Source organism: Coregonus lavaretus, assembly GCF_964263955.1.
Source record: "Coregonus lavaretus genome assembly, chromosome: 33".
NCBI lineage: Eukaryota > Metazoa > Chordata > Actinopteri > Salmoniformes > Salmonidae > Coregonus > Coregonus lavaretus.
Genome location: NC_140020.1, coordinates 10,038,427 through 10,110,515, shown reverse-complemented (window position 1 = coordinate 10,110,515; position 72,089 = coordinate 10,038,427). Strand labels below are relative to the sequence as shown.

Below are 72,089 nucleotides of genomic sequence, written 5' to 3'. Positions count from 1 at the left end.
GGTCGGGCCGTACTGGGAACACGCACCACTATCTTAGTGCGGGGAGCAGGAACGGGCCGGACCGTACTGGGAACACACACCACTGGCCTTGTGCGGGAAGCAGGAATGGGTCGGGCCGTACTGGGAACACGCACCACTGGCTTAGTGCGGGGATCAGGAACGGGCCAGACCGGACTGGCGACACACACCACTTCCTTGGTGCGAGGAGCGGGACTGGGTTCCCTTATAAACCTCCGCTCCTTCTGCTGCCTAACCAGCTCCTCTCGCCGTGCCTCTACACTCTCCTTCTCCCTTATCGCCTCCTGTAGCTCCTCCCTCTGACCAATTAACTCCTGCTCCCTCTGGACCAATAGCCCCCGTAACCTGGTGGCCTCCTCTCCTAGTCTGCAGATTCGCCCTGTCGCTGCCTCCTGCTGCCTCGTCGTCCACGCCGTGTGCCCCCCCAAAAAAATTTATTGGGGTTGCCTCTCGGGTGTCCATCGTCGGCACGGTTGCCGCCGTTTCTGCTCTACTGCCTGGGCATTTACCTTCGCCCATGGCCCTTTCCCTGCGAATATCTCCTCCCATGACCACCATTTGCCCACCTAGGACATCGCTATTCTCTCTTCCTGGGCACGCTGCTTGGTCCACATTTGGTGGGATCTTCTGTCACGGTCGTTTACGGATGAGACGGACCAAGGCGCAGCGTGATAAGCGTACATATTTATTTAGTACTGAACACACGACAAAAACAACAAACAAACGATACGTGAAGTCCAAGGTAGACTAATAACATACCTATACGGAACAAGATCCCACACCGACTGGTGCCAAACGGCTGCCTAAGTATGGTCCCCAATCAGAGACAACGAGCTACAGCTGCCTCTGATTGGGAACCACCCTGGCCAACATAGATCTACACGATCTAGAAACTCAACATAGAAAACTAAACATAGAACCTAAACACACTGGCTCAACATTTAAGAGTCCCCAGAGCCAGGGCGTGACAAACACTCAAATATAACTCTCCCAACTTCCACTTTAGAAATTATAATTGTTGTAAACTACAGCGGTTCAATGTTTCTAGGAATAGACTCTAACTTAGTTTATTCAGCTAGCTAACTTGGTACACCGAATCATATGACGCCAAAGCCAACTAGCATGCCAGCCTCCAATAACACGGTTTAGCACCAATACTCGGTTATAACAAACCACCAGTGTGTTAACACTTATTCAGCCAGTTTGTTAGCTAGAATAGTTAGCATACTAGCTAGCCATTGCTCTCTGCCAACGAACTAACCCCTCCTCCCACGGCACGAACACACAGAGAGCCAAGCTAACGTTAGCTAGTCACCTATGTCCCGAATTCCCTTGAACGACTCTGGTTACCAGTATGTAAAAACAAAACAAAAATAAATGTAGGTTATAGCTTACCCTTAGTAGCTACTGTTAGCCAGTTAAGTGCAAAGCTAGCCACTGAATCGATTCAGCCAGGTCGCGTCTGTTCCAACGGAGAGAAAGCGTCTCCAAATATTAACGCTAGGTCGTTCCAGCTATTGTTTAGTTAGCTATCCAGGTAGCTACATTTCGAGTACAGTAGCTACTAACTACCTAACGTTAACGCTTCAGATAATGAGGTTAGAAAAAACAGCTGAATGGTAGGTAGCTAGCTGGCATAATTACAGGTACTCTTAAGCGTGTAATAACATTGAAAACAACTATCCACAGTTGCTAATAGTTACCAGTAGCTACCCGCTAGCTAGCTAGCTTTATTGGTCCAGGTAGTGAGCTAGCTAGCCTCGTGCTTCACCGGGCTCAGCCGAATACAATACTTACCTACAATAATTACCTACAATAACCTACAATAACTACCTAGATAAACTACCTACAATACCTAACTACAATACCTACCTACCTACCTACAATCTAAATACATGGTTTAATCTTTACTCGACACCATATGAGCCAAGCTTACCTCCCGCCAGAGAGAGACACAACCTCACCCGTCGCTGTCCAAGACCACCATTTAGGTACCAATAGTTGTGTGTAGAGCGTAGAGAGGGTTTAAATATCTTAGCCCCCATGGATGCTTTTGTGAAAAACCACAAATGAGATGTTAGTTTTTCTAGGTCCACTTTCTACCACACTGTCATGAAAGTGTTCTTGAAACTATAGCGCTTAAAATGCATTTTTTATTAAACAAAGGCAATAATGTTTTGAATTCAGTGTCATCAAAGTTTGAGTTGACCCCTGGAGGCCAACACTTTATATCTGTGTCTGTAATAAAAACATAAGCAGCAGTAAACTAACAAAATGAGAAATAATAAACCAAGCGCTCATCAGGGTCTGTACTTTTTATTTCAGACTGTCACCAACGGCCTAGCCTATTAAAACATCCTTTAGAAATGTGTTGACTGTGGAGAGTTTTATGCACATCCACTTCAGTCTCCTGGCCCAGCCTCTCTCTCTCTCTCTCTCTCTCTCTCTCTCTCTCTCTCTCTCTCTCTCTCTCTCTCTCTCTCTCTCTCTCTCTCTCTCTCTCTCTCTCTCTCTCTCTCTCTCTCTCTCTCTCTCTCTCTCTCTCTCTCTCTCTCTCTCTCTGTCTGCTGAAATAGCATAATGAAACCTGCTGTCACAATACTCTCTCTCTCTTTCTCTGTCTGCTGAAATAGCATCTAGGTTGTCACGCTCTGGCAAGGCTGGCTATGGATTCAGTAGGAACGTTGACACAATGTCCAATTCTGTTTTTGTTCTGTTTTTCATCTGTCTCCAACCGACCATTCAATTCATACTTCCCCGGCGGCTGGCTTGTGATGCAGAATATATTTTATGTATTTATTTAACTTTTATTTAGTCAAGGGAGCCCATTGAAACCAGGGTCTCATTTTCAATGGTACCCTGAGGACAACACATTTCACAGAATTAGAGAACAACATTTATTTAGTCTTCTTGCATTAAGTACAAGTTTTAAACCAACCAGGGCTTTTTGTAAGGCAACAAAGTCAGATTGCAGCTCTAACAACGCCTGTTCTACAGTTGGGACAATGGCATACATAACAATATTGTCCGCAACCTATATTCACCGAATATTATTACATCAATTGTGACAATCTCCACAGAACTGTGACGACCTTGCTATCTTGAACATGCACACTTTATTTATATGATTACATAAGAAGAAATGTATAGTTACAGTAACCCCAAAATGTGGCCATGGATGTGTTACTCATTTTAAGGTTGAATGTCACATTAGTTTGTAAGATAGTCTTAACATTAGGCTATTTACTGTATTACAAAAGTAAAATTGAATTGTGTTTGGTTGACAAAGCAACCAAATATCAACATTTAAAGGAGATGTATGTACTGCTTGGATAGTTCCATCTGAGCCACTGGCTTAATCCCATTCTTTAACTTTTATTTTTGTTTGAGTTGGAGAGACGTAAATCCAACACATCATTTGTTAACTTGTCGACAAGTTAATAGGCTATTTATTGTACTTCAAAAGTGATATTGAATTGTGTTTGGTTGTCAACGCAACCAAATATCAACATTTGAAGGAGATGTATCTTCTGCTTGGATAGTTCCATCTGTGCCACTGACTTAGTCTGGCTTTAATTCCAGTTTGTCTTCAAATGAATAATTGACATGTTGGATTCACGTCTCCATCTCAACCAAAAATCAAAGTAGGACTAAATCAATTTAAAGTGCATTAAAACATTTATTTTATTTAACTTGGATTTTTGGTTGAGATGGAGACATGAACAACAAGATGGAGACAACATATCAATTATTCATTTGTAGACAAACTGGAATTGAAGCCAGACTAAGTCAGTGGCACAAATGGAACTATCCAAGCAGAAGATACATCTCCTTCAAATGTTGATATTTGGTTGCGTTGACAACCAAACACATTACATTTGAAATCAATCAGAGCTTGAAACACTAGGCCTATTGTATTGTCTATATCTTTTTGAATTCTGAGTTGAATTGAAACAATAGCTGTTGATTACTTTACAAATGCTATATAGGCCTAAATAGCATCATTGATGATACAGTATATGAGTGATAAAGTATGGTCACATTTAATTTGCTCTGTTAAACCTACCGTTTGGAATGACTTGGATAGCAACAGTGAATCTATTTAGTTTTTAAGTGGAGATCTCTCAACAATCATTCTCACGATAGCACATTGGTAATAGTCAGTGACAAATATCATAGTTGTGCTAGGTTAAAACCCTGGATGGGAGACCAAAGGGTAGCTGTAGATAGATTCATTCTCCAGTAGGAGTTGCTGCGTAGCCTATTGTTTAAAAAAAATATATTGGATATAACATTGAAGATCTGACGTTGTTTTAAATGTAAAAATTAAACATATTTTAGACAAGGTTTGTCTATGTTGAAACTTGGTTAACATGATGACATAATCCTGTGGTTGATCTTTTTTCAAATCCAATGTATTTTCCATGTAGATTTCACGTCACAATACGTTGACAAATTCAACCAGTTTGTGCCCAGTGGGCCCCCTTAGATTTCTGCCCTTTGAGGTCAATATCTGCAGTAACTGATGATCATAAGACTGACAATGAGCTATCCCATAGGCATTGTCCTTTCATCTTCTCTGGCCTATATAATCCTTAATCAATAACATTACAGTGAGGGTAAAAACATTCATGTAGCAGTCTGGAAAGAAACAGATGCCTAAAGAAAGACAAAACACAGGCTAATGATAGAAATGGAAAATTCGACATGACATGCTGTGCTGTTGAGGACCCAAAATACATGGTACTTCTGAGGTGATTCATCGAAACAATTAATCCAGAAGATGTCTAGGCTACTCCTCCTTGGACCAATCTGCATATGTCAGATAATTTATATTCAGTGTGTGCCACTTGCAGGAAAACACCTAACAGATCACTCACTTGTGGGATTCAAATTAGCTTTCTTAAAGCAATATTTTAATTGGATAAAGATAGTTAAGTAGCCTAATTAACAATAAGTTAAAGCAAGTTAAATTTAAAGAATAATATAGAATGTAATTTTTCATTATAACACATCAACGACATTGAAATCATGAGAAATTGACACATTGCCTTATACAAGCTTATCTGTATGTGAACCTATTTGCGCCATAATGCACTGAACCTGTTAAAGTACCTGTATGTGCATCTGTCCTTTTGTCCAAGTGCAAAATTCGTTTATTGTGTCTGCATGCTCCATTGCTCTTACGCTTGAAGGCTGGTTTGGGGTTGGCTATATAAATCTATGGAGAGAGCGTTTCGCAGCACGTGATGTGGCTTTCTAAAGTGATGCCTCATAAATATGCACATACAGAGAGAGACTTCAGACATCGCAGCAGCCGCAACTTCAGTCCACTGCAAGAGGCACACATGCGAGAGCGGATGCCACTCTGAGCGCCCATTAATAAACCTTATAAACCAATAAATAACTAGATAGTTAGATAAATATATTTTCTATATAATTTTAAATGTTTTTACCTTTCCTTGTTTTAATTATTACATTTATAGTTCTTTAGTCAGGTATTGCGAGTCAAGGTTGGATTAATGCTTGGACACAGTTTGGGTGGAGGGAGTCTACACCTGGGCGAGCAATGTGAAGGTAAATACTTTTTATTAGGTTATTATAAACTCTTTATGTGTCCTAATCAGTACTTGACTTAGGCAGGAGCTCACCGGAGCTAAGTACTGTTGCACCTCAAATGTTCTACTGCTTGAGTTCCTGCACATCTTAGAATATTAGCTCAAAAGTATTTCAGAGTTCCTGCACCTACATATAAACGGTGCCGGCACTCAAAATGAGTTTTTCATTAATTTCACGGTACAAAAACACTAGGCTATTGTAGGCTATAGCAATGGCATCAAATTGTAGATCTATATTTTAAGAAAAATAACCTGTTAATTAATGTGTGGTCCTCTGTAGCTCAGCTGGTAGAGCACGGCGCTTGTAACGCCAAGGTAGTGGGTTCGATCCCCGGGACCACCCATACACAAAAAATGTATGCACGCATGACTGTAAGTCGCTTTGGATAAAAGCGTCTGCTAAATGGCATATTATTATATTATTATAATGTGAAAAATAAAGGTGAAACCCAATGAACAAATAATACAGGCTGGTCTCATAGACTAGATGTAACATAGTCAAAGTAAATCCGAGAACCTCAAATTAGTATGATATGTTACATTTGGTATGTTTACATAAGACAGAAGGTTACTTAACGCCAAAACGAAAGGAGGGTGGTTGGTCATGGTGGATGTAACCCAAAGGTTGTGTGTTTGAATCTCATGGGCAACTAACATTTCAGCAACTTTCTACTACTCTTTAGCTACTTTGCAACTACTTAGCATGTTCCAACTGGGTTTATCAGTTGAGGGGGTCAACTATTCAAATGTGAACAAAATAGACTGTCTCTTATTGCACATGAGTTATCTGACAGGGATGGAATTGTTCTCTCTGTGTGAGATGCAGGGCAGCAGCTAATTAACAGTGAACTCCCTTTGCCCATTCCTAATGGTTTGCCTAAAAAAATGGAATAAAAAGGGTTGCCCCTCATGCACCCCAAAAATCTGAGGGGGCACCAAGTACGTGAGGATGGCTGGAGGTGGTCCGGAAGTTGGAGAATTTTGCATTTTTCAAACACCTGAAACAGCTTTTTCCTGCAATCTAGAGCCATAATCATTATGCTTAATTCTATGTAAGAAAATATGTCAATTTTTCTGCATAGCTAAGCATACATCCTTAGCTGTCTGTATCCTTCTGACTGGTGTTTCTTTTTTTTAAAGAAACCAAATATGCTTCTCTGCATCTCTGCTAGAATCTGGGTAAAAGATTGAAAATAATTTGCGTCTTATTCAGTACATTTAGTTATTGCTTGCTTTTCTAAAGTCTACCAACCTTGCCAGCAGGCATGCCAGATAAGATATTTAGACAAGCTAGCTACTCTAACTTAATTAACACCCTGAAATGGCTTCTTGGAAGCTAGTTATGAAGTTGGGAGATTGGGAACCTATCTGAGCTAACTAAAGCCAACTTCATAAAATTGCTAGGTGGCTAGTAGTATTACAGTGTGTCTCAGTTGCTAGAGCATGGCACTTGCAACGCTAGGGTTGTGGGTTTAATTCCCACAAGTGACCAGTACAAACAAAAATGTATGCACTCACTACTGTAAGTCACTCTGGATAAGAGTGTCTGCTAAATGAATAATAAAAAAAAAAATTACAACAAATTATGATTGTAAATAACAATGTTTTTTTTTTTTTAACAGGACAAATCTGAGGTGCCATGTGCCCCTGTGCCCCCTATGGGCATTACACCCCTGCTGACCATCATTAGATAATTCGAATTTTAAAGAATGAAATATACAGATAACTGCCCAAATAAAGGAAACACCAACATTAAGTGTGTTAATAGGGCGTTGGGCCACCACGAGCCGCCAGAACAGCTTCAATGCGCCTTGGCATAGATTCTAGTGTCTGGAACTCTATTGGAGGAGTGCAACAATTCTTCCATGAGACATTCCATCATTTGATGTTTTGTTGATGGTGGTGGAAAACGCTGTCTCAAGCGCCGCTCCAGAATCACCCATAAGTGTTCAATTGGGTTGAGATCTGGTGAGACACACACACACACACAAACACACACACACACCCTTCTAGTCATGGTAGCTAAAATAATGGCCAACTGGGCATTACATGACCCTAAGCATGATGGGACGTTAATTGCTTAATTAACTCAGGAACAACACCTGTGTGGAAGCACCTGCATTCAATAAACTTTGTTTCACTCATTTACTCATGTTTCCTTTATTTTGGCAGCTACCAGTTAGAAGGTTGTAATTAAAACACCATGATGATTTTGCTCATTCAAGCAATGTGAGAAAAAGCCCAATCTAAATTATAGTTGCATTTTGGCAAAAGAATATGCGATTAAATGCCATTTTGAAACGGCAACTCTTTAACAGTTCAACTGTCATAAAAGAGTACAATTCTTGCTGTGCTTTCCAATTTCTCTTGTTCAATGTTAGGGCATTAACACCTTCACAAACATTTCTCTTATAATTTCATAGGTTAACCAGAGACCATCTTAGACCGCAGTGTTCACCTCTCAGGCCCAGTCATGAAGTCTGTGCTGGATGATGTGGCAGACACCACCTTCCGGACTATAACCTCTGGACTGCAGTACCTGGGCTCCAACGATGCCAGCTATGATGACGCCACCATCAACGCTGACTTCACTAAGGGTGGATTGTCCGTCCAGAAGCCTCTTTCTGCTTTCCGCAGTAACTCTTTCCCAGACAAGGTGCCTGGAGATGAAGAACTCATCCTAAAAGGCATTCCATTCTTCCCTACCAATGCCACAGACCTGTTTGGCAACAGTAGCGGCTTTGGTGATGAGGGAACCGGGATCCAGTGTGGGGAGAACTTCATGGACATGGAATGCTTCATGATCCTGACCCCTAGCCAGCAGCTGGCTGTGGCGGTGATGTCACTCACCCTGGGAACCTTCACAGTGCTGGAGAACCTTATCGTGCTGTGTGTGATCTTCCAATCCCGCACCCTGCGCTGCCGCCCCTCCTACCACTTCATAGGCAGCCTGGCTGTAGCCGACCTGCTTGGCAGCGTAATCTTCGTCTACAGCTTCCTGGACTTCCATGTGTTCCACAGAAAGGACAGCCCCAATGTATTCCTCTTCAAGTTAGGTGGGGTCATCGCTTCGTTCACAGCCTCTGTGGGAAGCCTGTTCCTCACTGCTATAGACCGCTACATCTCCATCCACAGGCCCCTGGCTTACAGGCGCATCGTCACGCGGACCAAGGCTGTCATCGCCTTCTGTGTGATGTGGACTATCTCCATCGTCTTCGCAGTGCTCCCTCTGCTGGGCTGGAACTGCAAGCAGCTCAACTCGGTCTGCTCAGACCTTTTCCCGCTAATCGATGAGAAGTATCTGATCTTCTGGATCGGGGTGACCAGCGTGCTGGTCCTCTTTATCATCTACGCTTACATGTACATCCTGTGGAAGGCCCACCACCACGCCGTGCGCATGCTGAGCCGTACCACCCAGAAGAGCCTGGTGGTGTACTCAGCAGACGGAACGAAGGTGCAGACCACGCGCCCTGAGCAGACACGCATGGATATCCGCCTCGCCAAGACCCTGGTCCTCATCCTGGTGGTGCTGGTCATCTGCTGGGGCCCTGTGCTGGCCATCATGGTCTACGACCTGTTCTGGAAGATGGATGATGATATTAAGACAGTGTTCGCCTTCGCCAGCATGCTCTGTCTGCTCAACTCAACCGTCAATCCAATCATTTACGCCCTGAGGAGCAAGGACCTGCGACATGCCTTCCTCAGCTCGTGCCAGGCGTGCCGGGGCAGTGCCCAGCAGCTGGACAATAGCCTGGAGTCTGACTGCCAGAGCAGGCACATCACTGCCAACAGGGCTGCAGAGAGCTGTGTGAAGACCACTGTGAAAATAGCCAAAGTGACCATGTCTGTCTCCACTGAGACATCTGCAGAAGCTGTTTAGCTGGTCCTCATCATGTCTCAGCGATATTGTGCAACTCATGTGTTTCAGAGGGAATTTTCTCATGAGGTGGTGGACCTTCCACAGGATGTAATAAATTACACAAATAGCTAAATGCTTCAACGGTTCATGACTTAATTGTTGTATGTTTATGAGGTGTGCCAGTGTAGTGTTCCAGTGCCTAAGTGCCAAATTGATTTTTAAAGGTGAAAAGAGAGTGGATGGACTCAAAATGTGTTTGACCTATCCAAGACTGTCGTAAGTCTACTGTTGACCATAGACTTCATGATGATCAAACTAGATAGTACTGATGATGAATTCATGAAGGCTTAGTATATTTTTGTACTGTGAATTCAGGTTCTGAAACAATGATATCTTAATTCATGGGATAAGGGGCTACTGAAGTTTTTGATTAGAAGTATGTGTTATCAAGATGTCAATATGTGTACCATAAAGAAGACAAATCTTTGAGGCTTTGAGCAGCCAGAAGAGGCATTGACTTAGTCCAGGTGTCATGTACAAATATACAGTATGTTTTGTGAAGAGTTTACATTTATTTACATAAGGGTATAACTTTAATATGTGTTTATTTAAGACGTATGATTCATAAAGCAACAGAGGAACGGTTACTCATGTATTTTCTTTTTATACCTGTCTGAGTTTGTTTATTATTTAATACAGAAATAACCAACGAGTCTTAGGAGAAATAAAGCCTGACCTGACTTTGTGTAGACAGCTCCATTGACTGTTGGAGTCATCTTTCATATAAAAGCTGGATGAATCTGAAAACCACAGTGTTCAATTTAATGACATCAATTTGTCATAATAAGCTAATCTGCAAGATGTGTTCACCAAGCCAAAAATCTACAATGGAATTCTCTGTAATGTAGGTACTGGTACTGACAGACTGATACATAACTCCTCCCAACAAAAATCATATTTATTCTGCCTTTCACTTCTTTCTCTCTACTTTTGCAGTGCGTTGGCTATAGTGGTATGTTTTCAATAAAAATGAATGTATACCAAACAATTGTACAGTGTTACATACAATGCAGTTCCCGAAAAGTGGTGGCCACACTACCATAATAATCAGAACTGCATGCCATAGATTACATTCAGATGACTTTTAAGTGGATTTCATTCAATTCAGTACATTTGTGAATAACCTTACAACTTGATAAAAAAATATGTCAACCTGTAAACATGTTATCAAATTGTTTCAGTGTTACCGTCAATACATATAATTTAGCACTGTTGATGCGGATTCTTTTGATATGTGAGGAGACAAAAGCTACCCTAGAGCAGGCCTATAGCTCAGCTTTTGGATTAATCTTAAAAAATAAGATAGCCTGTTAGTTTTTTGGTTTTCTGAGTACATTTTTATCAAAAGCAAGCCTTTCATTATAACTGACAACATGTTAGAATGGAAGTTATACTGTGTATGCATTGTATGGAAATGAGCCTTTTACAAGTGTTGATGAAAATGTCATTTTCAATTAGATTATATAGGACTTTTAATCTAGAACTATCACTCAGTTAGCACAATTGTTCTATAGACATTTATCTTCGTGTTAAACTACTACTGACAGCTGTTTACCAGTATGCTTTGCTGCCTCTTGTATTGTTGAGTGTTGGAGATCAAATGTCAACTGTCAAGTGGCTTCAATTGTGGTGGTGGCATCTGAGGATTGTCTGTGGAAAAAAATAATCTGCAGGATTCAACTGTTCCTTTTTCTTCCGTGTTGCAATGTAATGTTTCCAAGCTTTTGAATAAAGTCACAGCTGGTTATGATGTCTGCTGGTCGTGTTCATGATTATTTGATGAATAGTTGTAGGTATGTTGTGCTCAGCCTACAAAAGGCAAGAAAATCACAATAGAACAAATTTGATAAACTCATGAACTGTAATAGGTGACCCATAGGTCCTGTTTGAATAGCATCCTTCCTTCCTCCCTTCTTTGAAGTAATCTTTGATAACACAGTGTTAGATCTAACACAAATAAGTGTAAGCCATACACACATATAGCTTCTACACCTACACCAATCAAGTCAGATATGTTATTACTCCATCTCAAGAAGGTTGGAAGGAAAGACACAAAATATTTTTTTTTCCAGGATTGGAAGGGAAGCAGTGATTCCTAAAGCTTTCTCGCCCTCTTCTGGATGATATACAACACTGCCCTCACTGTCTCACATTCACACAGGATGGGAATTTCCCAATAACTCTGCATTGTCCACATTATAGGCCTTTTTGGAAGATGGTTTATCAGAACAGGCCTGCTGTGATTACAATCCTGCAGGATGAATGAATAATGATACTACGGCCAAATACAGTTGTTATAAACTGAGGGGCCTGTGGTTGTATGTATAAAGCATCTCAGATTAAAAGTGCTGATCTATGATCAGGTCACACTGTCCATGTAATCTCATTAATTGTGATCTAAAAAGGCAAAACTGATCCTTAAACAGCACTCCTACTCTGAGAGGTTTGATACATATAGGGCCCTACATGGGACTTTGAACCAGTGGTAATAGCACTGCTTATACCTACTATAATCAGACAAGCCTTTTTTGAACAGTTAAGATTTACAGCTGAACAGAGGCACATGACAGAAGCAATGCTATGAATATGATTTAATAGGATGTCAGTTCAGTTATATCTGAACATGGACACATGGACAAGCAAACAACATCTAAGTAGAGAAGGAAGTGCACCTCAAACACAATGGAGCCAGTCCTAAACTAACCAGAAAGTATGTAGCCTACTACTGACATACATGGGGAAGTCCTACATAAGAGAGAAACATTGAAGGAATATTTAACTATTGTCCAATCAATTGACAAGGCTGTGGGATGAGCTGTTGAATGAGCTGTAATAGCCTAATATATCTCCTGGAAACTTCATGTTGCTTTTTCCTGCTGGTAAATGAGTCACATTGCAGGACAGGGCCAGGTTTCCCCAAAAGCATCTTAAAGCTTAGTTCATCGTTAGAACCTTCGTAGCAGCATGGTTAAATATCTGAGCGGTTTCCCAAAACCATCGTTATTAACGTTGCACTTGAAAACGCTCGTAATCTAACGCCTACCTCAGACCACTCGTAGAACAGCTAAGTGCGTCGTTAGATGCTTTTTTGCCCTCCCGCATCACTTAATACACAGAAGATCATGTAGGCTACTATCTGTGATTTGTCTCAATATATTTCATGATGTGTAGCCTAACGTGCGCAATACTGTGCCAAATCGGTGATTTTTGTTGCATTTTTATTGTGCAAGCATTAAAATAAGCCACCTCAATATCTGCAGCCATAAGTGGTAATATCTCTCTATATGAGCTGACCCATCCTCAGTATCGTGAAATAATTATATGAATTGAATGGAGAAAGCTGATCTGAGAGCAGCGCTGCCGTAAAAAAAATTCGTATCAGTATCTACGCGTGCTCCAACGACGCACTTAAGAGTCGTCCGCATGCTTCCCATTCCGAACAGTTCCTGCATATATTATGACGAATTTGGTGACGTTTTCGTTCGTTTTGGTCTTCGGCAAGGTTTTTTTGGGATGTTTGTGCACACACATTTTTTTCTTGAGGGAAGCGGAAGTCTAGTCCCCTTCCTCCGTCATTGATCAACAGTAGGGATTCTTCAATTAAGTGTTTGTTGTCATTCAAAGATAGATGCAGGAAATAGGTCAATCGAACCTCTATGCCCCTCAAACTCAACTCTGGACCTCAAAGACAGTTCCACTGCATTTTTTCATTGTTCCCCTCTAATACGGACCAATTTAGACCTGTGACACAAGGTGCATGCAATTCATTATCAAGTAGAACAGAAAACCAGCAGGCTCCGGACCTCGTAGAGTGAAGAGTTTAATACCTCTGCTTTATGCTATGCTAACCAGATTATACGAACGGGAGTTAGAATTTAGTAGTCACTTCTTCTAAACCTGAAAAGGGACAACTTTTAATGTTATGCAGCGAAAAAAGCCAAATATATCCAAATCAGTGGAGGCTGCTGAGGGGAGGACGGCTCATAATAATGGCTGGAATGGAGTGTATGGAATGGTATCAAACAAGTGAAAACCATGTTTGATACCACTCCATTCACTCCATTATTATGAGCCGTCCTCCCCTCAGCAACCTCCACTGATCCAAATAGGACTTAACCACATAGTGGGCCTGTTACAATAGATAAATCATTTGACGAATATCCACTTTGTTAGATCAGATTTTCAGACCAACAGGCTCCGAGACAGCTTCTACCCCCAAGCCATATGACTTCTAATTAGCCAGACTGCTAAATAGTCCATTAATGGTACCTGAACTATCTGCACTGACTATCTTGAACTGACCCTACACACACTCACTAGACTATACATACAAACCATACACACTCACTCACACACACTACATTGACACTCGCACACACAAAACACACACATACACACTTTGACACTCATCATTTGCTGCTGCTGCTCTGTTCTTTATTTTAAACATGTATCCTGATGCCTAGTCACTTTACCCTGCCTTCATGTACATACACAATATAATAATAATATACAAATGTATGTGCACACCCCATCAAATTAGTGGATTCGGCTATTTCAGCCACATCCGTTGCTGACAGGTGTATAAAATCGAGCACACAGCCATGCAATCTCCATAGACAAACATCGACAGTAGAATGGCCCGTACTGAAGAGCTCAGTGACTTTCAACGTCGCACCGTCATAGGATGCCACCTTTCCAACAAATCAGTTTGTCAAATTTCTGCCCTGCTAGAGCTGCCCCGGTCAACTGTAAGTGCTGCTACCACTTCGCGGTAGGCCACACAAGCTCACAGAACGGGACCACCGAATGCTGAAGCACGTAGCGCGTAAAAATCGTCTGCCCTCGGTTGCAACACTCACTACCGAGTTCCAAACTGCCTCTGGAAGCAACATCAGCACAATAACTGTTCGTTGGGAGCTTCATGAAATAGGTTTCCATGGCCGAACAGCCTCACACAAGCCTAAGATCACCATGCGCAATGCCAAGCGTCGGCTGGAGTGGTGCAAAGCTCGCCGACATTGGACTCTGGAGCAGTGGAAACGAGTTCTCTGGAGTGATGAATCACGCTTCACCATCTGGCAGTCCGACGGACAAATCTGGGTTTGATGGATGCCAGGAGAACAATGCATAGTGCCAACTGTACGGTTTGGTGGAGGAGGAGGAATAATGGTCTGGGTCTGTTTTCCATGGTTTGGGATAGGCCCCTTAGTTCCAGTGAAGGGAAATCTTAACGCTACAGCATACAATGACATTCTAGACGGTTCTGTGCTTCCAACTTTGTGGCAAGACTTTGGGGAAGGCCCTTTCCTGTTTCAGCATGACAATGCCCCTGTGCACAAAGCAAGGTCCATCCAGAAATGGTTTGTCGAGATCAGTGTGGAAGAACTTGACTGCACAGAACCCTGACCTCAACCCCATTGAACACCTTTGGGATGAATTGGAACGGCAACTGCGAGCCAGGCCTAATTGCCCAACATCAGTGCCCGACCTCACTAATGCTCTTGTGGCTGAATGGAAGCAAGTCCCCGCAGCAATGTTCCAACGTCTAGTGGAAAGCCTTCCCAGAAGAGTGGAGGCTGTTATAGCTGTTTCGCTCACTCAGATGTGTTCTCAGTAGTTTCAGTGACATACAGTAGTTTCAGAAGAGAGGAAGAAGCCAAGAAAGAGGGCTCACTCTCGCCAAACTCTGTCTGGAATAATCCCAAAATACGTTTCTATGGGAATAATATGCAGACCTAAAATTGTCACCTGCCTGCTTTTGTTTGGAGTGCTCCATGTGAGCAATGAGCACGTGTCTGGTTTCTTTTTCCTGATGACTTTGAGGGAGCGCGCGTGCCTGACACACACAAGTAGGCCTACCTGGCCTGCTGTGTGCAAAAGTAGGAGAGTGCCCATTTGGCGATGTCTGATTGTCATAACTCACCACGTCCACCACTAATAAGCTGAGCTTCTCATTCATTTTTTCTTCACCTCACACAGTGAGTCAACGAAGTCTGAATGATATTTCCTCAGTATTTGAAAAATATTTCCAACACTCCCGGCCTCGATAATCACCAAGCCTTGGTGTGAAAGAGCGAAATATCATGATCTGATGATTCCATATATCCAGTGGAAACTTAATAAAAAATAGCTGTGTGTCGCGAGCTCACTTGTGCTGGAAACTGAGCGCCCGGAATAGGCTAGTTGATACAATGTTGCAAGTTCGCTAATGAAAGCTCAAGTCAAGACAGATAGAAAGCATGGCAGACAGGTGGAGTAGAGAGATGAATGTGATTGAAAGAACCATAATTTACCAGGATATGTTCTACTGTTTTTATTTGTCGGCTATATGCCTATGTGTTTTACTTAGTTGTTTATGAAGTTATAGGCTTACTGCTGCATTGGCCTAGGCTATCTCTGTTCTATTCGCTCATTTCTTTAGCCGCCAATGGATCACAGTGTATCAATGTGTTCATATGGCAGAGGCTGGTGCTGTTGCCTTAGTTGAATTTTAACTTTTAGATTTTTATCGTTTTACAATTACATAGATTTTTATGTTTCACCGTGACAAGGATTTTGAGAAACAAAAACGTTATGATTGAAATGAAACTGTTCCAAGAAAATGCGCATATAACAACAATCATAACTGGCACGCAGATTGGTAGAAATGGTAGGATAAAGTGTAAGCTTCCCCAAACTTGAAACTCACGAGCTGCCTATGGTCTTTACTATAACCCATAAAAATAAAAATAAACATAGGCTGTCTCGTGAAAAAAAGTGCCCACCTATGGAAATCAAAGGCCCATCCAACTGATTCATTCTGGCGCCGGCGCTGCTTGATTGTAGTCTAATTGGGTGGGCCAGTCTAACCAAAGCATGCAGACGCCTTTAGTGACCGTTCTCTCATGGTATTTTGGGATCTTCGGCAGATGTAGGAAAGATGCATCTTTAAAACACTTGTAAACCTAAATTACATCACTATCGGGAAATTGGGCCCTGAACAATCGAGAATAGGTCTACCACATAACTGTTATTTACAAGAACAATAAAAAATAAGTTGAATCAGATATGCCCATTCAGAAATGAGACCATCATATGAAATGACCGGGGGCCACCTTTTCAAACGTTCTTGGTTAGTAATTAACTAATAGCTTTATTCAAATTCTTCAAATCATTTGAACGTACTGGAGCGTTTAAATTTGGTTGGTGCTTTTGGCATTCATGGTTTGTGGGGAATGTAGTGCAAAAGCCCCAACTATTAGATATGAACGAATGAAAACTGTGTGGCAAATACACTACATATACCAGCACAACAATCATTAATTGCGCATGTCCATTATCTCACAATTTGAAATGTACGTTGTTTTGACGCCATGTTGGTTGTCACCAAGGAAAGAATTTGTCAACGACGCTGGGAGAAGGAAGTACTTGTCCGAAATCTACTATCATCTGGTTGTATATAATAATTCACCTAAAAGGATTGATTGAATGAATTTCAGCTAACACTCGGCCATTACAGGGTCTGAGATTTGGAAGCTATTAAGACTCACAGAGGCGAAAAAACTACGCCATTTGTTCCTAACCTGAATTTTCCCTTGAGGGTAGTCGGAGAAGAAAGCCAGTGCCCAGTCACAGGAACTCTGGTTGTTGTGCCCTCTGATAGTGAAAACAACAGCTTTCTCGTTTTTATAGCGAGAAGATATTGTAAACGGAATGGCTTGTGGGGCTACTTTGAAAAGGACTATGGATTTCGATCCATTGATTAATCAGGCGTCCCCCAAAAGGAGAAGATGCGCCCCAATGTCTCCAGCCGCATACACCTCATCACCTCAGAAATATCTGCGTATGGAGCCCTCGCCATTTGGAGAAGTGTCGTCCAGATTCACAACCGGTTAGCAACATTTCATAGCTGCTAGATTTTAGGCATGCGTGGGAATTAATGAAATGTGTTGTTAGGTCACCTTCGTGTGAGGTTAACTGGCAAATGGTTAGCGGCTAACTGGCTAGGCAAGCTCAACTGGCTTACAACTAGTACCTAATGATAAGCATGTAAACACTTATTGTATGTGTTGTTGGCTAGCTTGTGGTAGCGACAGTGACTTAGCTAACAAACTAACTTTAGTTAACCAGAAATGTTTTTTGCTTAACTAACGTTAGCTAGTTTGCTAGCTACTTAGCATGAAAGCTAGGAGGTCTGTTTTAAACCTTCAACCAACAAACTAGTTAGATCTTATAAATGAGCATAATTTTACATTTAGCCAGACATTTAGCTGATAAACACTACCAGCAACAGCATTATGGCATGTCACCATATATTGGCAGTATATTACTCTTAACATGGCTAGGATTGGCACACCCCTAGTTGTTTCAAATGGCTGTGCAGAGGAACTGCCTCGGGATGGCTTGGAATGGGGTTCTCATTTGCTAGGGAAGTGGTTAACTAGAGTTTTACTGCTTATCTTCTCGAATTAAGGTCATATATTGTGGTTAGTTACTTGGTGAAGTATAACTACACTAACAGTATATTCCTAGAGTGTGTTGTGCAAATGATATTTGGAATGATTAACTTGCCCTAACCAAGTCTTTCCCTTGTTCTTCATTCCAGAGCAAATCCTGCACAATATCAAACAAGAGTACAAGCGGATGCAGAAGCGAAGGCACCTGGAGAACAGCATTCAGCAGACAGAGGTCTGTTGTCCCCTGGAGTCACAACCGCATAGCTCCATCCTTAGTGGATCCAGTCTGCCAGGTATGTCCAGTCTGCTTTTACTCAGGAAGGACATCAGTAAGAATAAAGACATGTCTTAGGGTCTTCATCAACTGGATACCGTTGGTTGTCTCACAACAATTTCTATCAATTTTGTTAGCTTGCAGTTGTATGCCTCTTGGCTTCATTTAATGTCAGAATTTTTTAGGGCAAGTGGTTTTGAGAATGTTCTCCCTGATAATGGACTCTCATTCTCCACAGGTACTTCCTCTGGTGCTGTCTCCCCATCTAGAAAAGAGCAGCCTCTGTTTACCTTTAGACAGGTTGGGATGATCTGTGAACGACTACTTAAAGAACGAGAGGAGAAGATAAGGGAAGAATATGATGAAATATTGACAACAAAACTAGCAGGTATGTCAGAGAAACTGTTTCTGTGACTTCTGTGTTTTTCTGCAGAATAATTTATTGCACAATCCATTTATTGTCTGACCTTTTTGTCTTTTTGCAGAGCAATATGATGCTTTCGTTAAGTTCACTCATGATCAGCTAATGCGGCGATTTGGAGAGCAACCTGCTAGCTGTGAGTAACAAACTTACTTTATCAGTGACATGCCTCCCCCCTTTATAAACACCCCTGTCAATTCTGTACCATGCTGAATGTTGACCTTTGTTTCCATGAATCTGTATTTATAGCTGCTCTCTCTCCCTCTCCAGATGTTTCTTGAGTGAAACCCCATGTTTGATGGAATACCAGTTTCCCCATTTTATTATTGCTGAAAGCTCCCCAGCTGATTCTCTGCCAACTGTATTCTCCAGAGACTCAGTGGGTCTAGTTGAACTTGTAGCAGTGCCATATCTCCCCTGTGGGCACAGGCTGCCTCAAACTTCTGTCAGTGGCAACTACGTTCTCTTCGTCTGGTATTTGGGTGGTGTCCCAAATGGCACCCTATTTCCTGTATACTTTTGGTCAGTGCCCATATGACTCTGGTCAAAATTAGTGCACTATATAGAGGGAATAGGGTGCAATTTTGGATGACGCCTTGGAGTGCTTCCTGCTGGCAACACATATGGACCTCTGCTACCTATTACTCTACCAGTGGCCTCTGTTTTCATTGCTGTATTGATATTTTTTTTCCTGATGCCTTTTTTGTTAGTGACCTGCCATTCCCAACTCTGCTAGCCTAGTCGCAGATCTGTTTGTGCTCTTGTCAACTACATTGCTGTGCTTGTCAAACCTAGACAAGGAGTTGGCATTATAGCCCAAACAGACTGGCACTCAGGCTACGACTCTGCTGCCACACAGATTTGTTTTGTTCCATAAACATGTTTCTTTGTTACAAAGATGCCACATTTTTTAGCAAATCAACATGCATCTTTGCAGGGAGGGGTGGTCACTACAAAATAGTGGATAAACTAAGGAAGCTTCTGGCCTAGACTCCAGGAGAGGACATCCTGGCATTTATCGGTTGTGGTGAGATTGTACTGGTAAATGACCTATGTACATTATGTAGTTTTGCTTGACTTTTGTTCCACATACTTAAACTTTTTGTTGGTAAAAATATTTTTCCTGTTTATTTTATTCGCTATGTAGATTAATGGACTTGGGTTTGGAAAAGCTAACTAATAAAATCTATACATTAAAAGGATATTGTGGTATTTGTCATAGGCAAAAATGGTAGTTGACATCTCTGGCTATTGCATAATAGTACACAAATCCTCATCTTTGAGGGCCAACTATTGTATTTTGAATGTTCAAAACGGACAATGATTATGTATTATAGATAATGACAGCTACAACAATGACTTTCAAAAAACGTAATTGTCCAGGCTCTCTCCCAGGTGAGATTCTGTCAGCTGTGTATATACATTTAGTACTGTGTCAAGTGGAATACCACTGACAGTGATTTATAAACTATTGTCCATGACTAACAGCAGTAACAGTCAACAAAAACAGTAGAAAATGAAGAATGAGATCCAGAAACGCAATTGTATTTATTTTTTACTATGCCTCAGCTCCACAATCCCCACAGAATATTGATGCATAAGTCTATTTTTAAATCCCTTCCCTTAATTTACGCTCCAGCATCACTATGATAAATTCTTTATTATTAAAGTTCCTTGGCGACGCTCTTATTCTGTATGCAACAGTCTGCAGTGTGAAAGAGGGCCTTATGGTCAGGAAAGGCCATAAACCTTTGAGTTCTTCCAGGCCTCAAACAGTGATCAGTTTCTGCTTGGCCTCCTTGTCTGCTCTTGGAAGCTTGGTGGTGTCTTGTTTTGGAAGTCCATAAAGGTATATGGAGACACACACCAGCATTGCTCCACTGGCAAAGGTTACAGCTGCAAGAAAAGGCAAAATGGTTACTGAAAACCTGCCATGGACTATTTATAAATTCACTCACAGCCAAAATATGTTGGTCAGATTCTATTATTATACGATATATTAGTACTTGAGTGTCAAAGAGCAGTGTCTGAACAGTAACTCATGAAAAGTAATCCTTCTACCCCCCCCCCCCCCCCCCAAAGAAAAAGAAAAATAAATAAAAAAGATTTAACAATTTTGTAAAGTGGTTATCCCACTGGCTATAAGGTGAATGCACCAATTTGTAAGTCGCTCTGGATAAGAGAGTCTGCTAAATGACGTAAATGTAAATAGTCCCTGCCCACAGAGATCTGAATGATTGACTCACTTATCTGTAGCCCAAACAGAATGACAGATGCCACAGTAGAGAGAACAATGGCGGCTGCAGCAGAGAAGCCTTTCATGATATTGTCTGTGTACTTCACCACCACTGATGTGTACAAACCACCCACACTAGCCAGAACTGGAAGGAGAGAAGACCAAATGTAACTTCAATGTACAAGACAAATTCAGGCTAGGAAAAGTAAAACAAATTAAAATAAAGATTTCCCCAGGCATGGTAGAAAAGCAAGAAAATCTTCATTGCATAAAAATCTGCTTTGCTTGCTCTTTGGACTGGGTATCCATATAGCACTTTGTGACAACTGCTGACGTAAAAAATAACATGATTGATTGTGTTCATGTATCAAGCTTGAAATTTGACGCACATACTACAAAGCACACCCATGGCGTGTAACCGTAGAAGAAGCCTTTCTGTATAACCTGAGCACCCTCAGTCATGTAAACACCAGCGAGGGTGACCACAATGCCAGACAGGTACATCTGGATGTTCCGCACCCATAGGGATGTGTCTGAGCTCTTCAGGACCTTTTCAAAGTACACACCTGTTCAAACACAAAGTGACACCATTAGACATAACCTGCCATTACCGTCATAAATTATGTTATGGATTATTAACGGTATGAAGATAAAACTAAGATACAATACCTGCAAATCCAGAGCAGAATACAGCGACAGCAATGGCCATAAACCCCCAAAAAGGGTTCTGCTCAACCTGAGAAGATTAGAACGTGTAAGATCCTCATCAAATCCTTGGATTCTAAACAAGCCATTATAAACCGGGTGGTTCGAACTCTGAACCCTGATTGGCTTATATCAGACCATATACCACATTTATAGAATGGCGCCGGAGGAGATGGCTGTTGTTTTACGGGGTCCTAACCAATTGTGCTATTTTGTGTTTTTTCGCATTGTTTGTAACTTCTTTTACCAATGTCTCTTATGAACGAAAAGAGCTTCTGGATATCAGAACAGTGATTACTCAACTCGAACTGGACAAATATTTTTTCTTTAACAAGTCGGACTCCAGATACCCGACCAGGCCCAAATCCCCATCATTCGCATGAAGAGAAGACGCCGATACAGGGGATGCAGGTCCGGGTGCCTTGTGAGAATTAGTCGGCGAGTGAGTAACCCGCCTCTACCATCCGTCCTATTGGCCAACGTTCAGTTATTGGAGAATAAACTGGATTAGCTCCGTTCAAGACTATCCTACCAACGGGACAAATATCTTATGTTTCACCGAGTCGTGGCTGAATGACGACATGGATAATATACAGTTGGCTGGTTTTTCCATGCATTGGCAAGACAGAACAGCTGCCTCCGGTAAGACAAGGGGTGGTGGTCTGTGTCTATTTGTCAATAACAGCTGGTGCGCAAAATCAAATATTAAGGAAGTCTCTAGGATTTCCTCACCTGAGGTAGGGCGGCAGGTAGCTTAGTGGTTAAGAGCGTTGTGCCAGTAACCGAAAGGTCGCTGGTTCTAATCCCCGAGCCGACTAAGTGAAAAATCTGTCGATGTGCCCTTGAGCAAGGCACTTAACCCTAATTGCTCCTGTAAGTCGCTCTGGATAAGAGCGTCTGCTAAATGACAAAAAAAAAAAAAAAAAGGTAGAGTATCTCATGATAAGCTGTAGACCACACTATTTACCAAGAGAGTTTTCATCTATATTTTTTGTAGCCGTCTATTTACCACCACAAACCGATGCTGGCACTAAGACCGCACTCAACGAGCTGTATAAAGCCATAAGCAAACAAGAAAATGCTCATCCAGAGACGGTGCTCCTAGTGGCCGGGGACTTTAATGCAGGGAAACTTATATCCGTTTTACCTCATTTCTACCAGCATGTTACATGTGAAACAAGAGGGGAAATAAACTCTAGACCACCTTTACTCCACACACAGAGACGTGTACAAAGCTCTCCCTCACCCTCCATTTGGCAAATCTGACCATAATTCTATCCTCATGATTCCGGCTTACAAGCAAAAACTAAAGCAGGAAGTACCAGTGACTCGCTCAATACGAAAGTGGTCAGATGACGCAGGTGCTAAGCTACAGGACTGTTTTGCTAGCACAGACTGGAATATGTTCCGGGACTCATCCGATGGCATTGAGGAGTACACCACATCAGTCACCGGCTTCATCAATAAGTGCATCGATGACGTTGTCCCCACAGTGACCGTACGTACATACCCCAACCAGAAGCCATGGATTACAGGCAACATCCGCACTGAGCTAAAGGGTAGAGCTGCTGCTTTCAAGGAGCAGGACTCTAACCTGGACGCTTATAAGAAATCCCGCTATACCCTCAGACGAACCATCAAACGGGCAAAGTGACAATACAGGACTAAGATTGAATCCTACTACACCGGCTCCGACGCTCGTCTGATGTGGCAGGGCTTGCAAACTATTACGGACTACAAAGGGAAGCCCAGCCACGAGCTGCCCAGTGACACAAGCCTACCATACGAGCTAAATTACTTCTATGCGCGCTTTGAGGCAAGCAACACTGAAGCATGCATGAAAGCACCAGCTGTTCCGGACGACTGTGTGATCACGCTCGCCGTAGCCGATGTGAGTAAGACCTTTAAACAGGTCAACAGTCACAAGGCCACAGGGCCAGACGGATTAACAGGACGTGTACTCCGAGCATGCGCTGACCAACTGGCAAGTGTCTTCACTGACATTTTCAACATGTCCCTAGCTGAGTCTGTAATACCTACATGTTTCAAGCAGACCACCATAGTCCCTGTTTCTAAGAACACCAAGGTAACCTGCCTAAATGACTACCGACCCGTAGCACACGTCTGTAGCCATGAAGTGCTTTGAAAGGCTGGTCATGGCTAACATCAACACCATCATCCCAGAAATCCTAGACCCACTCCAATTTGCATACCGCCCCAACAGATCCACAGATGATGCAATCTCTATTGCACTCCACACTGCCCTTTCCCACCTGGACAAAAAGAACACCTACGTGAGAATGCTGTTCATTGGCTACAGCTCAGCGTTCAACACCATAGTGCCCTCAAAGCTCATCAATAAGCTGAGGACCCTGGGACTAAACACCTCCCTCTGCAACTGGATCCTGGACTTCCTGACGGGCCGCCCCCAGGTGGTAAGGGTAGGCAACAATACATCTGCCACGCTGATCCTCAACACGGGCGCCCCTCAGGGGTGCGTGCTTAGTCCCCTCCTATACACCTTGTTCACCCATGACTGAGTGGCCAAGCACGACTCCAACACCATCATTAAGTTTGCCGACGACAACGGTGGTAGACCTGATCACCGACAAGACAGCCTATAGGGAGGAGGTCAGAGACCTGGAAGTTTGGTGCCAGGACAACAACCTCTCCCTCAACGTGATCAAGACAAAGGAGATGATCATGGATTACAGGAAAAGGAAGGCCGAGCACGCCCCCATTCTCATCGACGGGGCTGTAGTGGAGCAGGTTGAGAGCTTCAAGTTCCTTGGTGTCCACATCACCAACAAACTATCATGGTCCAAACACACCAAGACAGTCGTGAAGAGGGCACGAGAACGCCTACTCCCCTTCAGGAGACTGAAAACATTTGGCATGGGTCCTCAGATCCTCAAAAAGTTATACAGCTGCACCATCGAGAGCATCCTGACTGGTTGCATCACCGCCTGGTATGGCAACTGTTTGGACTCCGACCGCAAGGCGCTACAGAGGGTAGTGAGTATGACCCAGTACATCACTGGGGCCAAGCTTCCTGCCGTCCAGGACCTCTAAACCAGGCGGTGTCAGAGGAAGGCCCTAAAAATATACCCGGACTAATCAAATGGCTACCCCCTTTTTTTAACGCTGCTGCTACTCACTGTTTATTATCTATGCATAGTCACTTTACCCCTACCCACATGTACATATTACCTCAATTACCTCGACTAACCTGTACCCCCGCACATTGACTCGGTACCGGCACGTATGTATATAGCCTCGTTATTGTTATTTTATTGTTGCTCTTTTATTTTTTACTTTAGTTTATTTCGTAAATATTTTACTTAAAACTGCATTGTTGGTTAAGGGCGTGTATGTAAGGATTTCACGGTAAGGTTGTATTCGGCGCATGTGACAAACAAAAGTAGGTTTGATTTGATTGGGTATGACAAAACAAACATTTTTACTGTTATAATTATGTTGGTAACCAGTTTATAATAGCAATAAGGCACCTCGGCGTTTGTGGTATATGGCCAATATACCACAGCTAAGGGCTGTATCCAGGCCCTCAGCGTTGCGTCGTGCATAAGAACAGCCCTTAGCCATGGTATATTGGCCATACAGTGCATTCGGAAAGTATTCAGATCCCTTCACTTTTTACACAGCCTTATTCTAAAAGTGATTAAATATGTTTTCTCCTCATCAATCTACACACAATACCCCATAATGACAAAGTGAAAACAATTTTTTAGAAATTGTTGCAAATTTATATTAAAAATATCAATAAAAAAAAAACGTATTTACATATGTATTCAGACCCTTTGCTATGAGACTCGAAATTGAGCTCAGGTGCATCCTGTTTCCATTGATCATCCTTGAGATGTCAGGGAGGTGACCAAGAACCCGATGGTCACTCTGACAGAGTTCCTCTGTGGAGATGGGAGAAACTTCCAGACGGATAACCATCTCTGCAGTACTCCTCTAATCAGGCCTTTATGGTAGAGTGGCCAGACAGAAGCCACTCCTCAGTAAAAAGGCACGACAGCCCACTTGGAGTTTGCCAAAAGGTACCTAAAGGACACTCAGACCATGTGGAACAAGATTCTCTGGTCTGATGAATCCAAGATTGAACTCTTTGGCCTGAATGCCAAGCGTCACATCTGGAGGAAACCTGGCACCATCCCTACAGTGAAGCATGGTGGTGGGCAGCATCATGCTGTGGGGATGTTTTTCAGCGGCAGGGACTGGGAGACTAGTCAGAATCGAGGGAAAGATGAACGGAGCAAAGAACAGAGAGATCCTTGATGAAAACCTGCTCTAGAGCGCTCAGGACCTCAGACTGGGGCGAAGTCCAACAGGACAACGACCCTAAGCACACAGCCAAGACAACACAGGAGTGGCTTCGGGACAAGTCTCTGAATGTCCTTGACTGGCCCAGCCAGAACCCGATCGAACATCTCTGGAGACCTGAAAATAGCTGTGCAGCGACGCTCCCCATTCAACCTGACAGAGCTTGAGAGGATCTGCAGAGAAGAATGGGAGAAACTCCCCAAATACAGGTGTGCCAAGCTTGTAGCGTCATACCCAGGAACACTCGAGGGTGTAATCGCTGCCAAAGGCGCTTCAACAAAGTACTGAGTAAAGGGTCTGAATACTTACGTAAATGTGATATTTTTATTTTGAATACATTTGCAAACATTTCTAAAAACCTGTTTTTGCTTTGTCATTATGGGGTAGTGTGTAGATGGAGAATAAAAAAAAAATCAATTTTAGAATAAGGCTGTAACGTAACAAAATGTGGAAAAAGTGAAGGGGTCTGAATACTTTCCAAATGCACTGTATACCACACCCCCTCGTGCCTTATTGCTTAATTGGAACATCAGCAATTAACCAGTATACACTTGACATGCCCATTGGCCAGGTCTCCCTTGTAAAAGAGGTCTTCTGATCTCAAATGGGACTTTTTGGATAAATGAAGGTAATAAAAAATAAAATAAAAAAACTGACAAATACCAAGGGTACCTGGACTTTAGAGGCCTCTGCAGGTTTCCACTGGACCAAAGCTACGCCCCCACACAGCATGCAGACAGACAACCACTGCAGCCGGCTGAGAGAGCGGTTCAGCATTAGGACCATGCACAGGGCTGTGCACGGGATCTTCAACTGATAGGTCACCTTGGTAGGGAAATGCAGTGTAACAGTGAGCATGAGCCAGGAAGGAAGTATACACGTCAATTATTAATGTGCCGTTTTCTGAAGAAATCAAGAAATGTCAAGTTAATACCTGATACACCGCTGCATCAAGATTGCTCAGGGCAATGAAGGCCATGTTATTCTGAATCGCATAGACCACAGAGGGAACACTCAGTTTCAGCAGCTCTTTTGGACTCTGAAACACATGTTCAACTATGGATGCTTTTAACCTGCCAAAGCTGCCAGTTTCTCTGCAAGGTAAAAATGAAGACAAACATGTACAAAAGTTAAGCAACTGGGGCATTCATTCTTTCAACAAAATACTCAATACAAGGCAGGGATTGACATTAAGGTCTGAAAGTCACTCGCCTATCGGGCAAGTCAGGAGTATTTTTTGGTTGCTCGAAAATTATGATCACTTTAAATAAAGTAGCTATTTTCACCTACAGACAGGAGGAACCACATATACGACTACTGGAATTCTTTGCATTTTGGTTATCAGTGGGAAAAAAATGAAAAGAATATATACAGTACCAGTCAAAAGTTTGGACACACCTACTCAGTCAAGGGTTTTTCTTTATTTGTACTATTTTCTACATTGTAGAATAATAGTGAACACATCAAAACTATGAAATAACACATATGGAATCATGTAATAACCAAAAAAGTGTTAAACAAATCAAAATATATTTTATATTTGAGATTCTTCAAATAGCCACCCTTAGCCTCGATGACAGATTTGCACACTCTTGGTATTCTCTCATCCAGCTTCATGAGGTAGTCAACTGGAATGCTTTTCCAAAAGTCTTGAAGGAGTTCCCACATATGCTGAGCACTTGTTGGCTGCTTTTCCTTCACTCTGCGGTCCAACTCATCCCAAACCATCTCAATTGGGTTGAGGTCGGGTGATTGTGGAGGCCAGGTCATCTGATGTAGCACTCCTTCTTGGTCAAATAGCCCTTACACAGCCTCGAGGTGTGTTTTGGGTCATTGTTTTGTTGAAAAACAAATGAAGTCCCACTAAGCGCAAACCAGATGGGATGGCGTATTGCTGCAGAATGCTGTGGTAGCCATACTGGTTAAGTGTGCCTTGAATTCTGAATAAATCACAGACACTGTCACCAGCAAAGAACCCCCACACCATCACACCTCCTCCTCCATGCTTCATGGTGGGAACCACACATGCGGTGATCATCCGTCCACCTACTCTGCTTCTCACAAAGACACGGCGGTTGGAACCAAAAATCTCAAATTTGGACTCATCAGACCCAAGGACAGATTTCCACCAGTCTAATGTCCATTGCTTGTGTTTCTTGGCCCAAACAAGTATCTTCTTCTTATTGGTGACCTTTAGTAGTGGTTTCTTTGCAGCAATTTGACCATGAAGACCTGATTCAGTCTCCTATGAACAGTTGCTGAGATGTGTCTGCTACTTGAACTCTGTGAAGCATTTATTTGGGCTGCAATCTGAGGTGCAGTTAATTGCCGATTTCTGAGGCTGGTAACTCTAATGAACATATCCTCTGCAGCAGAAGTAACTCTGGGTCTTCCTTTCCTGTGGCGGTCCTCATGAGAGCCAGTTTCATCATAGCGCTTGATGGTTTTTGCGACTGCACTTGAAGAAAGTTTAAAAGTTCTTGAAACTTTCCGGATTGACTGACCTTCATGTCTTAAAGTAATGACAGACTGTAGCTTCTCTTTGCTTATTTGAGCTGTTTTGTCACAACAAAACTGATTGGCTCAAACGCATTAAGGAAAGAAATTCCACAAATTAACTTTTAACAAGGCACACCTGTTAATTTAAATGCATTCCAGGTGACTACCTCATGAAGCTGGTTGAGAGAATTGCAAGTGTGTGCAAAGCTGTCATCAAGGCAAAGGGTGGCTACTTTGAAGAATCCCAAATATAAAATATATTTTGATTTGTGTAACACTTTTTTGGTTACTACATGATTCCATATGTGTTATTTCATAGTTTTGATGTCTTCACTATTATTCTACAATGTAGAAAATAGTCAAAATAAAGAAAAACCCTGGAATGAGTAGGTGTGTCCAAACTTTTGACTGGTACTGTATATCACCTGCCCAATGGGGCTACCACAGTGCAGACTCAACCAGCGACTGCTCAGGTCACTTGCCTGGGCAATATGGCAAAACATAATGTCAATTCCTGCAAGGGTATTCTATGTATTTATTCAAGGCTGAGACCACTTGGATAGCAATCACTTGTTTATTTTACACGTGGATTTGTAACATTATTTGGACTGTCATGAAAACACAGGATATAGAATAGGTGGCAAAGCAGGGCCCTAGATATAGCCTACTTACTTGGTCAACATCCCAAGGCTCAAGAACAATTTAATAACCTCTGTGACGCATACTGCTGTTGTAGAGAAGTACATAGCTGTTGATGATATTGTCCTTGTGTATCGTAATACCACAGTGTAAGTTGCTGCCACCATTGTCATCACTGACAGACAGTACACCTTGAACACCACACTCACTGGCTCTGTGGAGAGAGAGGACAGGGAGTCTTGACAGCAGAAAGTGAGGCAAGGAACCAGAAATCACACCTTCTAGGTGTGTTCACACTGCACCTTAGCCCAGGGCTAAGAGCCTGCTTAGCTCTGGGCTAAGGGAGATTTTAGCCCGGGGCTAAGCTAGCGTTCACACTTGCACATTCTAAAGTGGGCTAGCACCAACCTTAGCCCAGGGCTAACTGGCCCTGCTCCGGAGCAAGGTTAGCACTGACTTTTGGGGCTAGCCCCAGAAACATGATGCACAAATAGCCAGTGTGAAAAGGGGTCAGAACGAATTTTCATTGTCCAATCACAAAAGCTGCACTTTCACTTAATTTGCATATGCTTGTGATGCGTTCTGTAGCTATTTTGATAAGTAAATATATACAATTTCAACCTTCCATCTGAGGACACAATCCTGACAAAAAAACTAAATACTTTCATCAGTGCAAATACATTGGTTGCAATGGCTAACAAAAACGGGTGCTATGCAGGCTGGCTCACGTCTTCTCATATAGGCAGCTAGCCAACTAAAGCCACAAACTCAAAAAGGTATGGGTAGCAAGCGAGTGGGTGTTTCGAAAGTCCACCAACTCTACAGCTGGAGGGGCAGCAAGCGCTCAATTTCACCTGTGTGAAAATAGCCACAATAGTGGAATTTGGGTTTCGCCTTCAAAATAAAGGTACCCCCTTGAAAGTGATGCAAACTGATCAAGTGGAATCAAGCCATATTTGGACTAAATAACGCTAAACAAGGTTGTAGTGTTGTTACATAATTCCAAATTAAATACAATTTTTTGTTGTTGTTGTCAATAAGCAGAAAAAAACGGTTGAAATCCCATTGTGGATGTACTGTATTAGACCACAATTGCATTGGGGGCATACTGTACAGCCTATTCTAGCGATTGTGCACCCATGAAATGGGGTATCAGCTTACTTGGTGACACCCACAGAACACAACTATGTAGAGTTTACACAAATATTAGCATCTTAGCTCCTATAGTGCAACTAAAAAACAATGCGAAATGAGCCACATTAAGCCTAGTATACGTGTTGAACTCAATTTGGACTGTAGAGCCTAAGCTAGAGATTGTTCACCCATGAAATGGGGTATCAGCCTACTCGGTGACACCCACAGGACATAACTGTGAAGAGTTTTCACAAATATTAGCATCATAGCACTTATTGAGGGACTTTGAAACCGGTGTGAAACTAGCCACATTAAGTTCACCACTCAACCTACTGTGTATTGAACATTAATCTTGCAATGTACAGCCTTACCTATAGATCTTAGGTCCACGAAATTGAGTATCAGCCTCCTCGGTGACAGTATTTAAGATACCCAATAATAAATTGCAACATAAATGTTTTAATCAGTATTTATTTAAAGAAATGACTTAACAGAGAAGCAAAAAACAGTAACCCATTTGAGCCAATATAGGAGAAACTGCCTAATTATTCCATGATCTCTTTTTAATAAGACAACCAAGCAAGCTCCTGGAAAATACACAAATCAACATACACCCATTAACTATTTACAACAAAATGTAGAATAAAGTAGATTGAAGAATAACAGGTCACCCCATCAGGGCTGCCCCCACCCGCTCTTTAAGAGCTGCAGGCTGTTCAGGCTTTTGTTCTAGACCAGATTCTACTACTCGTGGTCATGTTGAGCAGTTGATTAGTAAAAATAGGTGTGGTAGAATGGTGATTGAACAGGACGTCCACCTCTGTCACGCTGACCCTCAAGGATGATCCTGGTGCTGCAGATAACGCCACCGTTCACTTTACCCTGTAATCATATGGATATTTTAGGTTTTGCATTGATTATTAAATACTTTCCAACACATGCACACTTAAACATATATTGATGACATTTCTACCAATAACAACAGTAAATAACATACCCTGAGGATCACCTGAAAGTACTTCTTTGCCTCCACATGGCTGAACTGATGCAGCAACAGCCACTGGGGTTCCAACCTTGCCTCTGTCCCAACCAGAAATTATTTAGGCATTAGACACCCAATGTGGTCTGGACAGTGCACAAGTGCAGAGAAAATAAGTAACAATCACATTAAAATCAGACATCTTACACTGTGGATCCCAAGGCCAGCAGTAGGAGGAGCAGGTGTACCCACATGTACATATTACTTCAACTACCTCAACTAGCCGGTGCCCCCGCACATTGACTCTGCACCGGTACCCCCCTGTATATATAGCCTCCCTACTGTTATTTTCTTTTACTTCTGCTCTTTTTTTCTCAACACTTTTTTTGTTGTTGTTTTATTTTTGCACTGTTGGTTAAGTAAGCATTTCACTGTAATGTCTGCACCTGTTGTATTCGGCGCATGTGGCCAATAAAATTTGATTTGATTTGGGGCTGCAGGCAGGGGTCCTGCTGGGGGTACACTAGAAGTAGTGGCCCTGGAGAACTGGCCAACCTTGCCTCCAACCCATCCTGAAATAAATGCACTAGACATCTCATTTGACTGGACTATGCATAAATGCAGAGAAAATAAGGAGAAAAAAAAGTTACCATTAAAATGAGAAGTTATCTTACACTTTGGATCCCAGCAGAAGTAGGCCTAGTTGCACCCATGCACCGCAGTCCCTCGAACAAAGTGTCTGATCAGCGTGGCCAAATTGGCATCCCATAATCATCACTCAGATGTACTTTATTGTGGGACCAGAGGAACCAGTGGGAAGGCGCAAGTCACACCTATCAATCAATCACATTTTATTTATAAAGCCCTTTTTACATCAGCAGATGTCACAAAGTGCTATACAGAAACCCAGCCTAAAACCCCAAACAGCAAGCAATGCAGATGTAGAAGCAGCTCCCATGCTTGGCCTTCATACTCCAATGCCAGCTGCTCCTGGTACTTTGGATCCTTTATGCCGTCAATGTGACGTGGGAGGTCATGTACAAAGACCTGCAAATAATTACAAGTGACATTACAGGGTTTTAGTAATTTGCAAAACATGGTCTTAGAAATTGTGATTTTCACTTACGTCATGTGTTTATGCAACTAGTAATGGTAATTAAGGATTTACTCAGTCCACTTCAACAGAGCAGTGTGGAGGAGTTATTTAAACCTTTTCCCTGCCTGATCGATGGATGGACTGTCTGTAAAGTTGTTACCAGGAGCTAAGAGACAGACAATGTCCGGGACAAGGCCTTGTGGTAAAACAATCCCACAAACATCTGCCTCCAGATGTGGAGCTCTGGCTCCAGGAGTGGACATGAAGCCAAAAGCCAGGCCAGCATGACCTGTGCTACCAGCTCGGTTTGACATGGGTACAATATCATCCAGTAAGGCACGAAGATTAGAATCACCCACCACCAGGACAAACTAAGGAAAGACAGTTTTTGTAACACTAACCATTTTGGAAATACATATCCTAAAACTATCATAGTAAATTAAGATTGTGGACTGTAGGTGTTACTGTGAAATACAAATAATAAGGGGGGAATAAAACTAATATTTTAAACCAAAGAACATGCAATACAAAAGAGAACATCCTTATTTCTATTATGTAGAATATTTAAAGCATTAATACAGTTATGCAAATTAAACAAATTCTTGCCTCTTTACCGAAGATCTCTCTCAGCCGCAGCAAGTGGGTCTTGTGGCGCTTGGGGTGGGGGTTGTGTGGTGAATGGGACATATTGTTAGTTCTATGGTGGGAACCATATGCGTACATAAAGTCTTGCTTGACTGAAAGATGAAATGTCATTAAATATGATTTTGGGCTACATATCACTCACTACATGTCATATGAAGCTTTACCGCTTGCCCTATAATACGAGTAGCATTTTGATTTCAGTAACAATTTTCTTACATTAATAAAATAATTAACAACATTTTGATTGGGAATTTTCCAATATATTGTTGAACATACTCTACGGGCATATCAAAGTTCTAGAGTTGGATCTCTGCTAGTTTTAAAGTTACGGTCCATTTTATAGAGAGAAATTGGCATATTTGGCAATCACAGCCCTCCTTTTACTTCCATCATTGCACATCCTGCAAATCACCAGCAGAGGGTGCCAAATACTGTAGGCCTGTACATTTTGAATGACTAACAACAACAAAGAAACAAACTACTGATAACAGTCTACTTGAACACAGTAAAACTGTAAATGAAGGTGAATTGGAGAGCCTATGGAACCGTAATGCATGGAGTGCAGTGGGATCCTCATCTCACTTAAATGTTGGATTTAGGCCTCAGGGTTGGGGTCAATTTGAGATAAATGATATTCCAATGCAATAATTTAAAAGAGGTAGGCCTATCCATTTTCATTTACTTCTAAATAAGCGGAGAAGGAGAAGCTATTTATGTCAAATTCTCTCAATTTTTGTAAATTCAAATCACTTCCTGAATTGACTGACTTCAATTCACATTCACCCCAACTCATGTCACTGTTGGAGCTACGAACATAAGCATTTCGCTAAACATAACATCTGCTAAATATGGGGGGGCTTTCCTCTTTTGATCTCTATTGTTCCTCAAGCAAAGGAGGAGGCCGATGACATCAGCAAGCACCATCAGACCAACTCCTTGAATGCCCTGGCCTACTCTTTGAAGTCTGCAGTTGTGTCTAAAAAAACACTATTTTGCTTACATGTATTTTTTTACCCTTTAGTGTGTGTACTTTACTGTATTTATTCTTATGTCAGGCCAAGCGATTGACTTGATGCATTTTTGGGCACATGTCAAGGCTGATTTTAATGTGTAAAGGAGCATCATCATTAGGATAATATACGTCATTAACAGCTATGCCAGTCCATCATGGTTTGCATTGTTTCTTTGAAGCAGTTGGTTTCTCAACTAATTAGATAAGATGCTAATATTTGTTTAAAAACTCTACAGTTGTGTTCTGTGTGTCACCGAGTAGGCTGATACCCCCATTTAATGGGTGAACAATCCATAGGTTAGGCTGTACCTATGCCCCTAATGCAATCCTAAAGTCTAATATATCCACCATGTGACTCAACTGATTTGTTACTTTGTGTCAAATTAACTTATTCCGACCTTGTTTAGCATTATCTAGTCCAAATACGGCATGATTCCATTATTTGTATCCGTTTGAGTCACCTTCAATGGGGGACTTATATTTTGAAGCAGAACAGCAAATTCCACTATTGTGGCTCATCCTTATTGTTGGATTGCTTCACACAGGTCTCAATTTCCGTCTGTTTTCATAGATTTTCTATTGACATGTATCTAGATATTACCATCCATGATAATGTTGTTGCATGCTTTTGCCTGGATCAGAAAAGTTTATGTCTCGTCCGTGAACAGCATTCTCTGTGCAGGGGCAAGATCGCATTTAAAATGTGAAACCTTGTTTCCGAGGTCAGAGTCAGGCAGCAATGTTTTCAAACATTCAGTGCTGGTAACACATTGTTATGCTAGAAGCAAGGACCTAATGTGTTAATAAATGCCTTACTTGTAACAATGGTCACGTGGCAGAGATATATTGTTGGTCGTATCAGCATGTTGTGCTTGTCCGTTAGCCCAGGGCTTTGGAATATAAGTGTGAATACAGGGCTAAAGCTCAGTCCCGGGTTAACAAATGCTTGTGTGAATACAGGGCAAACTAGCCCTGGACCAGTTTTAGCCTGGGCTAAGATAGCCCGGGGCTAAGAACAATGCAGTTTGAAAAGGCCTAATGTGGATGGCCACTTATTGACGTGATTCTCTATTTTCTGAATTCGTTTACAATAACAATCTAACTATGTAGCCGACGGATTGGTTTAGCCAGAACCACCATGATGTATCTGCACCTGGCTAACTAGCTAGCTACGTAGCATTTGCGCTTCCATTCAGAGACAGTCTCTTTTCCGTTAGCAAAATACCAAAGACAACTTGTTTAACTTTAGTGCGTTGCTAGCAAATAAATTCACACCCAACAATAATATTACTAATTTAAACGCTAGCTTGCTGCGTTAACTAGTTTCGAAACATTACAGAGATTAGCTAGCTATCTAACGTTATCATTGCAAGTAGCTAAGCATAGCAGATTTCACTTACCGTTAGCCATGGTTAGCTAATTTGATTGTTGTGGTGCGTTGTAAAATGAATGGGTATTTAACGTTGAATAATAAACGAACCAGTCTTCAAACCATTGTCATCTGCCTGCCTAGCTCTAGTCTTATCAGAGATGCATCCAGCTGCAGTCCCGGAGCCCGAGCCGCCTGTCACTAAGCTAGCCTTTCACCAAACGTATCATCACAGATAGAACAATGAAACAGATATTTCACCGAATGTATAAATGTCAAGCATCCGCTTAGCGTTCTTCTTCTTCAGTGATAATGGCGGTCCGCAAACCAACGTTAAATGTTCATGCCGCCACCTACTGTGCTGGAGTGTGTGGTCAATCACGGTTTACAACATTTCTAAATCCTCCTACCTAACTCAGTCCTTCTGAGAAAATAAAAAAGAGCCATACTAACTTCTAATAGACCCTCCCCTATCCCCAACCTCAATGACCCTACACTTCAATCTTTCCCTCTCTTCAACATATTTACAACAATATAATAACACATGCTCCACCGTTTCATCGACCATACGCTCCAGACACAAACCATTCACATGCTTGCCAACCAGATGTAATGACGAGTTTAATGTACAATGTCCTAAGCGCAATTGAGCAAACACCACCTCTTCCTTCCTAATCTGACCATTGAATCTTGGTCCACCGACCTTTCTTTGGAGGGCATATAAATGCCGGCCCTTCGGCTCAGAGTCCCATCTCTTCTGCCACACATCTATCAAAATGGCTCTGATCTTATATTTGGCCTCACCTCTACCCAGTTGAACATTAATATCAATTATATCTCGTTTCAAAGCTCTTTTGGCTAACTAGTCTACAATTTCATTTCCTTCCACACCCGAATGTGCTGGGACCCAGCAGAATCTCACTACTACACCCATTCTCTCAATTCTCTATAATAATATTAATACCTCCAATAGTAGGTCACTCCTATTAGATTTACCAGATGATAAACTAGTCAATACAGACAGAGAATCTGAGCATACTATAATTCTAACAGGTTGTACGTCCTCCACCCACTGGAGGGCAACTATTATCGCCAACAGTTCAACTGAGTATACTGACAGTTCATCTGTTAGTCTTCTACATATCTGCACATCAAATTCAGGAATGTAAATGCCTGGGTCCTTGGATCCATCTGTGAAAAGCGGTAAAAACGCATAAAAACTTCTACCAATGTAGAACAACCAGTTTCCCTACATCACTGACTTCTGACCAATCTTTCCTTTTCTCTACCAAGGTTAGATCAACAACAGGATCTGGGAGTAACCATGGAGGAACATCCCCTATCACCACAGAAGGGCCAACCTCCAACTCCCTCAAACCACTCTCATCAGCAAGCTTTCCAACTGTCCAACCAAAACCACTAACTTGTCTACTAGTATATTCCCAACAGTCATCTTGAACAGTAGCAGTAGGATGCTCAACCTCACAGCCTTTCAACCTAACCCAATAAGCGAATTACACTTTTTTACGCCGTATATCCAAAGGCATCTTCACCTGCCTCCACTTGTAAGGCACATACAGATGTTGATTTAAATGCACCAATACATATCCTTAAAGCTATATACTGGATTCTATCCAGCTTCTGAAGCCAAATCTTCGCCGCTGTTCCATAAACTATACACCCGTAACCAATTGTCGTCCTGATCAGAGCTCTATAAATATCCATCAATGATTGTCTGTCAGCACCCCATTCATAACCAGAGACCGAGCACATAAGATTCACCACCTTCTTACAATTTGTTTCAACATTTATGACATGATCTTTCCATGTATATCGCTCATTGAACCATAGACCCACATATTTTTACTTAGAAACCCTCCCCATAGGCTGTCCATACAGAAACAACTGTATATTATCAGCAACTTTCTTCTTTGAGAAGAACATACAACAAGACTTCGCCACTGACAATTTAAAACCCCAGTCAATCGACCATCTTTCAACATCCACTATAGCTTGTTGAATAGATTTGATCACATGAGAGACATTCCTTCCCCTCTTCCAAATAGCTCCATCATCAGCATATAGGTAAGCCCCAATACCCCTACCTACATTCGAAAACACATCGTTAATTATAATGTTGAACAAAATAGGACTGATAGCACTGCCTTGAGGAGTACCATTGTCAACTCCATAGACTTCAGATATAATGGGTCCTATTTTAACTCGAAAAGAGTGAATAAATAAGAAGGCCAAAACCCAGTTATATAATCTCCCACCAATACCAAGTAATTCCATCTTAATCAGTAGGCCTTCTCTCCACATAGTGTCATACGCCTTTTCAATGTCAAAAATAAGTAGTCATGACTTCTTTCATGACCATCGTTTTTTCATCTTCATTGCTCACCTTTACTAATGCATCCAAAGTAGATCTACCTTTACAGAATCCACTTTGACATTGACTCAATAAACCTCTATGTTCCAGGAAATATGACAATCATATTGACTATAATCTTTTCCATCAGTTTACACAAGTTAGAGGTCAGTGCTATTGGTCTATAACTATCAGCACATGAAGGGTCCTTACCAGGCTTTACAAAAGGTGATATTACTGCACGTCTCCAAACAGAAGGTATAACCCCCTCACTCCAAATCGTATTAAATAATCCCAGGAGAACATGTATGACCTCATCAGGTAGATGCTTAAACATTACATAGCACAACTGATCATTACCTGGGGCTGTATATCCACAGCCTATTAAGGCTGAACGCATCTCATGTATGGTAAAAACAGCATCCAAAGAAGAGTCAACAGTATCCCTTTTCTCATACACATTAACATGAGCATTTAACATTTCACACCTGCGTTTCTTATATACTTCATCCAAAGTAACCCCACTATGTACACTAGCAATTGTCTTCCCCAACCAGTCAGCTTTTTCTTTATCAGTTACGGACATTTTTTGACCCATAACCAAAACTGGAATTCGAGTGGACTTGCTTCTTCCAGTCATCTTCTTCAACATAGACCATACATCCCCCAGCTCAGTACCCCTGCCTATTGTAGAGCAGAACTGGAGTCATATTCCTACACAACACTCTGTAAGCCCTATGTCTTTCTCGAATAGCCGCAGTGCACTTTTCAGTCCACCCAGGAACCCCCTTCTTTTTCTCACCCACTTCACTCATTAGTACATATAAATTCACAGCACTCAAAATCAGAGAGGTCACAGAGGCAGCACATACATCAACCGGCCTCTCCAAAGACAACTATCCAACAGACTTTAACTAATGATCACCCAGTCTGCTTTATGAAAGCGCCATCTTCTGAATGGTACCCTATCTGGAATAGTAACATCAAAGTTCATGGTACACAAATCGGGAAATGATCACGTCCAACGTTAGAATCATTAATTACATTACATTCCCACATAAAGTGCCTTCGGAAAGTATTCAGACCCTTTTTTCACATTTTGTTACGTTACAGCCTTATTCTAAAATGGATTAAATAAATAAATGTCTTACTCACGTCGGCCACAGAGAAGGAGAGCCCACAGTCCTTGGTAGCAGGCTGTGTCGCTGGCACTGTGTTATCCTCAAAGCGTGCGAAGAAGATGTTTAGTTTGTCCGGAAGCAAGACGTTGGTGTCCGTGACGTGGCTGGTTTTCCCTTTGTAGTCCGTGATTGTCTGTAGACCCTGCCACATACGTCTCGTGTCTGAGCCGTTGAATTGCGACTCCACTTTGTCTCTATACTGACGTTTTGCCTGTTTGATTGCCTTACAGGGGGAATAACTACACTGTTTGTATTTGGCCATATTCCCAGTCACCTTGCCATGGTTAACTGCGGTGGTTCGCGCTTTCAGTTTCAGAGCTCGTCTACTTTTTATCCAGAGACTGAACATTAGCGAGTAATATACTCGGAAGCGGTGGATGGTGTGCGCGCCTCCTGAGTCGGACTAGAAGTCCACTCCGAATACCTCTTTTCCGCCAGTGGTGTTTAGGATCAGCCTCTGGAATCAGTTCAATTGCCCTGGGTGGTACGAACAAAGGATCCAATTCGGGAAAGTCGTATTCCTGGTTGTAATGCTGGTGAGTTACCGCCGCTCTGATATCCAAAAGTTATTTCTGGCTGTATGTAATATCAAAAATAAATTTGGAGCTAATAATGTAAGAAATAACACACAAAAAAACAAAATACTGCAAAGTTGCTAAGGAGTTAGAAGCAGAGCTGCCCTATCTGTCGGCGTCATCTTGTGCAAAAAGGCGCTACAGAGGGTAGTGCGTATGGCCCAGTACATCACTGGGGCCAAGCTGCCTGCCATCCAGGACCTATATACTAGGCCGTGTCAGAGGAAGGCCCAAAAAATTGTCAAAGACTCCAGTCACCCAAGTCATAGACTGTTCTCTCTGCTACCGCACGGCAAGCGGTACCGGAGCACCAAGTCTAGGACCAAAAGGCTCCATAACAGCTTCTACCCCCAAGCCATAAGACAAGACAAGCCATGCTGAACAAGTAATCAAATGGCCACCCAGACTATTTACATTGACACCCCCCCCCTTCCTTTGTTTTTACAGTGCTGCAACTCGCTGTTTATTATGTATGCATGGTCACTTTACCCCTACCCACATGTACAAATTACCTCGACTAACCTGTACCCCCGCACTTTGACTAAGTACCGGCCAGTGTAGCTCAGTTGGTAGAGCATGGCGCTTGCAACGCCAGGGTTGTGGGTTCGTTTCCCACGGGGGGCCAGTATGAAAATGTATGCACTCACTAACTGTAAGTCGCTCTGGATAAGAGCATCTGCTAAATGACTAAAATGTACCGGTACCCCTTGTATATAGCCTCGTTATTGTTATTTTGTGTTACTTTTTAATTTATTTTATTTTCTACTTTAGTTTATTTAGTAAATATTTTCTTAACTCTATTTCTTGAACTGCATTGGTGGTTAAGGGCTTGTAAGTAAGCATTTCATGGTAAGGTTTACACGGTAAGGTTTACACCGGCGCATGTGACAAATAGAATTTGATTTGATGTCAGCAGTGCTTATGGCAGGGCCATTCTTTTTCCTTTTCACCACAGCCCATCCAGGTCCATGCCTTTCATCATCCCCACCCATACCATCAGAACTATCATCCATGTCAACCACGATGACATGGCTAAAACCGCCTACCACATTATTTTTTTGTTGTCATTTTTTTTTTTTAAATCTTTTTTTGGATTGAGTATTGTGATCTATTGGATGACTCCCCTGTTATCTTATTTTTGGATTTTCAGAAACCATTTGATACCGTAAGTCACAATTTTATCTTTGATTGTCTTAAGCATTTGAAGTTTGGTAGTTTTTGTTGTTGATGCTATTAGAACTCTGTATAATGGTGGCAATAGCTGTATCAAACTCTGTCATGGAACATCCTCAAGGTTTAACATTTACAAAGGAATACGACAAGGTTGTCCAATCTCACCTTTTCTTTTTTTTGTTTGTTTCTCAAACCTTATGCTCATGAGTTTATCAAAGTCAATTTGAAGGCATTACATTCCAGGCCAGAGAGATCAAGATATCCCAACTGGCAGACGACACCTCACTTTTTTTGAAAAATGTGTCACAAGCTAGATTAGCATTGGATATTGTGAAGCAGTTCTCCAAAATCTCAGGTTTGGTATTAAATCTTTCCAAATGTGAGATGTTTGTTCTGAAAGGAGCTGTCAATCCAGCAGATTGTAACATCTCTGAAAAAGATACTGTAATCTTCCTCGGTGTAAAGATCACAAACAATCTTAAGGCTGTGAATGAGCTTGGGCTCCCGAGTGGCGCAGTGGTCTAAGGCACTGTATCTAAGTGCTTGAGGCGTCACTTCAGACCCCCTGGTTCGATTCCAGGCTGTATCACAACCAGCCGTGATTGGGCGGCGCACAATTGGCCCAGCGTCGTCCGGTTTTGGCCGGTGTAGGCTGTGATTGTAAATAAGAATTTGTTCATAACTGACTTGCTGTTTAAGTCTTCAAGGGAGGGTGCTGTGGTGTCTAAGGAATTTATGACTTTGCTAACGTTTGCAAATGGTATCTTGGAGGATGTTGATTCAGCTTAGGGAAGCATCTGGGGAGCAGTTTTATAGGGGCAATCTAGAACAGAGGAAGTCTGTTGTGTGGAGTCATGGGATTGGTCTCTAGGGGAAACCACCCATATCATGGTAAAGATTATAAATACTTGGTGGGGACAAAGGAGGACAGAACAACATATTATTTTGGGTCGTTGTTCTCCAGATGCCTGCAGATGTCTGTAAACTTACGCTGAAATCTTGTGATATAAATAAACCTTTATAATCAAAGTACAGTGTAAGCGGACTCCTTGTTCTCACAGCAAAATTAGCGTCATTATTTAGATACCACAGAATGGCGACGAGGAACATTTGGGGCGTGATGCGTCTCTCCAGTGTTCCATTCATGAGCTGCGAAGTGACTCCCGCTCAAGACGCCGGCTCATAAGATGAGATTTCTCAATTTTTGTGCGCTGGTCGGTTCGCTTGCTTATGAGGGTGTGTGCTCTGGAGAAATGTACCGTTTAAAAGACTTATGTGCAATTTTGCTGTTATTTGCTGTGGGATAGGAGTCCGTTCTAAAATTCTAAATTTGTTTGCGCTGGTAACAACGCAAACAGGGGGGAGTGTCTATAACTATTGAAGAATAGAATGAAGGAATAAGGCCAAGGAAAATGTATACAAATTAGGACATTGCGAATCTATGGAAGCCCTCAAACGAGGCGATCATTAGGATGGGCCGAAAATCCTAAAAGCGCATTAGGTGAATTTAGGTAAGTCCCGGGGACTTGGGGTTGTGGTATATATATATATATATATATATATATATATATATATATATATATATATATATATATATATATATATATATATATATATATATATATATATATATATATATATATATATATTCGGTTGCAAGTTACCGCTCAACTTATGGTTGACGAACTATATGTTTGATGTAACCGCTCATTGAATGTCCGCGAACTCGTGGTGGCATAAATTTAGGAACAATGAAAAATACGGCGCAATGGAGGTAGCATACTGCCTTAGGGGTCCATAGGAATGGGAAATGCCTCTTAAACTGTGTATGTGTGTGTGTGTGTGGGAGAGAAAAAAATTGTGGAGTGGAGACGTCTCTGTTGTGTCTGAGCTGTGTGTCGACTCATGTTGGGATGGGATTTGTGTTGGAGATCTTGTGAGTCTCCGTGGGTGAGAACGTTGGTGGTTGTTAACTATATGTGAGCCCCCTGGAAGGACGTTAAGGTTAAAAAATGTTATGACTCTCTATAAAAAGAGAACGTTTACTAACTATTAGAATATCATGAGCCTACAGGGAGGAGTTTTTAATAGTGTATAGAGATGTTTTGTCTAAACTGGATAGCGGCGCTTCTTTTAGCATTAATGGTGTGTCGCTCAAGTGAGTTGCGTGATCTACGTATGAAACCCCATGAATTGGTAACAGGAAGAAGGATGCCTACGCCTTGTTTGCGAACAAGCGGAAAGGGTCCAAGCTTGGCTCTTTTGGAAGATGAAATGAGAGCGTACGTTACATATATGGCCAATTTTCATAAAAAGTTGTCCACATATGTTTCTGACAGGCAAAGAAAACAAGAGGGCTGAGAAGTACCACAAGGAGTACAGGGAGATGTACAGGTGTGAGATCCGCATGGGGCGGACGGCCCGCAAGGTTGGGAACTTCTACGTCCCAGCTGAGCCCAAGTTGGCCTTCGTCATCAGGATCAGGGGTATCAACGGCGTCAGCCCCAAGGTTCGCAAGGTTCTCCAGCTCCTGCGTCTGCGTCAGATCTTCATCGGAGTGTTCGTCAAACTGAACAAGGCTTCCGTCAACATGCTGAGGATCGCCGAGCCCTACATCGCTTGGGGGTACCCCAACCTGAAGTCTGTGCGCGAGCTGATCTACAAGCGTGGCCACGGCAGGATGACCAAGCAGCGCATCGCCCTCACAGACAACGCCCTGGTCGAGAAGGCCCTGGGTAAATACAGCATCATCTGTGTGGAGGACCTGATACACGAGATCTACACAGTCGGAAATAACTTCAAGCCTGCCAACAACTTCCTGTGGCCCTTCAAGCTGTCCACACCCCGCGGCGGCATGAACAAGAAGACTACTCACTTTGTGGAGGGAGGAGATGCTGGAAACAGGGAATCTTTCAGTGGAATGTGAAGCAGCGGAGATCACCAAGGGCAATTCTGTTACAGGAGAAGCTGGTGATTTGGTTAGACAAAGAAGGCCCAGACCAGTTAGGAGAAAAGTCAGACCAAAACATTACGAAAACTAGGGTTGAAGTAACTCTGGGACAGTCAGCTCAGCTTCAATGTAAGTGCACGAGAGAGAACAGTGGTGAAGGGAAATGTAGAGTTCAGTGGGAAGATAGATATGGCAGGAGTTTAGATCTGTTAGGAGCAGTTGCATTGAGAAAGTATGCGTTGCTGAATGATAAGAGAAGAATGAAGATTGAGGCTGATTGCAGTATCTATATTTACAATTCCCAGCAGGAAGATCAAGGTGATTATAAATGTATTTTATATAATCAACAGTTTGAAAGTGAGGGATTAGAGTTGGGACTGAGAGTTAATGTAGTGACACTAGTGGTGATAGATGGAAATACAAGTAAAGAGTTCAAAGCTTTAGGGAGAATGGATGAATCAACAACAATGACATCAACACTTCAGCCTATTATAACAACAGTGAGAAGCAATTCAACTCTTTCAACATTGACAGTTATTAAAGCTATAAATGTATCACATTTGATTACAAGGGAGCCAATCGCTCCAGCACCAATTTTAGAGGAAAAGACTGTCATTAGGGTTAGGATGGGTGGTACAGCTCATCTTCCTTGTAGATGTGAGAGATGGAGTGGGGGTGGTGACGTTCCTCCCACATGGAGAGATAATTATGGAGAAGAAGTGTTGTTATCAGGACCAGAAGTAGAAGCTGTGCCCCCTAGTCAAAGGAAGTATATTTTGTACAATGATATGAAGTGGAAGAGGGTTATGAGTGATTGCTCACTTATTTTGCGTAATGTTACATGGAAAGATCAGGGAGAATATATGTGTACTTATTTAGTGCAAGCATTAAAATTTGTTCCGGCTAAGAATTATTGGTTAAAAGGCTATGTAACTCGTAAGGTGACACTTATGATGGAAGATTTGAAGTCTGTTGAAGCTTCCACAGTCACCAAAGGAGTTCAGGAGAAGTATATTACAGTAGCCACTCCAACAGTAAATAATACACAGAGGATATCTGTAACTTTCCCACTGGAAATAGTTAAGAGTGTTAATACATCAACTAAAGCAACTATTTTAATAGTAACTTTGAAAGAGATTAATGGTACGACGGCAATAACAAATGTAGGAAATATGACACAGACACCAACAACAACTTTTCTGAAACTAAAGGATGTAGCAAGAGTGACTCAGGAGTTTATGATACGGATGGAGAGTGCTGTCAATGGTAGTAAGGATAGTGTTGAAATAGGAGAGCAGATGGTAGTAGAGAATGATGTAGATTCATCTGAAATAGTGCAGAATACTATCATGGAGGTACAGGATGAGTTCTTTGATTTTAATGGAAGACAAGAAGATGTATCTGATCAATACCACTCGCTAGGGAAGAGAGAAACTAAATGGAAGGCATATGGATTTGATTCTTCTGTTTTGCAAATTAAAGATGGATGGGCAGGTAGGAATCTTTGGTTCCAGCAGTTAACTAATTCTGTAAGATCAGTGAGGAATCTTGAGGGTCCATGCCTGTTGAGAATTCCAGCACCAGGCACATGGGGTTCTATCTTAGAGACGGTGGCTAAACCTCTATCAAGTACGTGTCAATCTTATGCTTTATCATGGCTGTTGTATCAGCAACAATCATTAACAGATACAATAATGTCGTTGTCGAAAAATTTGTTTAGGCCTAGGTTTAAGTGTTCTTGGTTAAATGAATTACCCTATGTGAATTTGTTAGATGGGAAGGAAAATCAGTTAACAGCGATTCCTGAAGCATTGGAGGTGAAACCAGTGAGGGCTAAAAGCTGTTTTTGTTCTAATAAAACAAATGATGGAAAGGGTATGTTTATGGGAATATCAGATTGTGATGATTATATGATGACTTTGGGTAAGCATGAACATAAGGTTAGTAATGAGAAATATAATGTAACTTTTTATGTTCCAGTTAGTAAGAAGAGCAGGACTTTGATGGTGAAAGATCAGCTTTTGCCTGGTAATGTGACTATTGGGAATTTTAGAGATATTTGGTGGGTTTGTGGTGATAAAGCGTATATATTCTTACCCTATGGATGGACAGGATGTTGTTACATGTCAACGTTGAAGCTTCCATATGAGGTTTTTATCATTAAAAGAGGGGAAGCACCGGACACAGATAAATCTGAGTCTAGGTTTGGAAATAGGGTGAAAAGGGACATGGTGGAATTTCATAGTCTGGAAGCCTACCATTGGAGGATAAGTCTAGGAGAGAAGTGGGGACTGGGACTTTTTCCATGGTATGGTGTAACATTTTTGGCAGATCACATTGATAATATTACCTATACTTTGCAGGGTTTTGCAAATGAAACGATAAGAGGGTTTAACCTTCTGTCGAATACTCAAAGAAGTCACAGACTGACACTGTTGAAACATGACATGGCTCTTGACTATATTTTAGCAAAACAAGGTGGCTTATGTTTGGCTATGAATTTGACGGGGGATGATTGTTATACTTTGATGCCAGATAGTTCCGATAATATCACTAGTGTTATAGATGCATTGAAGAATATAAGGGATGCGTTTGGTAGATCTGAAGGAGCTGGATGGTCAGCGAAGGCTTGGTTGCAAGATCAGTTAGGCCCAGTGGGAGCAGTGATAGTTCAGATTTTAGTAGCAGCTCTGATAGCGCTGTGTGTGATGTTTTGCTTTTGTACTTTGTTATTGACTTTTGCGAAGGCTATGATATTGAGATGGGTTGGAGTTGTGATGCCTGGAGAAAACACTCAGATGCCGTTGTTAACTGTTACTGATCTAGATGAAGATGAACAAGTGGGACTGGATGGAGTATTGATGGATAGATATCCATTTTGAATATCCGATCATTTTAAAAATGTTTTTAAATATTAGTGTGATTTTAGTATTTTGTGATTAATCAAAGGGGGAAATGGCATGTGATTCATTTTATATATCATATTATATCATTTTTAGTTGATATTGATGTTTTAATTTGAATGTGTTGTTTTGCAAAAGATACTGTTTGGTCTTTTCTTTTCTTCCAGAAGCATATGGGGGAATGTGTAGAGGGAACAATATGAAGGGACAATATGAATGGACTGGAGGAAGTGGAACAAGGAAGGTGTGGAAATGTTCAGATTCCATCATCGACGTTGCATTGGAAGTCGACACTGCTGAGGAGATGAAGTGTAGTGGACTACATTCCAGTGTCTGCAATGATATATAGACATATTTGCATGTGTAATACATAATTTGTGTCATATTCTTTCTGTATTAATTTTTGTAGAATGATATTTGCTGTTATTGGGTACATGTGGGGATCTCAGATGTTTTTGTTTATTTCGTGGATGCTTAGGGATATTGGGTCTAGGCAGGGATAGAGAGAATCCACAGGAGGGTCCGATGGGTCGATCAGCCTGAATGTGGACATTTTTGTTTGTATTTTGTTTGCTGAGGCTCTCATGTGTATTCAAATTGCATCATAGTTTAAAATGCATTGATAAAGATTTATGAATTACATTTACATTTTACATTTTAGTCATTTAGCAGACGCTCTTATCCAGAGCGACTTACAGTTAGTGAATACATATTTTTTTATACTGGCCCCCCGTGGGAATCGAACCCACAACCCTGGCGTTGCAAACGCCATGCTCTATCAACTGAGCTACATCCCTGCCGGCCATTCCCTCCCCTACCCTGGACGACGCTGGGCCAATTGTGCGCCGCCCATGAGTCTCCCGGTCGCGGCCGGCTGCGACAGAGCCTGGATTCGAACCAGGATCTCTAGTGGCACAGTTAGCCTGCGATGCAGTGCCTTAGACCACTGCGCCACTCAGGAGAATTGATCTGGAGTACTTAGGTGGTTGCCTGGGGAAGAGGGGCCGTGAGAGAATTTTACTGTCTTGATTGATTGATGGATATTTGGAAAGAAAGCTGCCAGACAGGTTTTTCGCTCTCACACTCCATAAAGATTTGTTCATATTTCATAGAAATGTATTTACACTCCATAGAAAAATGTGTTTTTGGTTTATTGTTAAAGATACTCAATAAGAGAAATTGTTATTTGTCATAATCCTATTCTTTTTGTTTTCGAGACTTAATTAGTCTCGAAGGGGGAAAATATGTGGAGTCTAAGGAATTTATGACTTTGCTAACGTTTGCAAATGGTATCTTGGAGGATGTTGATTCAGCTTAGGGAAGCATCTGGGGAGCAGTTTTATAGGGGCAATCTAGAACAGAGGAAGTCTGTTGTGTGGAGTCATGGGATTGGTCTCTAGGGGAAACCACCCATATCATGGTAAAGATTATAAATACTTGGTGGGGACAAAGGAGGACAGAACAACATATTATTTTGGGTCGTTGTTCTCCAGATGCCTGCAGATGTCTGTAAACTTACGCTGAAATCTTGTGATATAAATAAACCTTTATAATCAAAGTACAGTGTAAGCGGACTCCTTGTTCTCACAGCAAAATTAGCGTCATTATTTAGATACCACAGTGCTTTTATCGAAAGCTGAGGGGCTATCTAGTGCATCCTATCTTTTTTCATCTATTGACATCCCCAAATCCACTTGCTGTACCTTAGATAGGCTATTGTACAACTTCGTATGGAAAAACAAGCCACATAAGATAAAAATAGATGTTATCACCAACAGGGTTTGTGATGGCGGTCTAAATGTCTTAGACTTCACTCTCTTTAATCACATATCAAAAGTCAACTTTCCTCATAGTTTCTGGAATATTATACCTCATTTTGTTTTTCAGAAGCTGGTAGGGCTTAATTTTTTACTACAATGTCCCTATATTGTGGGTAAACTTCCTGTGAAATTGGCAGCTTTTCACAAGCAGGCTTTAATGTATAAACACAACTTTTCACCTCATAACTGTTTTATATGGAATAATGGGTCAATATTACATAGAAACAAGATGTTATTTTACTGTAACTGGTTCTCGAAAATTATTGTCCTTTTCAGCCTACCACAATTTAGAACGATGGATTCTATTTCGCTTCCTTGTTTAAAGTAGAACCTCGCGCGTCCAAGCTTACGCAGATCCTTCCTGTTCAGCTAGCTCGTCTACGTCACCCCAAAAAGGGAAGCTAGTTTCTTGTTTGTATAGTATATGGTGTTGAGAGGAAGCCCAGTGGCCGGCAGTGAGAGAAGATGGAACGAGGTGGATTTTGGTCGACATTCTGCTAATTTTCTCAATACAGTATTCAGTTCCCAAAACTAAGATTAGTAGAATCAACCCTTTGCCAATATTTTTATAAATTGCGTTGTTTAGGAGTGCAAAGGCAAATTGAGTTATTGCACACGCACCGGTCACAAAGTAGGCGTTCCCTAACGGAAATATGCAAATGTTTGCTTGAACGCACCAATAGGATCTCGGTAACTCGTGCTAGTTCTGCCCACTATGACTAATTTGTTCCCGTTTGAAACGACGGGCTGTGGTCTATCTTGGTTTAGTTATATCTTTGGTATTATTCTGTAACTAAATCCGAGCCACTCCATGTACAGTGAGGGACAAAAGTATTTGATCCCCTGCTGATTTAGTACGTTTGCCCACTGACAAAGAAATTATCAGTCTATAATTTTAATGGTAGGTTTATTTGAACAGTGAGAGACAGAATAACAACAAAAAGATCCAGAAAAACACATGTCAAAAATGTTAAATTGATTAGCATTTTAGTCATTTAGCAGACTCTTATCCAGAGCGACTTACAGTTAGTGAATGCATAAATTTTTTTATTTTTTTCATACTGGCCCCCCGTGGGAAACGAACCCACATCCCTGCCGGCCAAACCCTCCACTACCTTGGACGACGCTGGACCAATTGTGCGCCGCTCATAGGTCTTCCGGTCGCGGCCGGGTGCGACAGAGCCTGGACTCGAACCAGGATCTTTAGTGGCACAGCTATCAGACGATGCAGTGCCTTAGACCACTGCGCCACTCGGGAGACGCAAAATGAGGGAAATAAGTATTTGACCCCCTCTCAATCAGAAAGATTGGGAGTGCTCCTAATCTAGGCTTGTTACCTGTATAGAATACACCTGTCCACAGAAGCAATCAATCAATCAGATTCCAAACTCTCCACCATGGCCAAGACCAAAGAGCTCTCCAAGGATGTCAGGGACAATATTGTAGACCTACACAAGGCTGGAATGGGCTACAAGACCATCGCCAAGCAGCTTGGTGAGAAGGTATGAAAAATGTATGCACTCACTAACTGTAAATCGCTCTGGATAAGAGCGTCTGCTAAATGACTAAGATCTCAAGGCAGCCTGGACCATAGTCACCAAGAAAACAATTGGTAACACACTACGCCGTGAAGGACTGAAATCCTGCAGCGCCCGCAAGGTCCCCCTGCTCAAGAAAGCACATATACAGGCCCGTCTGTAGTTTGCCAATGAACATCTGAATGATTCAGAGGAGAACTGGGTGAAAGTGTTGTGGTCAGATGAGACCAAAACAGAGCTCTTTGGCATCAACTCAACTCGCCGTGTTTGGAGGAGGAGGAATGCTGTCTATGACCCCAAGAACACCATCCCCACCGTCAAACATGGAGGTGGAAACATTATGCTTTGGGGGTGTTTTTCTGCTAAGGGGACAGGACAACTTCACTGCATCAAAGGGACGATGGACGGGGCCATGTACCGTCAAATCTTGGATGAGAACCTCCTTCCCTCAGCCAGGGCATTGAAAATGGGTCGTGGATGGGTATTCCAGCATGACAATGACCCAAAATACACGGCCAAGGCAACAAAGGAGTGGCTCAAGAAGAAGCACATTAAGGTCCTGGAGTGGCCTAGCCAGTCTCCAGACCTTAATCCCATAGAAAATCTGTGGAGGGAGCTGAAGGTTCGAGTTGCCAAACGTCAGCCTCAAAACCTTAATGACTTGGAGAAGATCTGCAAAGAGGAGTGGAACAAAATCCTTCCTGAGATGTGTGCAAACCTGGTAGCAAACTACAAGAAACATCTGACCTCTGTGATTGCCAACAAGGGTTTTGCCACCAAGTACTAAGTCATGTTTTGCAGAGGGGTCAAATACTTATTTCCCTCATTAAAATGCAAATCAATTTATAACATTTTTGACATGCGTTTTTCTGGTTTTTTGTTGTTGTTATTCTGTCTCTCACTGTTCAAATAAACGTACCATTAAAATTATAGACTGATCATGTCTTTGTCAGTGGGCAAATGTACAAAATCAGCAGGGGATCAAATACGGATGACACCTCACTTTTTTCCCTCACTGTAGTATGAAAACTTGGCCACGCCTGGCTACCTTTCTCCTATTCAATGGGTGGATTCGATTATGCTGAGCCGCGGGGTACCGGTCTAAGGCCCGTGACGTGACCGGGCAAAAGCGGTGAGGGAGGAGGGCCCTTTGGTTCCAAAACTATGGAGGTAAAATGGTGACTTCAGTGTACAAAACCAATGCAATAAACTTTCCCCCATTTCAAAAACTTCTACCCGGGCGTGATTAATAGAATCCCCTCACTCTAATCAGTATGCACTGTTGAGAATGATTGCTCTGAGGTACAGTACACATCCTGTTAAAATCTAACCCAAACACAACTATGATTTATAAGGTCAGAGCCACAGTATGTAATTTGTTTCACTTGTTGTATCAAACTATAGATCCTGTCCTCTCATTGTAGGCAGAGATTACTCTGGATTGTCATTTAACTACTATACACATGCATAATTCGTTCTAAGCATTTGTATGGGTGAAATCAAGGAGTAGGATAATGTGCGTCCTAAAATGTGTATATTGTACGACCGCTATTCCATTGGTAGCCTAATGTAATGTAATCGAACATGACATATAATACTAAAGCATTCAAATGTAATATATAATACTTAACGGGTCAAAGCATACTGGTGCAATTAAGACATTATCCAGAGCTGCAGCTGGATACTATAGTTTCATCACTGTGAATGTGCTAGCTAATGACAGCTCCTGCAACATTCTCCCAGGATGCAATGAGGGGCGAGGTGTTTTGGGTGCACTTGTTTTCAAGTCGGAGTACACCGGGCCACAAACAGGTGGAGGTCATACCCATCGAACTTTGCCTATGATAGGCTATGTGTCTTGTGCACGTGCCTGCTCCTACAGTCGGTTATGTGGACAGTTTTGGCAAACTCTGTTTTGACCAAGTGTAACCCTCTATGTTATCCTTCCTCAGTCCAAACAATATGACTTGTGTATTGTTTGGACTGAGGAAGGATAACATAGAGGGTTACACCAGTCCAATGAGCCCAACAATTTCTTAAAAAACTAACAAAGACCGGCATTTCCATCAAAGTTATCTTTATTGCTTGAAGATATAACAGTTAATCATCTACTGATCTGGTCAAGTTTGTTTTTATCATATGTGTAGTGTTGGTTTTCCCTCCTCGAAGACCAGCCAGGTACACCTGAGGTTTGGGGACGTTACTCTTGCCATCCCTCTTGCTCTGACACGCAACATCTTTGGGGAGGTAGGTTTGGGTGACGTTATCCCTCCTCATGTGACTTAGATTAGTCTGCATTGAGTGGGTCACTTTACCACGAAGATTGGCCTGAAAAAACAACAATGCCCATTGCCAAAGGCAGGACATAAAAGTTTACCTTCAATAAAAAAAGATCCATGCAAGACCATGGTAAACCTACCACTGATAAAATAACAGTACACTCAATATAGAGTCAATTAAATCACTAACCAATTTGATTGCTTTTCTCCTCAGCTCCCACTCATTCCACTCGTATGACTTCACAATGTTGGTCTCCAACAAATGAGTGTCTGTCTGAGTGCTGCTGTCACACTTCGTAATGGGTTTTACCAACAATCTCTCCCCTGACCGCATCTGCAGAGACAGAATTTAAGTGAACTGTTGGTAAAAATATCACTGCAAGTTCTGAAGATGCTACGTAAGAATTATGATTTTGTTAGTGAACATACCTCAGAATATGGAGTGACACAGGCAAACTGTTGGTGGAGTTGGAGGAGCTGGATAAGCTCAGGGGACCGCTTTGCTTTCTCTGCCACATGGGCAATGTACTCATCTGGCTTGGATCCAAATCTTAAAGCTGCCTCCTTGGAGCTGAAAACATAGTATTTCTCCCTATGTTTCAGGACTCCTATGCTTGGGTTGCCTGAAAAAAAGGTCAATATTTTACATGCAGCATTGGGATGTTTAGTTAGAAGAAAAAAAGTTGGCATATTACATCATTTCTTGTGAATATTTTCAAAAATAAGGGGGGGAATTAACATTAGTTGTACAACAATGTAACAATGTATACAATTGCCACCTCCAAAACTCCACATACCTGGCAGTAAAAGCCCATCCTTCTTCACAAGAGTATAACCACAAATTCCATTGTACTGCAGTGGTAATTTGTCAAAGTTGGCTGTTGTCTCAGGCAAGAGCCATTCTTGTGTTTTGATCTCATAGGGGTCAATACGGTTTTCTGACAAAGGGAAAAACAAACAAAACAATTGATCTACTTCAAATTAAACATGTAAAATCAATAGCTAATGATAGAGATGTAATAAATGCAGTGCTTTACTGTGATTGACTGTGGAGGTGTAAAACACAGGACTTGTCCCAAATAGCACCCTATTCCCTATGTAGTGCCCTACTTTTGACCAGGCCCCATGGGAAATAGTGTACCATTTGGAACGCACACAGAGTACTTACCTGAAGACTCCTTCATTCTCTGCTCGTAATTCTTGATCTCCGACCCCAGTATGTCCTCCAACTGACCATCAGGGAAGAGCTGGGACTGAGCAGCCAGGAAGGGCTGCAGGTTCTCCATCATGTTACCGAGGATGCTCAACAGCACCATCTCATCTTGAAGACCTGACCAGAACTTTGCCAGAGCTGTGAAATGGGGCTGGAAGAGGATACATAGTATGCGAGTTGAGGCTTAGACATTAAAGGCCCGTTTTCCAGACACAGGTTAAGCTTAGTCCTGGATTAAAAAGCTCTTTCAAATGGAGATTCTCCATTGAGTTAGGTTTTGAGTCTAGGACTAGGTTTAAAATCAAATCAAATCGTATTTGTCACATGCGCCGAATACAACAGGTGAAATGCTTACTTACAAGCCCTTAACCAACAATGCAGTTTTAAGAAAAATAAGTGTTAAGTAAACAATAGATAAGTAAAAAATAACAGTAGCGAGGTTTAATCTGTGTCCGGGAAACTGCCCCCATTACAACACAAATATAACTGAATATACACTACCAGTCAAAAGTTTGGACACACCTACTCATTCAAGGGTTTTTCTTTATTTTTACATTGTAGAATAATAGTGAAGACATCAAACCTATGAAATAACACATATGGACTAATTTAGTAACCAAAAAAGTGTTAAACAAATCAAAATCAATATATTTTTCAAATGGCCATGCCTTGATGACAGCATTTTCACAACCAGCTTCATGAGGTAGTCACCTGGAATGCATTTCAATTAACAGGTGTGCCTTCTTAAAAGTTAATTTGTGGAATTTCTTTCCTTCTTAATGCGTTTGAGCCAATCAGTTGTGTTGTGACAAGGTAGGGGTGGTATACAGAAGATAGCCCTATTTGGTAAAAAAACAAGTCCATATTATGTCAAGAACAGCTCAAATAAGCAAAGAGAAACGACAGTCCATCATTACTTTAAGACATGAAGGTCAGTCAATACGGAACATTTCAAGAACTTTGAAAGTTTCTTCAAGTGCAGTCGCAAAAACCATCAAGCGCTTTGATGAAACTGGCTCTCATGAGGACCGCCACAGGAATGGAAGACCCAGAGTTACCTCTGCTGCAGAGGATAAGGTCATTAGAGTTACCAGCCTCAGAAATTGCAGCCCAAATAAATGCTTCACAGAGTTCAAGTAACAGACACATCTCAACATCAACTGTTCAGAGGAGACTGTATGAATCAGGCCTTCGTGGTCGAATTGCTGCAAATAAACCACTACTAAAGTACACCAATAATAAGAAGAGACTTGCTTGGGCCAAGAAACACAAGCAATGGACATTATACCAGTGGAAATTTGTCCTTTGGTCTGGAGTCCAAATTTGAGATTTTTGGTTTCAACCGCCGTGTCTTTGTGAGACACGGTGTGGGTGAACGGATTATCTCAGAATGTGTATTTCCCACCGTAAAGCATGGAGGAGGTGGTGTTATGGTGTGGTGGTGCTTTGCTGGTGACACTGTCTGTGATTTATTTAGAATTCAAGGAACACTTAACCAGCATGGCTACCAGCGATACGCCATCCCATCTGGTTTGGGCTTAGTGGGACTATCACTTGTTTTTCAACAGGACAATGACACAACACACCTCCAGGCTGTGTAAGGGCTATTTTACCAAGAAGGAGAGTGATGGAGTGCTGCATCAGATGACCTGGCCTCCACAATCCCCCGACCTCAACCCAATTGAGATGGTTTGGGATGAGTCGGACTGCAGAGTGAAGGAAAAGCAGCCAACAAGTGCTCAGCATATGTGGGAACTCGTTCAAGACTGTTGGAAAAGCATTCCAGGTGAAGCTGGTTGAGAGAATGCCAATGGTGTGCAGAGCTGTCATCAAGGCAAAGGGTGGCTATTTGAAGAATCTCAAATATAAAATACATTTAGATTTGTTTAACACTTTTTTGGTTACTACATGATTCCATATGTGTTATTTCATAGTTTTGATGTCTTCACTATTATTCTACAATGTAGAAAATAGTAAAAATAAAGAAAAACCCTGGAATGAGTAGGTGTCCAAACATTTGACAGGTACTGTATATGTGCAAGATACTGTACTTACAAAAACCTGTGCAGTGGGTACTGCAGTCTTTGAATGTATGGTGACCCTCAAAAGCTTCATACGGGTCGCCAGTTCGGTCTGTAGGGTTTCAACTTGCTTTGCACATAGAATGACATCTGCCTGGTGAGGAATTGAATCAGAATAATGGATACAATTATTATGCAACAGAATACTCTTGAAGAACTGCTCATTGGGACAATTTCATGTAAAGACTAAGTCATGAAGCCCATCACCTTCTAGCTAACTCACCAAAATAACTTTGAGAAAGGCTTCATGTTGTCGTACATTATAGAGAGCCTGTTTAAGCATGTCCAGGGGAACAATGCATTCTCTGGTCTCAACCTCAGGGTCCAGAAGCCTCTCCAGCCAGGCTGTGTACTGCCAGGCCAACCTCTGAGAAAGCTCCAGCTCCCATTCAATATCTTTACTGGTGGATGGAATGGCTTCATTCAGAATTGCTGGCACTATATGGGAAATTGAGAACAAAATGGAAAGCCACATTTGGAGCTCTGAGAAATTGTTTCAGTTATCAAGGTCTATCAGAAAACACAAATGTGATGTTTTGGAACTTACAGTCGTCGATGCCCTCTCCTCCTTTCCTGCTGTCTTTGTTGAAGAGACGGATGCCAGTCACAATCATGCTGAGGTCGTTGAGCTGTTGTTCCTTTTCCTTCTTGATGAGGGACATGAAGGTCCCCAGCTCTGACTGGGGAAAGACGCTCTGTAAGGCAGCTGCAAAACATCACACACAGTCAGTTGTGAGCAAAACAGGAACAAACTGATCAATGGTGGAAAATGTGAGGATTCCCACATTGTAAAAACTCACTTCCATGGACAGTGTAATTACAATTGACCATTTCCTTTCCCTTCTTTGTGAATAGTGATTCTTAACTAGTGGTACAAATTGGAATAAAATAGTCCTTATGATTACCTGTAGCCTCTCTCACTGTGGTGATGTCGGTTGGGGAACCCAGGCCTGAGCACAGCAGAACATAGCTGACGATCTTATGGTAAAGGCCCTCCAGATCCTCACGTGTTTTCACTCGGCTGTCAGTGATTTCTCGACTCACTGGGACTAGCCTTGACTGTAGTACCCGCTGGTGCTCCTCAATGAACTCACCTGGGACACAAATCAAGACCGTTGAGGCTAAACTGATTAATGGATACAAGACCAGTATCCCATGTCCTGAGACGTTACGTGACACAATGGCCTTATGTCTCAATGCAGCTAGGGTTTAGTTAGTACACCATATGAATCACAAATGTTTAGAAGCATTCTTTGAGCATTTTAAAGCACCCACTTACGTCGAGATGTGTAATTCATGTCAAAGTAGACTTGCATCTTGATTGTGTCAAGGGCAGGGCTCCCCTGATCCACGAGTTTGTCCACACACAACTGCAAAGGAAAAACATGAATGACGAGCCCATTGCTCAAAGATCTCAGGCATGCTACCAGCCAGACCAGGGCCTGTTATAATGAAATGCAGTGAGTCTACACACTTACTTCCACAAGTTTTCTAACATCTTGCTTGGTAAGAGTCCGATCAACGTTGAATAGATTTTGTGGGTCCAACACAACAGCTTTTACCTAATAGTAAAAACATTTGACTACGTAAAGTATGACAAATGTATGCACTCACTAACTAAGTCGCTCTGGATAAGAGCGTCTGCTAAATGACTAAAATGTAAACAAAACTGAAAAAGTAAAACACTGACATTTATCACATACACGGCTAGTTACCCAACGCTAGCCACGTTGCTAACTTAAGCCAGGTACCCACCATGAAAGCCACTAATGTTTCAGACACAGCATGTCCTTTTCCGGCACATTCTTGGGCGATTTCTCGAATTATGTTTTTTATCACACTTTCTGCTTGAGCACGAGACATGTTTTTAGCTTGCTAGCCACGGAGATCATGCACATTCACCACTGATGCACCTCGCCCTCCTGGTTAACCGTTGGTTACCATGGTAATCAACGATACACTGCCAAAGGAGGCGACAGTTGCACGGTTATAACAGTAGGAGGCCTAGTAGCTAATGCGTTGATGATACACTAACTCGTGAATCTTCTCGTTAACGCGTTATTACTTTGCAGAACATTGTCATGAAGGATGTAATGAAACCATGCAACATTCTTCAGATACATAAAAATATTTATTCTAAAAACAGACCTGACATACAACTTGGTTTAAGTACATCATAGCAAGACTCGAGCATGAAATATACAATCGAAACCGAGAGGCTGGGACTTCATTTCAACCTCTGACCACCAAGAACTAACATAAATGAGCAGACTATTCATCAGTCTCCATATTTCAGCCCTCAGATAAGGCCTTTCCATTTCCCACAGGGATTGCTTCAGACCTCCATTTAAAAGACCTGTGATTAAGATCACATGGCAACCCCACTTCTTTAGAGTAGAAAAACATGGCAGTTCTAAAAACACACTTAAAAGAACAAGCAAAAACGGTGTGCCAAAATCAAAGAGTCGTTATGTAATAAGTGAATCACACTAGGTAGTAGTAAGTCTACTGTTAATAAAATGGGGTTGATATTCTGGTTGATCAAAATACAGCAAGTTCTTTAACTAATAAGGCCAATTGCGTGTCCATAGGAATAGTAAAAGAAAACCATCAAATGGTAAAGGCATCACAAACATGGCTATCAGGTAGCCTCAATGAAACAACATAAAACATTCTCAAGTTCAGGTATTTGCTGTCAAAATACTTTTACATAAAGACTTATAATAGAAAAACATGTGCTTAAGTCAGATATGACCTATCCATAACAAAAGTTGAAAGACTGCTCAATATTCATAAGTAAAAAAAGTTAATATACTGTGAACAAACATGCAAACTCAAATATGAAAATAAATACAATGTGAACCAACAAATCATACCAGAGTCAAGAATAGAGGTGATGTTTGTACATTGAATCAAGGGCCCAATCACAAACAAAAACATAGGCTTAAAGGATCAATGCGCAATATAACAGTGTTTGTTTACAGCTCAATAATGACCCTAAATTCAGGACTTGCGCAATATAGGCCTTATATTTGGGACATGAAACATACCCTAAGCAACACTAAGTGCAGCCTCAAGACAACAGAAGGAAAACTCGAATGGATAAGTAAAATGAAAAGTCAGTCTAACATTCAGGCATGGTGGCATTATTAACATACAGTACATTCTCAACTCTTCACCTGCAATGATTTAGCTACAAGTCTTGGAGGGAAAACTACAGTAGCCCATCTTTCACCAAGTGGACACAGAAAATATAACGTGTACATTTTAGGTTAAGTTATTTCAAGACAACTTTAGAAAACCAAATTAAAAACATAGGAAAATGTACTTACAAACTTGATTCAATTTGGGGCACTACGTACAGTTCTGGTCATGGACCTTGCCAGAACTGTGGCATTGTCGTAGTCGTTTCTAAGAAACTGAGAAGATTGATCAAGTGGGCCCTTAAATAAATCGAACATCGATAGGTTTCCCTACCATCATCAAAATACCTGGTTCAAGTGCCTTTTGTCATATTCAAAAAATTAAAACAAAATTGCAAAAAGGGTTGGAAAACCTGTAGAAAAATAACCTCATATTTCAAAAGAGGCACACCCATCCAAGGGTACAGTTACTCTTTTTTAGGAGTCGATCATAGAGGAGAATCAGTCACCTTTCTTTACATAAGGCCAGACCCTGATCAGGGGATTCATGACAAGCACTATAGCTAGCAAGTAAGTAAATCTTCCTTTGACACAAAGGCATGATTTAAGGAAGGCAAACGTCTTGAGTCAGGATTAATGCCACGGTAAGTATAAATCTGAACATTCCCAACTATTGTCTGATCAGTAGAAACATTTTATATCACACTCAAAGTACCAGATTGTTGGAAGGGTCAGTGCTGAACATCAGTAATGAAAGATTGAAAACAATTTAAAAGGTTTAGAAAGCACAGATGTAGAAACTTGGCACTATTGAAGAGCTACACTCTATTGCACGGGTGTGAGAACATGTATCCATACAGTTCAGGCGAGTCCAGCCCAGTAGATGAGTACAGCTCAGAAGCACTTCCTGAAAACAATCTGGGGGCCATATTCCTCATATTCCTCTTGGCTGATCCAGGCCGAGGCAAAGGATGACAAGTTGGCCAGCACTGCACCTCCGCTCCACACAGAGAAATCTCTGTCCTTCGGGCTTGTCACCTTCACACACTCCCCCAAGTCTGTAGGCACCATGGTTCTAATTTCACTCTGAAGCCGCTCAGGCAGTCCAGCCAGCAGGGTATTTCCACCTTCACAGGGGAAATTAAAAACGTTTATGTTGTATCCCAAATGGCACCCTATTCCCCATGTAGTGCACTACTCTTGACCAGGAAGTAGTGCACTACATAGGAATAGGGTGCCATTAGGGACACAGCCTTCGAGCAGACATGGGCAGATGAGTGGACAAGTATTCAGCAACTAATAAACCAAAACTATGTACCTGATAGGACGATGTTCCCCAAAAAGCTCCGCCGGAGATCAATGTCTGAACTGAGGATTGACTTGAAAATACTCTCATGCATCCCGTAATGGTCTCGTCCAATTAGCTCTGGCTTAAACAGAATCTCAGGAGCCCTGTGGATGGAAGACGTCACCGATTAACAGATCTTAGCCGACCCCTGGTGCCTATCCAAAGGCTTATTTGGTAGCACCATAATCAAAACTGAAGAATAAAATGGCACTGTTTGCAAGGGGAAACACTTGCAGTTCTTAGTCTCAATTTCCTCACTTAATTATCCCTACTCATTAGGGTGAGTGTTTAGTCTTCAGAGTGAGGATACAGGGGGTCGGTCAGATGGTTACCTGAACCGCTCTGTGCTGAGGCGGACGACCTGTCCATCAGGCATGGTGTAATACATCTCACTGCTGGCCGACCCCCCACAGGTTAACTCCGATTCATAGTCCTGGGACACCTGGCAGCATTTCTCCTTCATCTCCCTCACAATCTCCATTTCGGCAGAAGTGCGCATGCAGACCCCCTGCTCCTGCAGAAGCTGGGACACAGGACAGTAACACAAAGAACAGGCAATGGGCATTGTTTAAGTGAAAATAATTTTGAACTAAATTGTTTTATTGACCAAATCCCTGTCCCTGTCATAAATACATACAGATAATTATGCATTCATATCAAATACCTTTTTAAGGTGCATTGTAACATCATGGCCAGCCAGGGTGCAGCGCTGCACTGCGTGAGGTAGACAGTATCCCTCAAACACTGGCACACTATGGCTCACTCCATCCCCAGAGTCAAACACTACACCTAGTAGGAGAAACAGATACTCTAATGATTATCTGCCATCTTCACAATTATTCATCCAGATAGTAGATGTACAGTAACCAGTATTAGATTTGAGTTTTAAACATACAGTCATCTACTCTGGCATACAACTGATTATTAATTAATATGTTAACCGACTAGACACATTTGTAGAGTATATAATCGTGCTTGTTTTACCTGTGGTTCTCCCTGCTGCATAAAGCGCCAGCACCGCCTGCATGGCCACGTAGGTGAGTGGAACATTGAAGCACTCAAACATGAGTTCCACCATGCGCTGCCGGTTCTCCAGCGGGTTCATGGCTGCCTCGGTCAGTAGGACAGGGTGATCATCTGGTTCCACATGCAGCTGCTGGAATGTGTGGTGCCAAATCTGAAACCAGACAATTGAGCAGTGAGGTCAAAGGTCAAAACCACCACAACCAGATACTATGGCTTCATCAGTACTCCTAAAACGCACCACTAAAGCTAATACAGATCATTGGATAAAATTAAGTCAACAACATATCACCAACCTTTTCCATTTCATCCCAGTTGCGTATAATTCCGTTCTTCATGGGATACTTCAGTGCCAAGACTCCCCTCATATGTTGAGCCTCGTGTCCAATGTAGGTCTCCCGTTCCAAGATGCCATTCATTATTTCCTGATGCCAGAATAAATGTAAATTAGAAAGAAAGTCTGCACATAGGGAAAGCTATGGTGGCCAATGACCTTCACTTGCTGAAAAACATCACAGCCCCAGAGTATAGATGCCACATACTTGGCTGTTGCGTTACCTCGTATTTGGGCAGCCCAATGATATTTGGGAATACAGTAGTCGGGAGGTCCTGATCTGCAAACCCTGCTTTCATCAAACCAGATCCTGTGTCCAGCACAATAGCGGTCTTGAAATTGTTCATCTGTAAAAATAAATAATAATCGAACCATTCACATTTAACTGAAAGAGAATGTATAATAAAATCAGGTTTATGGTGAATAATGTGGATATCTTTCCCATCAACTAAAGCCTTACGTCTCTAGTGGTGATGTGGTGATTGGGTTGATTGACAGGGGATCTCCTGGCAGTCCCACGCCTCTGAAACCCATCAGGGACCTCTACTTCTCTCCACTCATCAGCTCCGCTTGGTTCACATGATCCAGATGTTACTTCAGCAGACATACGAGATAGCTCTTCAGAATTAGACCCCAAATGTGTTATTAAAACATCCTCAGATTTCTGGGAGCGGTGGATTTCTGTCTGGATTTCTATCTGAACACAGTCAGAGTCAACAGGCGTTAATGTTGATCCCACAGAGCAACCGTCTAGCATTGACTGTTCATGGAACTCCAAAGGGTTATTACATAAGGACGCCTGTTGATCTGCGAGGGGTTTGTCGTGGTTGTTACTTCTGTGTTCATTCACATCTGGACTCAAAACAGGACTAGGAGATCTGTGTGTAGATTTGGGGCGTCGCTCTTTAGGCTTCGGATGAGTGTTGAGCTCTGACACGACTTGCGGTGCGAGCCTAGGGTCAGGGTCTGAATCACCATCAGGGCAGAGAGTTCTATACATGGGTTCCGTTGGAATTTTGAGTTCTTGACTTTTATCATTCACAGGAAGTGATGCCTTTCTTGGTTTAGGCACAGGGAGGTTGTTGGCATTAGCACCTGGGTCAAATGCTCCATGTTCGGGGCACATTTCCGGTGTCAAGGAGGTGGTCTCTGGTGTGCAACTTTGAACAACTTCCCCAGATCTTAAATCTTTCTCCTCTGTACCCTCATGGCGTTGGATTCCAACCTCTTCAATAGATTCATTGGTATCAGAAGGGATTTGTGGTGGAGTTAAGACTTGTTGTGGTGCACTGGACTTCATAAGATCATGGTGGCTGGGAGTGTCTACTTCTACCATGGCATCACCACAACCGGATATATTAGAGTCCCAATGTGGGGATTGACCATTTACACTTTGAACAAATTCTTGTGATACAGGGGTTTTGGCAGTCTCTGGACATGGGGTTGCAGTAATACTGAGGGATTCATTAGGATCCAAGTTTATGGGGTCTAGGGGCAAGATAGGCAAGTGCTTTACGTTGCGGTGTTGGCTCCTATAGTCTGATATAAGCTCATCACAGAGTGCACGGTCCTCCAAGTTTTTAAGTTCAGAAGTCCTTTCCATTATAGAGCATTTCACTACTTTCCTGGTTCTGCTTATCCTCTTCTTGAGTTGACATTCTTTGGTCATCTCTTTATCTAGGCTCTTTTCCATCCTCTCCACTTCCCTTTTCTCCCTCTGTAGTTCTAATAGAAACACCTGCCTCTCCTTGCTCCTACTTCGGGAACTCGCTGATTGAGGGGGCTTTTCATCAAGGCACTGCTTCTCAGCCCGTCGAAGCTCGTGGAGCTTGAGGTTCTCCTCCATGATGAGCTCATCCAGAACGTGCAGTCCTCTCAGCTCCTTCAGCAACTCTCCCCTGCTGATTTGAGGGGACATCAGACCAGTCAAACCAGTCTCCATCAGCCGTCCATTGTGGCCCATGCTGTGTTCTGAGGCCTCAGTTTCACTGGCTGCCTCTGGTGACCTGCATTCACTCTGGTTGTCATTGTCAGCAGAGGCAAGACTGTCATCAAGGCCCAGGACACCATGTGCCTTTAGGTCACAGGAGGACATCTGGAAAACAATACAATAACATTGTTATTAACAATAACAGAAAAATAATAGTGGAGATTCCCCATCAGCTGATTATCTATTACGATTTAAACTCCAGCAAACAAAATAAACATATTGTATTATTAAATTAAATCTATGTTCAATCTTGTAAAAACAATACTTTCTTACCCAATGTGCAGGGAGACACAAAATCAAATGTATAGAATCCAATTTGTAATGTACGGACAGTGGTCTACTTTGTTCGTAGTTCACCAGCTTAATGGTTCCATGATCCAGATCTGACCTAGAGGTACACATTTATATCATCATGACCTACCACACTTATCTGCGTCTCACTGCCCCATGATTCCCACGGTTTGTTCGTGCTCTCAGTCTTCAGAAGAACAGCCAACATATGCTCCTGTGCCATCACATTTTCTTCCTCCTGTATAAAAACACAAAGAATTAGAGAAGTGTTTACAAATGCAAGCTACTGGCCTATGCCAACTGTGGTTAAGGTAGTGTTGCAAAATTCCAGGGACTTTCAATAAATTCCCAGGTTTTCCAGAAATCCTGATTGAGAATTCCAGATTTCCTGCTTATTCCCTCCTGATTCTGGGAATCCTCCAACCGGGATTTCTGGAACACCAGGGAATTTATTGAACATTCCCGGAATTTTGCAACCCTAGGTTTAGGTCACTATTACCAATCTCAGTAAAGTGCAAATCTGAGGCGCCAAACGATTTACTGCTTCGGCATGAAAACAATCCATTGAACATTTGAACCAACGTGCCTCTAGTATTCCAGCTGCCCGGTCCAAGATCTCCTCTACCTCCCTGAGACCCTCCTGCTCCTTCAGGTCCCAGTCATTTAACGAGACTTCAGTCATGGAGCTGGTTATCCTGCAAACACATCAAACAGCAACAAGACGAGTGCTTGGCGTTCAGTTTACTAGGCACAATGGGCACCCATGAGGATCAAGTCAGGAGACAAGAGCATAGTGTGCCATTACCTTTCACAGGTGTCCTGTTTGGGGTTGTGGAAGTCATACGTATCCCAGAGTAGTGTGGGGGCACTCTCTGCAGTGTAGTTGGGCCCATCTCTTGCATCTGCGATGGTGCTGGAGAGGGCATTCCGAACGGGGCTCAGATCCGAGTCATCAAAGCTGTCATGTGCCTGCAGGATACGGGGCTGTGCCCCTCTGCTCTGAGGGCTGGTTTGTACCTCTGTCTGTGAGGGCTGGTCTCTGGACCAGTTGGATGATCGGTCACTGTGGTGGGAGCACTCTGAAGGGTTCGGGCTCTTGACGTCCCGCGGGTGTGGTGACTGTGATGGGTTCTGGGTGATGGTGACCGTGTAGGAGTTCTCCAGGTCTTCCACAGGCAGACTGAGCCATGGGTTCTGGGGCAGGGTAGCCGACCGCTTCAGCTTGATCTCAAAATGCATCGAGTCCACAGTTATCTTTGGGATGATCTGAATGCTGGCCCTGGAGGTGCTTCCCACGGAGCCAAAGTCAAACTCCTCCCTGCGGTCCTCAGAGTCAGACACGCTGGAGATGTTCTCCTTGTGGATCTGGGGCTGCCTGGTGCCTGGTACCCTGGACAGTCCCTCCCACCCCTCTCGCCCAGCTCCAGTCTCCATGTGGCCGCTTCCTGCTCCATCAAAGCCAGAGTCAAAGGAGCTGAGGGACGGAGGCTTCCCTACAGCAGTCACAGCCCCAGAGACAGCACTGGAGGGAGCCGTACCCAAAGGGGCTTGATGGTTCTTCAGGTTGGAGGGGGAGCCGTGGCTGTGCATGTTGTCCTTAGTGTGGCAGTCGGATCTGGAACCAGAGGTTCTACTGTGACTACACATCGCATCTGGAATGCTGTGAATGGCCTCAGGCCCTCTGCCTACAGGCAGGTTAGTTTGTGGCCCAGGTCCTTTCCTGTGGCTGGCTCGCAGAAACTCATACTGCCACTGCAGCGCTAACTGGAGGTCGTTGATAGGAACTGCCCCTGGACAGGTCAGGAGTTTACACAGAGTCATGCACCTGAAAGAGAACGTGGCAGGGTCAACCTTGATCAAGTATTCGATAAAAGTCACCAGATCAAATGGCTATGGAAGTCTTTAGTTAATACCCTACTAAAGCATTTCAAATCGCATGGTGGTATAAACCTTATTACACAACAGTAGTTTCCTGACACACAACTGGAGTTTCTCACCTTTGTGATAGCCGTTTGCCAGTCTGCTGCAGCTGGGTGTCAGGGATGACGTTGGCCAGGTGAGCCAGCTGGACCAGCTCCTCCATGTCCGGGGAGGGGTTATTTCTCAGGAAGTCACAGACCGCCTGCCTCCACACAGGGACAGGGCCATGCATCTCCAGCGGGTGGCGCCGCTTGGGGAGGCGGTCACAGTTCACACCCCACAGAAGGGCTTGGAGAAAGTTCTCACACAGGACTATGTTGTACCAACTATTGGCCTGTTGAGATGAAAGAAATGGAGTACATGACATCAGATTAAATAGACAATGTCTAACCACATGCACATCACAGGAGATAAACATTTAAAATGTAATTTCAATAATCTTCCTAATTGTTGTCATGTTCAATTACATCACCACTTCAGTATAATGTAAAAAGTTGGCATGTACAGTCAGGAATCATAAAACATTAGTGCAAGTGGACAACTACTTTGTTGTAGTAGTGGTAGAAGTCAGAGACTGCTCGGAGGGTCTGATTAGGGAGTTCTACAGCAGAGTGGAAGTTCTCCTTCAGTCTGTCCAGAACCTGCACCCACTCTTCCCTGGTCTGGGCATCACCAGGAGGCAGAATCTCAGCTAACGTGTGGATCACATCCTCAGAACAGCGGACCAGGGCCTGACAAGGAGGAGGACAAACACCACCGCTGTGTTGTTTAGGATCCACACAGCAGCTCTAATACTGCAATGCACACATCTTAGAAGGAAGAAAATATCAGAGTAGCCTATATTTACCATGGCAGGAGTATAGATGGATGCCTCAAATTCTGATGTTAACGTCTCAGCCCTTCTGGCATCTTTTGCGATCTCTATTCTGTAAGGCTGGAGCTTCTCTTTCTGAAGGCTTTTAATATGTTCCATTATCTGCAAGTGGAGGTAAATAAACCAAAATTATTCAACATTTAAATAAGCCTCTCTGAAATGGAAAAAGGCAAGACAACTGGGTCATGTTCATTAGGCACCAAATGTAAGAACTGACAAACAGGGACTGGACTTTTTTTGATTTCAGTTGCAAAGCATTTTTTAATGTTTTTGGTTGCGTGCCCTAATGAACAGAATCTTAAAGTAATTGTTTTTATGTATTATAACAAACCTGCTGTGCCTCATTACGCAGCTGGAAGACCTGCAGCTGAAGGTGGGCCTTGGAAAAGGCCTGTTGCCACAGCAACTCAATTTTTTCCACAGCCACAGTTATCCTTTCAACAAAGACAATCAAATACAGTCAACCCGTGGAAACGACTCATGGTAGCAGAATACTATGAAGAACCTTGAAATAGAGCAGTTCTGTATACATTGCTTACAGTCGTGGTCAAAAGTTTTGAGAATTACACAAATACTAAATTTTCAAAGTCTGCTGCCTCAATTTTGATGATGGTAATTTGCATATACTCCAGAATGTATATGTATATGTTCTTCCTCTGTTAACCATGGTTACCTACAAGGAAACACGTGCCGTCATCATTGCTTTGCACAAAAAGGGCTTCACAGGCAAGGATATTGCTACTAGTAAGATTGCACCTAAATCAACCATTTATCGGATCATCAACAACTTCAAGGAGAGAGGTTCAATTGTTGTGAAGAAGGCTTCAGGGCGCCCAAGAAAGTCCAGCAAGCGCCAGGACCGTCTCCTAAAGTTGATTCAGCTTCGGGGCACCAACAGTGCAGAGCTTGCTCAGGAATGGCTGCAGGCAAGCGTGAGTGCATCTGCACGCACAGTGAGGCGAAGACTTTTGGAGGATGGCCTGGTGTCAAGAAGGGCAGCAAAGAATCCACTTCTCTCCAGGAAAAACAACAGGGACAGACTGATATTCTGCAAAAGATACAGGGATTGGACTGCTGAGGACTGGGGTAAAGTCATTTTCTCTGATTAACCCCTTTCCGATTGTTTGGGGCATCCGGAAAACACAGGAGAAGACAAGGTGAGCGTTACCATCAGTCCTGTGTCATGCCAACAGTAAAGCATCCTGAGACCATTCATGTGTGGGGTTGCTTCTCAGCCAAAGGAGTGGGCTCACTCACAATTTTGCCTAAGAACACAGCCATGAATAAAGAAATGGTACCAACACATCAAATCAAATTTTATTGGCCACATGCGCCGAATACAACAGGTGCAGACATTACAGTGAAATGCTTACTTACAGCCAGTGGCGGCTCCTGAAAAAATTCTCAGGGGGGGCAATTTTTCTGATGATTTAGGTGACCTACACACATTTTAAAAAAGATATGTCCAGCAACAACATGAAGACAGGGGCAGCATATAAGTCAATACCAGAAGCATTTATTGACTGATCTCAAAAGTGTTGGCTTACCAGGGTTGGTGGAGCCCTCAGTTTCATCTTTGCCTCGCAAAGCTAACTCAAACACTCCGCAAAACTTCACACACTGGATTAGCCGGCTGAGGATGTGGCGGTTCTTGCTAATGTCGTAGTAAATATATTTGTTATAGTGAATATGGAATATGATATGTTGAGTAAAATGTTGTGCTAAGATCTATTTAGGTCAGGAGCTGGTTATAAGTTCTTTTCCTATCCAATAACAATGGACAAAAGGGTCCTATCTTGTCAGCCTTGTCAGTTTCAGTTCTCCAGTAAACTTGTGATTATCAACACTAACCTCATCGTTGTGGCGGCGGACAGCTAGCCTGTATCCCTCATCCAGTTGAGTGGGAATGTTCACTCTCCCCAAAGCAGACAGACAATCTCAAACAGCTATCCATGTGGGTCTTTGACAGCTCATGTTTCTTAATCTTTCCTGAAAGATGGTGCATGTCCGTTACACACCAGCGCTGTCCAAGCGGTGCTGTCTGCCGTGCCGCCTTCAGGGTGAAAGAGTAAGCAGGGGGTAGCAGAAGACTGCATTAGCTACATCGCAACCTGCTAGCCAGGTTTTTCGTTCGTACCAATTTTTGGAAAATCCTCGGGTGTAGGACTTCCCCCCTTTAGTAGAAACCTGTTGAATTATTAAATTTGGTCTGGGAGGTCCTAATTGTTTCGTTGCCAATTTATCTTGATTTGTTCGCCGACAAAAAGTAACTTATTTCAAAGAGACAATCGAGTTGCACTGAACGCTATAGCCATCTTGATAGTAGTACGTGAATTGATTGATGAGGCTACCCGCTCTTTTCTTAGTTACGTTCATGGTTACGTTACGTATGACGAAAGCGCGTAAGTGCAAGCCCTCAGAAACCCATAGAGATTGTATTGAAAGCTCTGATATTTGAAAAAAATAGATTTTACATGGGAGTCTATGACAGACTTCTGGGCGATTTTCAACCTGACTGAAATCGCCCCAAAAGGGGGGGGGGCCATTTGAAGCACGACTTTAGCCTGATTGGACATTTAGTGGCACTGTGGCAGATCAGACGTCTAGATTACAACACTGATAACTACTGTTGCCGTGATATAATTGATTAGAAAAAAAATCCCTTCCTTTTCCCGTTTGGCAGTGCGTCGCCCATATCGCCCTATTGAACACACCGCCCCTGCTTACAGCCCTTAACCAACAGTGCATTTATTTTTAATAAAAAAGTAAAATAAAACAAAAAAGTGTTGAGAAAAAAAAAGCAGAAGTAAAATAACAGTAGGGAGGCTATATATACGGGGGGTACCGGCTAGTTGAGGTAGTTGAAGTAATATGTACATGTGGGTAGAGTTAGTGACTATGCATAAATAATTAACAAAGTAGCAGCAGCATAAAAATATGGGGTGGGGGGGGGCAGTGCAAATAGTCCGGGTAGCCATGATGAGCTGTTCAGGAGTCTTATGGCTTGGGGGTAGAAGCTGTTGAGAAGTTTTTTGGACCTAGACTTGGCACTCCGGTACCGCTTGCCGTGCTGTAGCAGAGAGAACAGTCTATGACTAGGGTGGCTGGAGTCTTTGACAATTTTGATGGCCTTCCTCTGACACCGCCTGGTATAGAGGTCCTGGATGGCAGGAAGTTTGGCCCCAGTGATGTACTGGGCCGTACGCACTACCCTCTGTAGCACCTTGCGGTCGGAGGCCAAGCAGTTGCCATACCAGGCGGTGATGCTACCGGTCAGGATGCTCTCAATAGTGCAGCTGTAGAATTTGAGGATCTGGGGACCCATGCCAAATCTTTTCAGTCTCCTGAGGGGGAATAGGCTTTGTCGTGCCCTCTTCACGACTGTCTTGGTGTGTTTGGACCATGATAGTTCATTGGTGATGTGGACACCAAGGAACTTGACGCTCTCAACCTGTTCCACTACAGCCCCGTCGATGAGAATGGGGGAGTGCTCAGTCCTCCTTTTTTCCCCCCTGTAGTCCACAATCATCTCCTTTGTCTTGGTCACGTTGAGGGAGAGGTTGTTATCCTGGCACCACACGGCCAGGTCTCTGACCTCCTCCCTATAGGCTGTCTCATCGTTGTCGGTGATCAGGTCTACCACTGTTGTGTCGTCTGCAAACTTGATGGTGTTGGAGTCGTGCCTGGCCATGCAGTCATGGGTGAACAGGGAGTACAGGAGGGGACTGAGCACGCACCCCTGAGGGGCCCCCGTGTTGAGGATCAGTGTGGCAGATGTGTTGTTACCTACCCTTACCACCTGGGGGCGGCCCGTCAAGAAGTCCAGGATCCAGTTGCAGAGGGAGGTGTTTAGTCCCAGGATCCTTAGCTTAGTGATGAGCTTTGAGGGCACTATGGTGTTGAATGCTGAGCTGTAGTCAATGAATAGCATTCTCAAGTAGGTGTTCCTCTTGTCCAGGAGGGAAAGGGCAGTGTGGAGTGCAATAGAGATTGCATCATCTGTGGATCTGTTGGGGCAGTATGCAAATTGGAGTGGGTCTACGGTTTCTGGGATAATGGTGTTGATGTGAACCATGACCAGCCTTTCAAAGCACTTCATGGCTACAGACGTCAGTGCTACGGGTCGGTAGTCATTTAGGCAGGTTATCTTAGTGTCCTTGGGCACGGGGACTATGGTGGTCTGCTTGAAACATGTTGGTATTACAGACTCAGTCAGGGACATGTTGAAAATGTCAGTGAAGACACTTGCCAGTTGGTCAGCACATGCTCGGAGTACACGTCCTGGTAATCCGTCTGGCCCTGCGGCCTTGTGAATGTTGACCTGCTTAAAAGTCTTACTCACATCGGCTACGGAGAGCGTGATCACATAGTCATCCGGAACAGCTGGTGCTCTCATGCATGCTTCAGTGTTGCTTGCCTCGAAGCGAGCATGGAAGTGGTTTAGCTCGTCTGGAAGTCTTGTGTCACTGGGCAGCTCGCGGCTGTGCTTCCCTTTGTAGTCTGTAATAGTTTTCAAGCCTTGCCACATCCGATGAGCGTCAGAGCCGGTGTAGTACGATTCAATCTTAGTCCTGTATTGACTCTTTGCCTGTTTGATGGTTCGTCGGAGGGCATAGCGGGATTTCTTATAAGCGTCCGGGTTAGAGTCCCGTTCCTTGAAAGCGGCAGCTCTACCCTTTAGCTCAGTGCGGATGTTTCCTGTAATCCATGGCTTCTGGTTGGGGTATGTACGTACGGTCACTGTGGGGACGACATCATCGATGCACTTATTGATGAAGCCAGTGACTGATGTGGTGAACTCCTCAATGCTATCTGAAGAATCCCGGAACCTGTTCCAGTCTGTGCTAGCAAAACAGTCCTGTAGCTTAGCATCTGCGTCATCTGACCACTTTATTTATTAACCAAGTCACTGGCGCTTCCTGCTTTAGTTTTTGCTTATAAGCAGGAATCAGGAGGATAGAGTTATGGTCAGATTTGCCAAATGGAGGGTGAGGGAGAGCTTTGTATGCGTCTCGGTGTGTGGAGTAAAGGTGGTCTAGAGTTTTTTTTCCTCTGGTTGCACATTTAACATGCTGGTAGAAATGAGGTAGAATGGATTTAAGTTTCCCTGCATTAAAGTCCCTGGCCACTAGGAGCACTGCCTCTGGATGAGCGTTTTCCTGTTCACTTATGGCCTTATACAGCTCATTCAGTGCAATCTTAATGCCAGCATTGGTTTGTGGTGGTAAATAGACAGCTATGAAAAATATAGATGAAAACTCTCTTGGTAAATAGTGTGGTCTACAGCTTATCATAAGATACTCTACCTCAGGCGAGCAAAACCTTGAGACTTCCTTAGTATTTAATTTTGTGCACCAGCTGTTAATAATAATAATAATAATAAGCCATTTAGCAGACGCTTTTATTCAAAGCGACTTAGTCATGATGCATACATTTTTGTGTATGGGTGGTCCCGGGGATCGAACCCACTACCTTGGCGTTACAAGCGCCGTGCTCTACCAGTTGAGCTACAAACATACACAGACCGCCACCCCTTGTCTTACCGGAGTCAGCCGTTCTATCCTGCCGATGTAGCGTATAGCCCGCTAGCTGTACGTTGTCCATGTCGTCGTTCAGCCACGACTCGGTGAAACATAAGATATTACAGTTTTTAATGTCCCGTTGGTAGGATAACCGTAATCTTAGGTCATCAATTTATTCTCAAATGATTGAAGATTGGCTAATAGGTTTGATGGG

General features: G+C 42.6%; 6 protein-coding genes across 6 annotated transcripts; 3 read left to right on the top strand and 3 right to left on the bottom strand.

Annotated features, from left to right (window-relative positions):
* Positions 1-8,109: 8,109 nt before the first annotated feature.
* Positions 8,110-9,516, top strand: LOC311108531 (cannabinoid receptor type 1A; the record flags this gene model as incomplete). Its single annotated transcript, XM_084151178.1, has 1 exon — positions 8,110-9,516. The coding sequence occupies one exon, from the start codon at positions 8,110-8,112 to the stop codon at positions 9,514-9,516; it is 1,407 nt and encodes a 468-aa protein (XP_084007304.1).
* Positions 9,517-16,863: 7,347 nt separating this feature from the next.
* Positions 16,864-19,880, top strand: LOC311108235 (akirin-2-like). Its single transcript, XM_084150852.1, has 5 exons — positions 16,864-17,425; positions 18,140-18,283; positions 18,503-18,652; positions 18,750-18,821; positions 18,956-19,880. The coding sequence occupies exons 1-5, from the start codon at positions 17,248-17,250 to the stop codon at positions 18,964-18,966; spliced, it is 555 nt and encodes a 184-aa protein (XP_084006978.1). The 5' UTR covers positions 16,864-17,247; the 3' UTR covers positions 18,967-19,880.
* A 324-nt stretch (positions 19,881-20,204) lies between these two features.
* On the bottom strand, positions 20,205-35,654 carry LOC311108849 (CMP-sialic acid transporter-like). The gene is made up of 8 exons (XM_084151617.1): positions 35,378-35,654; positions 29,145-29,325; positions 26,908-27,067; positions 26,646-26,798; positions 21,591-21,657; positions 21,311-21,487; positions 20,932-21,066; positions 20,205-20,581 (listed from the first exon to the last, which is right to left on the bottom strand). The coding sequence occupies exons 1-8, from the start codon at positions 35,385-35,387 to the stop codon at positions 20,454-20,456; spliced, it is 1,011 nt and encodes a 336-aa protein (XP_084007743.1). The 5' UTR covers positions 35,388-35,654; the 3' UTR covers positions 20,205-20,453.
* A 7,318-nt stretch (positions 35,655-42,972) lies between these two features.
* LOC311108137 (large ribosomal subunit protein uL30-like) lies at positions 42,973-43,572 on the top strand (the record flags this gene model as incomplete). Its single annotated transcript, XM_084150771.1, has 1 exon — positions 42,973-43,572. The coding sequence occupies one exon, from the start codon at positions 42,973-42,975 to the stop codon at positions 43,570-43,572; it is 600 nt and encodes a 199-aa protein (XP_084006897.1).
* An 8,385-nt stretch (positions 43,573-51,957) lies between these two features.
* LOC311108136 (cilia- and flagella-associated protein 206-like) lies at positions 51,958-57,293 on the bottom strand (the record flags this gene model as incomplete). The annotated part of the gene is made up of 12 exons (XM_084150770.1): positions 51,958-52,185; positions 52,327-52,470; positions 52,566-52,759; positions 52,934-53,074; positions 53,305-53,500; positions 55,405-55,524; positions 55,654-55,868; positions 55,978-56,136; positions 56,336-56,524; positions 56,710-56,800; positions 56,909-56,992; positions 57,186-57,293. 12 exons carry the CDS (start codon positions 57,291-57,293, stop codon positions 51,958-51,960), a joined length of 1,869 nt encoding a protein of 622 aa, XP_084006896.1.
* A 2,174-nt stretch (positions 57,294-59,467) lies between these two features.
* LOC311108135 (uncharacterized protein) lies at positions 59,468-61,817 on the bottom strand (the record flags this gene model as incomplete). The annotated part of the gene is made up of 8 exons (XM_084150769.1): positions 61,739-61,817; positions 61,503-61,625; positions 61,241-61,369; positions 60,906-61,098; positions 60,586-60,710; positions 60,254-60,444; positions 59,892-60,025; positions 59,468-59,700 (listed from the first exon to the last, which is right to left on the bottom strand). Exons 2-8 carry the CDS (start codon positions 61,623-61,625, stop codon positions 59,468-59,470), a joined length of 1,128 nt encoding a protein of 375 aa, XP_084006895.1. The 5' UTR covers positions 61,739-61,817.
* Positions 61,818-72,089: the final 10,272 nt, after the last annotated feature.

Bases quoted from the DNA above. Each gene is read 5' to 3' on its own strand.
- LOC311108235 (XM_084150852.1), top strand. From the start codon at position 17,248: ATGGCTTGTGGGGCTACTTTGAAAAGGACTATGGATTTCGATCCATTG. The intron at 17,426-18,139 runs GTTAGCAACATT...TCTTCATTCCAG, and splicing joins GTCGTCCAGATTCACAACCG to AGCAAATCCTGCACAATATC. The intron at 18,284-18,502 runs GTATGTCCAGTC...CATTCTCCACAG, and splicing joins TAGTGGATCCAGTCTGCCAG to GTACTTCCTCTGGTGCTGTC.
- LOC311108849 (XM_084151617.1), bottom strand. The intron at 21,488-21,590 runs GTATTGTATCTT...GTGTTTGAACAG, and splicing joins ATTCTGCTCTGGATTTGCAG to GTGTGTACTTTGAAAAGGTC. The intron at 21,067-21,310 runs GTGCGTCAAATT...CTCTCCTTCCAG, and splicing joins ATGGGTGTGCTTTGTAGTAT to TTCTGGCTAGTGTGGGTGGT.